Consider the following 70,168-nt stretch of genomic DNA (forward strand, 5'->3'; position numbering starts at 1 on the left):
GAACTCAGTTCTCAGCACTGGAGAGAGAGAGGAATGAACAAGCTGCATACTGTCCAGCCCACGGGGCTCACAGCCTACCTAGGTGGGGAAGATAATCCATGAACATGTAAACAAGCGACCTAATCAGATGACTTCAGGTTGAGAGAAGTGCTTTGCAAAATAATAAAACGGAGTGAGGTAGATGAGGGTGATGGGGTGGGTCAGGAAGCCTCTGAGGAGGGGACAGTTTGAGTTGGATCTAAATGCCAAACATGCAGCCATGGGAAGATCTGGAGGCAAAAAGGAAGTGCAAAGGCCCAGAGGTGAGAACAACCTTGGGGTTTTGAGGAACAGGAAGAAGCTAGTATGAAATGAAGTGTTGAGAGGAGGCCAGAGGGAGGTTGAGACACCCCTCGAGGAGTGGTGATGGTGAGGCTTGGACTTTCATTTCATTTCAGTGTTGCTGGCCAGGGAGCGGCGGCGGGGGGTGGTATGTTGGGCGCGGGGAGAAGGGGGACAAAACCTGCTGGTAATGTTGGAGCTGGGTAATGGGTACATGGAGTCCATTAAATTAGTCTCTTTCAATGTATGTTTGAAAGTTTTCACTAAAAAAAGTTTAAAACATAAAAGATAAAACACTGATTTTTCATATTATGATTATCAACCTCTCTATTTCTGAGAGAGGACTATGCCAGCCAGCAGCAGGGAATCCCGCCAGAGGCAGCAGAAGGCACAATAACGCCAAGGCCTCCCTCCCCCTTTCCTGGCTCACAGGCCCCAGTCCAGCGAGTTCAAAGTCTGCTGCCTGGCGAGAACAGCCAGCGGGCAGAGCGCGGCGTCGGAAAGGGAAACCGGGGGGCTTGAGACGGGGTACCCAACCCAGGGAGAGAGCTACAAACGAGCCCCGCCCAGCCCTGGCTCGCAGCAGGGGCGCACCACAACGCGCTCAAACTCTGGCCGCTCCGCCCGCGCACTTTTCCCGGGAACTTGTGGTTCTGGAGTTGGAGTCCAGGCTCCGCCCCCGCCGCGCGCCAGGGCTCCAATTGGCGGAGCTGCCGCGAGGGGCGTGTCGGGGAGAGTTGGAACGCGTCGGCTTGGGCGGTTGGGGTTATCCCCAGATGGCGAGAGGAGCGGCGCGGCCGAGTGCGGTCTGACACGCAGGCTGCAGGGCGGGGCGCGCGGGGCCCAGGCCGAGGAGGTAAGGATCCCCCGCCGGGCTGCGACGAGCAGAGCAGGCGGGCTTCCGGCCGGCCGGCCGCCTCCAAGCTCCCCGGGCCGCCTCGACTATGGCCCCGGGGCTGGGGCGGGGCGGGCGCACAGCCAGGACCGTCTCGGACTCTGGCCCCGAGCAGAGGCGCGGAGCAGGGCGCTTATTACTGGCTGGTCGGGCTGGAGGCGGGGCGGGGTCTGCAGGGGCTCCAGGGATAGCGGGGTGACAACAGGTAAGGGGTCTCCGGGGTGAAAACAGGTTAGGGGTCTCCGGGGTCGAGGCAGGGCCCCCGGGGTATGCGCGACGTGAGAGCGGAAAAGGTCAGGAGGCGCCCGTGGGCGTTGAGCCCTGGGGCAGAGGGATCTCAGCGCTCCCGCTGTTCGGAGATGGTTCAGGGTTTCCTGACTCACGCCGTCGTCGGTCCCAGTCTGCGGGGTGTGGAGAAGTGGGCTGAGATAGTTGCCCCAGCGAAGGGGGGAAGAGAGGGAGGGTGGAAGCGCCTTCCCCGTGACCTAGGTGCTCGCTGGCCTCTTTCATTTAGGAACCGCCTGGCCCCTGAAGCGTGTGAGTTTGTGACTTTTGGTGGGAGCTGTCAAAGGAAACAGGGCCGGGCTTAATATCCCATTTCACAGAGGAAGTAACTGAGGCAGGCCCAGAGAGAGGTGGCAGTTCCTTCCCAGCCTGCAGTCACCTGGAATCTCCTTCCCTTTCTCTCGCCTGAACACCTGAAGAGCTGTGCAGGGGGAGAGTTGTCATCAGCCCCTTTTGCAGGTGGGAAAAAGGACGCTTTGAGTCACACTGAAACTGTTTTGTTTGTTTTTTATAAATTTTATTTATTTTTGTCTGCATTGGGTCTTCATTGCTGCACGCGGGCTTTCTGTAGTTGTGGCAAGCTGGCTTCTCATTGTGGTGGCTTCTGTTGTTGCAGAGCGCGGGCTCTAGGCGCGCAGGCTTCAGTAGTTGTGGCTCACTGGCTCTAGAGTGCAGGCTTCAGTAGTTGTGGCGCACGGGCTTAGTTGCTCCGCGGCATGTGGACTCTTCCCAGACCAGAGCTCTAACCCGTATCCCTTGCATCGGCAGGCGGATTCTGTTTTTTTGTTGTTGTTGCAGTACGCGGGCTTCGCACTGTTGTGGCCTCTCCCGTTGCGGAGCACAGGCTCCGGACGCGCAGGCTCAGCGGCCATGGCTCACGGGCCCAGCCGCTCCGTGGCATGTGGGATCTTCCCGGATCGGGGCACGAACCCGTGTCCCCTGCATCGGCAGGCAGACTCTCAACCACTGCACCACCAGGGAAGCCAGCAGGCGGATTCTTAAGCATTGCGCCACCAGGGAAGTCCCTGAATTATGCATTTGACAGCATGTGGTGGTATAGATCAGGGGTCTGCAAACTTTTTTTGTGAAGCGCCAAATAGTAAATATTTTAGGCTTTGCAAGCCAGTCCCCATCGCATGCGGCTGTTTTCCAATAAATTGTATTTAGAAAAACTGGCAGTTGTTCAGACTTGATATAGATTTGCCACTCCTGGTGTAGATCATGTGTGACACCTCGACTGTCAAGCACAGAACCCTGGCCACCCAGTGACACTTAGGGCATGGCTCACTCACTGAGAGCACCTTTGGCCCGGCTCAGGTGGTGGGATCACTTGTGTGCAGGAAGGCCAGCCCAGGAGCCTGCCCTCCTTCCAAAACCTGCAAGAAAGAGCAGGTCTGTTTACTTCCCTGTTCCCAGACACTGGCCCTTCGAGAGTGTCCACCTTCTGTCAGCATCTGGGGTACCACATGGGGGTCAGCACAGGCTGTCCTGGGGCAGGCGGCCCCAAAAGGAGTGGGCACAGGCTCAGCTCTCTCCTCCCCTGTTCTAAGGGAGGATGGTTCACTTCCCTAGTGAGAACAATAAGAACAGGATTCCCCATCTGCTGGGAGGGGTGGGGGATGGGGAGGTGGGGATGCTGCCTCATCTACCAAGAAGATCTCCAGGGGACTTCCCTGGCGGTCCAGTGGTTAAAACTGCGTGCTTCCACTGCACGGGGTGCGGGTTCGATCCCTGGTGAGGGAAAGAAGTGAGGGGAGCGGTCAAAAAAAAAGAAAAAGAAAATCTCCAGGCCATGTTATAGCAGGTGTGAAGTTCTGGTCGTGGCAGACCTGGTAGGCAGATGTGGGGGAGCCCCCCAGGAGGATGCTGTCTGCCCGGCCCCTCACCCCAGCTGGTACTCGCTGCAGGCCCACAGAGGAGGGGGCACAAGAGCCTTCCCACTACCCCAGTCAGTGTGTGGAGTCAGCTCGGAGCCCAGACCCCTTTCATTGTCACCAGGTACTCCCCACCCTTCCTGCGCCATGTTTTGCCGCCAGCAGGGCCTGGAGGGGGTCTGTAAACTACTGACTAGGGACAGAGCAGTGTGGGGCATCCTGGGGCCTCCTACAAGGGACGGGGAGACAGCGTTGTAGGCCCTCCCCTGCCCAAAGCTCTCCCCTCCCTGGGTGCTGTTCCTCACTTCCTCCATGGTGCCCACCTGGGTAGCATCTAGTCAGAGGTGGACCTGGGCAAGTCTGCCTCCAGAGCTCACCTACTGTGGGGGGCATCTGCTCTTCTCTCCACATAAAGTCTGTCTGCTCAGTGCTGAATGTGTTAGGCCTCGGCGTGTGGCTGCAAGATTGGGTTTTCACCCAGTTCTGCCAGGTGGCTGCCAGGTGTATTGGAGGGAGCAAGTGGCATTCCGTCCTCAGATGTTCATCCTGGCATGTCCTGCAGCCTGGGCCCTGCTGCTGTGAGGTCAGGGGAGGCCCAGCCTGGTGACCCGCTGTGAGGCCAGTAGAGCCCAGAGCTCTGACCCAGACATTGTACTGTAATTCTTTTCTTTTTGAGGACCTTAAATGTAGAAAGAGAAAGAAAAAGCTCATGTTCCAACTTCGCAGAACTGACTGGTATTGGGATTTTATCACATTTGCTGCTGCCTTCTTTTAAATGAAAGAAATAAAATTTTCTTCTGCTTTTGGTTTGTATCTATCTTTTTTTTTTTAAAACCGTCTTAACTGTTTTTAAGCTTACAGTTCAGTAGTGTTAAGTATATTCCTATTGTTTTGAAATATCTCCAGAATTCTCTTCATCTTACAAAACCAAAACTCTGTACCCATTAAATAACAACTCTCCTCCACCACCACAGCCTCCGCCTGGACCCCGTTCTTCCTCCTCCTCCACCCCCAGCCCTGGTAACCACCTTGCTGCTTTCTGTTTCTATGAATTTGACTACTATAGATACATCATATTAGTGGAATCATGCAGTATTTGTGTTTTTGGGACTTGCTTATTTCAGTTGGCATAATGTCTTCAGTGTCCATCCGTGTTGTAGCAAGTGACAGGATTTCTTTTTAAGGCTGAATAATATTCCATTGTATGTCTATACCACCTTTTGTTTATCCACTCATCCATCCATGGACGCTTGGGATGCTTCCATCTTTTGGCTGTTGTGAATAATGCTGCTATGAACATGGGTGTGCAAATACCACTTGGAGATCCTGCTTTCAATTCTCCTGGGTAAATAAGCAGAAGTGGATCGCTGAATCATATGGCAGTTCTATTTTTAATGTTTAGAGGGACCTCCATACTGTTTTCCATAGTGGCTGCACCAGTTTACATTCCCACTAACAGTGCAGGAGGGTTCCAACTTTTCCATGTCCCTACCAACACTTATTTCCTGTTTTTTTGATAGCAGCTATCCTCATGGGTGCGAGGCTCCATCCTATCCATTTTTATTCGCAGATATAGTTCTTGAACACTTTTTAAATGTTGCGTAATTTCTGCATACATGGTGTCATACAGACCATTCTGCAGGTTGCTTTTTCCACTCAGCATTTGGTGTCTGTTGTCGCTCCATGTTGACCCACGTGAATCGGGTGGAGTCACTGTAAACGCCAACAGTAGCCCATTGTGTGAGTGCACCCAGCTCACCCTTTGTTCTGCCCTTTCCCCTCTGCCAGGCATCTCCATTGTCGCTGCTGTAGGTCCCAAAGTCACTGCTCTTGGTGCCTCTCCCTCCTTTGCTACACTCTGAGCTCCTCCAGTGGAGCCCTCATTCAGCCCATCCCGGGGCCCAGCACCCAGCCCAGGGGTCCTGGGGGTGGCCTCTGGAATGTTACCAGACTGTCCACAGCAGGGATGCAGTGACTGGTCCTAGCAGGATAGCCCAGGGCTGTCACCCATAATCAGCTAGGTTTGCAACATGCAGCCGAGATCAGCAGCCTAAAAATAGTGGTTCTTACATAAGGTGGTGTGGACAGCACTTCTCAGGATGGCTTGTGGTCTGAAAGGGGCAAGGGGTGTGTGAGTCGGGGCTGAGCACCCCTGTTGTGTAACGCATCCAGCCCCTGCGCTGGCCACACTTCAGCTCCCCACAGGTAGCCTGACTTACGGAACTGCAGTGTGGTGACCCAGAAACTCTGCGTGTGTGATCAGTTTGGCCAGGGGTGTGCTGTGTGTGCCTGTACACTTGTGCGCACATGGTGGTGGCGGCAGCAGCGGCTGCGGGGTCAGCTCTCATCTGCTTCCTCTTCAGAGATAGGAGGTGCTGGCTCCTTCCTCCTGTGGGGGCCCCAGGGAGCTTTGGTTCATGCACTGGCCACTCACGAAGCACCTACTATGTGCTTGGAACTGTTCCAGACATTGGGGATACAGCAGTGAACAAGGAAAGGCTCCTGCTGTGATGGAGCTTAGAAGTGGGTGAGGGAAATAGAAAACACGCAAGCAAATGATGGATAGACAAGAAAATATCAGGTCCTGGTAAGTCCTGTGAAGAAAAAGCAAAATAGGGTAACATCCTACAGAAAAGGTTAGCAAACTTTTTCTGCAAAGAGTAAATTTTAGGTTCTGTAACCATGTGGTCTCTGTCACAGCTCTCAGCTCTGTTATTGCAGCAGGAGAGCAGCACAGACAATTGTAAATGAATGATGTGGCTGTGTTCCAATAAAACCTTATACATGAAACCAGATTTGACCCTCAGGCCATGGTTTGCTGACCCTGTCCTGGGTAGGAGGAGAAGCTGCCTGAGCTGGGGTTGTCAGAGAGATGCTTTCTGAAAGGGAGGTAGCCTTGCTGTCAATTCACTGGTGGAGTTGTGTGGTGAGAAGTGAGCAGACTGGGGCCAAGTGTGAGACAGAAAAATGATGGAGCTTGCTCATGGGTTGAATGGGGGTACAGGAAAGAGGAGATTCAAGGCGGAGTCCTAGATTTGAGGCTTCAACAACTAGGTGAATGGTGGTTTGTTTCTGGAAAAGAAGAGGAGCTGGTGGGAGGTCACGGGGGCAGCTCAGGGGAGAGCTGGGACTGCAGGCTTGCCCTGGGGTCGGCGGTGTTTGGGTGTCCTCAAAGCTGTGAGTCTGGTGGGTTAAAGGGAATGGGTGTGGACAGGGCAGAGGGGGCCCAGGTGAGATCTGGGGCTACCACATGGAGCGCTTGGCAGAGGAGGATAGAGGCCTTCTGCCCCATGGGGGAAGGCTCTGAACAGCACCGTCTCCAGGGCTGCAAGCTCCAGGCTGCCTAGTTACTAACAGAGCCTCAGTTTCCTCCTGTCAAGGGGGGACCTACCTGCTACGGTTGGTGTGAGGACTAAATGAGGTAGTCATGCTTGACATGGAAGAAGCACTCAGCAGTGGTACCTGTGATGATGATGGTGGTGACCACTGGGCTCATGGGCTGAGTGAGTGGGTTGCAGGGTCTACGATGCTTTGTCTTGGTAGATGGGGGGTGGGTGGGGGGTGGGGGGGTCACTGACAGGTTGGGGTTGCAAACACCCCATTGCCTGGCATTCCCCATCCTCGTGCATGCACCTGCACCCTTCCACCTGGGGCAGGCCCAAAGTGCCGGGTAGTCAGTGCTCCTGGAAGCCTCTGAAGGGAGTTGGGGCTCAGTATCCTTGCCCCTTGGGTGGATGGTGTTGAGGCCTGTTCTACCCTGTTTTCCAAGGCTCCCCAGGGGCTCGAGCCCCCACTTCTCAGTCACACATCTTTACTGTTGCCTTCCTATCCCGGGCTGGCTTCCACACGCCCCTCACTGGGGTGGGGGGTTCCCCCTTCACCTCCCAGTAACTCCTTGTCTAAGGGTCGTTTTCTGGGGCAGCGAGTTTCCTTGGTTGAGTGGCCATCTGGGCCTGCAGTGGGCTAATTAGTGGGTTGTCTGACGGATGGGTTGGTGAGCTGGGGGTTAGGGGGTGGTCTTGACCACCCCCGCCCCCCCCCATGTCCGAGCAAGCTGACGCCTCCTCTGCTGCTCCTCCCACAGCCGAGTGGCCGAAGATGGTGGACTACCTGGCGAACACGGAGATCAACAGCCAGCGCATCGCGGCTGTTGAGAGCTGCTTCGGGGCATCGGGGCAGCCACTGGCCCTGCCGGGCCGAGTGCTGCTGGGCGAGGGCGTCCTGACCAAGGAGTGCCGCAAGAAGGCCAAACCGCGCATCTTCTTCCTCTTCAACGACATTCTGGTGTACGGCAGCATCGTGCTCAACAAGCGCAAGTACCGCAGCCAGCATATCATTCCGCTGGAGGAGGTGACGCTGGAGCTCCTGCCCGAGACCCTGCAGGCCAAGAACCGCTGGATGATCAAGACGGCCAAGAAGTCCTTCGTGGTGTCAGCCGCCTCCGCCACCGAGCGCCAGGAGTGGATCAGCCATATCGAGGAGTGCGTGCGGCGGCAGCTGCTGGCCACGGGTCTCCAGCCCAGCACGGAGCACGCGGCGCCCTGGATCCCCGACAAAGCCACGGACATCTGCATGCGCTGCACGCAGACGCGCTTCTCGGCGCTCACCCGACGCCACCACTGCCGCAAATGCGGCTTTGTGGTCTGTGCCGAGTGCTCCCGCGAGCGCTTCCTCCTGCCGCGCCTCTCGCCCAAGCCCCTGCGCGTCTGCAGCCTCTGCTTCCGTGAGCTGGCCGCCCAGAAGCAGCAGGAGGAGGTGGAGGAGCTGGGCACCGGGGCCGCCGGGCAGCCGGCCTACCTGGCCGGGGCTGTCTGCGGAGCGTCCAGTGGAGACGACGATGACTCAGATGAGGACAGGGAAGGCAGTGGGGATGGTGACTGGCCCAGCCGCGTGGAGTTCTACGCCTCGGGAGTCACCTGGTCGTCCTTCCACAGCTGACCCCAGGTCTGCAGACATGCGGGAGGGCTTCCCTAGTCACTTCGGCATCCAAGCAGATGCCATTGACTGGGCCCCTGAGAGGGCAGAGTTCCCCAAGCTGCCCGGCACCCTGAAGGGCCCTTCCCCATGGGACCCTACCCCACGGGGTGGTGGGCACAGTGGAAGTGGCTCTTTTTCTCTGAACCCCCAGTGCCTCTTTTTGGATACTGGCATCCTTCTAGTTCCACTTCAGGTAATTACCTTTTCATTTAGCAAACCCAAAATACTTAGGCCTCTTGGGAACAAATGTCGTTTCTCGGCCCTTTGAGCTGTTGATCCAGATGATCCCTTGAATTAGACAAACTCAGGAAGCTTTAGGGGCCAGAGAGAAGGTTGCACTGGAGTGAGGTCCCCTCCTCTCTGAGGCCTTGAATCCCCAGACCCGGCCCCGCCCCCCTGCAGGAAAGACTGTGGGTCCTGAGAGGCCTCCAGGAAACCAGTGCCTGCCCACCTGCCTTGCTGATGCCCACCTGCCTGGCTGGCTGGGCCTTGTCAAGGCAGGCATGTGGGCTCACCCAGAGCCAGGCAAGAGACTGCCATGCTGTGGGTGCCCACCAGGCCCAGGAACTGCAGCCTGAGCTCCCCATGGTCCAGAGTGGCCTGCCAAGCCCTTTGGCCCAGTCTCACCTCCCTCCAGGTGTCTGATGCCTCGCAGTCCTGTCCTCATCCCTCCCTGTGCTGGAGAAAGCAGTGTTTTGTGTTAGGACTCGTAACTGCAAGTGACAGAAACCCTACCCAGACTGACTTAATAATAAAAAGAAAGTTTATTGACTCATGTGTTTGCAAAGTCCAGGAGTGTTCTTGCTTCAGACACACCTCTGTGATTGAGGACTGAAACCATGCTAGGTGGCAAATGTCAACAACTGTCCACCACTCTGGGCATTCCTGAGAATGCTGGCAGTTCCAGTGGGGTCAGATGTTTGCACCACACCGTGGTTGATTCCCAGGGACAGAGCCCCGTCCATCCAGGCGCTGTGACTGTAGCCCAGCACCTGCAGCCCTGTTCACTTGGTGTGAGTTATCTAAACAGCCAGACAGCAAGTAAAGGAAACAAGGAGCCGCTTGTCCAGCTCTCCATGAGCCTTCCAGGTTTAAAGCTCTCCCATGTGGCCTCCTGCTCTGCCCCCCCCCCCCCAGGATGGTGCCATTGAGTGGGGAGGTCCCAAGTGCAGCAACCTGCCATGCTCAGCTAGTGTGCGTTGGGGCTGGAGCTTGAATGGCAGCCACCTGATGCCTGGCCCACACCTGGCCACAGAGTTGTGGTCCTTCAGGACAGTCTCCTGTACCAGTCTTCCCCCCCGTCGCCTGGCTGGCCTTGGCCAGAGCCCACTGGGCAGAGAGGGGATCACCGTCAGAAGTGGTGACTTTGGGGCCAGGAAAGCTGCCCCCAGCCCACACTGTGCAGTGCCTGAAAGCCCACCATCAGCTCCAGTCCCTGGGTGAACAGTTGTCCTCCCGGCCCAGTTCTCAAACGTTCACTTGCAGACAGAACCCTGAGAATCTCCTTTGAATGCTAACTCTGATTCAGCAGGCCAGGTGGGCTCCAAGGGGTGGCAACACTCTAGCCTACTCTTGACAGGAGCCACCCATATGAGGTAGGGTGGGGGGGCAAAGTGTGAGGCACCCAGGGCCTGCCTGTGGCCTAACCCTCAGGGCAGAGGGACTGGGTGGGGAGGGTCAGAGGTGCTTCCAAGAACTCACGAGTCCTTGGCCTCCCTGAACCACACAAACTGGTTCAGGCAGTTCTGCCTGGGCAGAGGGTTCAGGGCAGGCAGGTTACAGGGTGCAGGGCAACTTACTGAGGCCAGATCGGTGTGAAAGCCCGGGCCAGCCAGTCCTATCCCTTCACCCAGGGTTGGTGCCCAGGCAGGGAGTGCCCAGCTCCAGCCACTGGCCTCTTGGTCACTGCCCCACTCCCCTAGAACCTCCCTTGCCTGGTAAACGGGGAGTAGAAGCACCAGGACAGTGTTCCTTTGGACAGAACACAGCATTTCCATACCTGATTCCAGGCACCGGCAGCCTCCATGGCTACCTGCCAAAGGGGCACACGGCACAGAACCCCAGGCAGGTGAGGCCATGCCCTCCACACTCGGGCTGGACAGGTGCCGGCTCGGCCCTCAGCCTTCGACCCTCAGGCCTGCTTCCTTCACAGCCCTAGCCACCAGGGCTGGGACAGGGCGGCAGCTTCCCTGAGCCCTGAGGCGTTAGGGCCTGTAAGGACCCAAGGGCTCAAGTGGCCAACAACCTTTGGAGGGCTTTCATTCACGCAGACTCACTCATGGCTGTGTGCTGCACCATGGACTGGGGACACAGCCTGAGTGAGATGCCCACGTTCTCGGCTCCCAACGAATGAATACACAGCCTAGCACAAGAGGCACAGAAGTGGGTGGCATCGGGCCTGGCGTGGGCTGTGATGGGGGCATGGACTCGGGCATGGCGGGGTGCGGGAGGAGGGCAGCATTCCTTGAATAGTGAGAATGAGTGAGTGAGGCCAGTTGGGGAGATGGCATTCCAGACTCCAGATGGGGGAACAGCAAGTGCAAAGGCCCCAAGGAGGGGAGGATCCCATGTGTTCTGGAGCAGCTTGGCTGGACTGAGGCCAGAGAGGTGGTGGGGGCAGGTGGGATGCACCGGGAGCCACTGGAGCCTTTAGCAGGGCGGCAGGTCTGCTGTTGGCTTTCAGGAGCTTGCCCCGGCGGCTGTGTGCAGCTGGCTGAGGCGGGAGGATGGCCGTGAAGCCTCCTGCTCCCCCTGGGATCCCCAAGGGGTGGCTTAGGCTTTACTAAGGCCACATCTGCCTGCCACGGTAGATGGCAGAAGGCAAGCCTTGGCTGCCCTCAGCTTATCCCAAAGGGCTGGCCCCTACCCTGTTCTGCAAGACGCTCTGATGACAGCAGATGGTGCCCTCAGAAGCGCCCTGGGCGGGATGTTGCCCTGGGCCAGCGTGTGAGGTGGAGCAGTGATCAGGCCCCTGACCGCTGAAGCACAGAGGGGAATGTGTTGGAGGAGTCAGGACCTCCTGAAAGGGAAGATATGGGCCCAGGAAGGGAAGGCGCTGCCTCGGGAGACCCCATCTCTGACTCCTTACGGGTCTGTTTCCCTTCAGAGACAACCTAGTCAGCCTGGCTTGGGTCGAGAGTCAGGCCAGGTCCTGACTCCACCCACCTCACGCACAACCCCCCACCCTACTTGCCCATTCCCCCCACCGGCTGTTCTTAGCAGTAGCCTGCTGCCCAGCCAGGCCACACGGGTCTGCGCTTTCCTCCCCCACCTACCCAGTGGCACATGTTGTCCAAGACTCTGGAGTTGCCCTCAGGGCCACGTGGCTGGCCCTTGCCCTTGGCCACCATGCTGTCCCCACACGTGGAGGAGGTCAGGAGTTCTCAGGCTGAATCAATGCCTGGCTGTTTATGGATGTTCCCTTTCCCCCAGGACGATGCTTAAGGTCTGGCAGAAGGGCTGAGTCTGCTGGACCTGCGTCTACGTCCTCTCAATCCCTCCTGGGGCTTCACTTGCAAGGCCTGGTAAGGGCACGAGAATCAACTGTCCTGCCAGCCAAGTACTCCTGTTCATCACCCAGGAATCTTTCCCCTCAACTGGGCATGGGCTCCGCGTCCCTGCCAGAGGCTAAGCCCGCTAACAGGCTTTGGACGCTGGGAGGGGCCTGCCTTGCCCCTCCTTCTCAGAGCGGCAGATGGACGAGGGTCTGAGGATCAGGCCCAGGTGTTTGAGGGGCACTGTGGAGCCCCTACCACCTTAGCACTGCCTGAGGCACCCTTGCTGGAATCAGCCCAGACGGAAGTCTGAAGTTGCTCCAGGTGGAAAGCCAACTCACAACGGCGACCTCAGGGCATTTGGGGACTGACTGACAGGCAGGCCTCCCTTTAGAGTTTAGCCAACTCCTAGGCAGGGGTGCTATGTTCCTACGGGACTCAGCTATTAGGGAAGGGATTTTTAGATGCTGAGTTTTCTTAAATAGGGCCCACTGCATGTGTGCTGATAACATTTGGGTGCTTTCTGCCACAGGCAGGCAAAGGATTCACAGAACCCAAGGAATCTTATCCCTCCTGGATGATGATGATGGCGGGTAGTGGTGCTGATAGGGTCTGTGGCTGCCACTTACTGAGACCCATCTGTGCACTGGTCCCAGAGAGGCAGACACAGGTCACACAGGCCATCCTAAGGCCCTCAGGACAGCTGTTTGATCAGGGAGGGCTTCCTGGAGGAGGTGGTGTTTGGTTGAGCCTCAGAGGAGGGCAGGACTTTATCATAGAGGGTGGTAGTCTCCATGAGGCCTGGGAGTCTGGGTCTTTTTGTTAACCATCCCCTCCTGTCCCTGGCATTAATTTGTTGACTGAATAAATGAATCAAGTAAGAAATAGGCTGGGGGCACTGGGGCAGAGGGGATGACAAGGAAACGGGAATTGGGCCTCATTCCTGGAGCCCCCAGTCAAGGCACTGGATGAGAACCCTGGCCTCTTTCTGGAGGGTTGGAGACCAGCCCCTCCCCCAAGACACTGATTGTTGCCTTCTCAGGCAGGGCAGGAAGTGCCCATCCACCCCCACCCACCCAGGCAGAGCTTTCTGGAAAGGTGTCATCACACCTGTTTGCAGGGATACAGTGGCTCCCTCGGGGATGGCATCCAGGTTGGCATCAGAGGATTTCTGGTGGCCTGGCCTCTCTCCTGCCCCAGCCTGTTCTCTGGGACACGGCCACAAAGAGGCTGCAGGGCGGGTCAGGGCCACTCTCGGGCTCAGCCACTGGGCAGGGTGGGAGTGGGTGCAAGGCTGACCCAGTTCTCAGCCAGGACCCTGGGTACCTCAGGCCACGCTTGCAAAGCAAAGCAGCCGCTTCCTCTGCCCTGGGCCTGCAGGAAGTGGCCTTCCTGAGGGCTGTGGGCAGGGGAGGGGCCGCCTCTGTGTCTGGGGCTTTTCGCACCTGGCTGGCAGGCTCTGGGCTGCCTGAAGCCTCCCTCCTCAGTGCTCACCGCCTGGCCTTTGCCTCTTTCTGTGCCCAGGCCCGCAACTGTGACAGGGCCGCTGCCCTCCACCTAGGCGCCCTGCTTCAGCCCTGAGCAGACTCAGTGGGACCTGTGCTCAGAGGGCAGAATGTGGGGTGGGGGTCAGAGGTGGGGGAGAGGGGTCTGCCTCACTAAGACCAACTGACCCAGGCTCTGGGCTTCTCTGGGCTACTTGCTATCTCTGTGCCATGAACTTCCACCTCTGCCCATGAACTTAGCCCTCCTGTGAACCCCAGTGCAGCTGCCACCTCCACTCTGCTGCCTTCCTAGGATGCCCCAGGTCAGCATGGCTGTCCCATTTATGCTCCCAGAGCACCTGCAGCCCTGCTCCAGCTTCCCCACCCTCTGTCCTCCCGGAGGTGCCTGAGTGGGCCTCTGCCCATCAAAGCTGGCCCTCAAGTCTGAGCCGCTCGAGGGCAGGGGGCAGCTGAGTCATCATTCATCTGCGGCCCCCACAGCTCCCAGCACAGGCCCAGTGCCCCTGGCCATTCCACAGATGCTTCTCTTCTAGGGGGAGGTAGCCTTGTGACTTGCCCTAGCTCCCGGGGGCCATTGGCAAGATGCTGGGTTCACAAGGACAACCCCTGCGGCCACAACTGCCCCCATCGGCTTGGCCTAACCTGCTTGTCTGGCCTGCATCGGCGCCTGCACTCAGGCCTTCTAGCCAGACACTGGGGTGTCTTCTGGCCCTTCCCTTGCCTGTCCCCCACCCTTTTGCCCTTCCAGGCCACCCAGGTCCGAACTGAGGGAGTCTGTGGTGCACTGAAGCACCGAAGGAGCTTCCTTAGGGCCTTGGAGGGAGCAGTTCACACAAGTCCATGGAGCTGGACGTGGACCAGGCAGGGCGCCCCCGTCCCCAACACAGACACCTCCAGCCCCTCTCGGCCTGCCTCCTCCTTTTCCCCTCCTGGACTCCCCATCTCAAAGCCTCAGACTGGCTTTGGGTGAGTCTAGAAGGGTGGAACAGACAGTGAGGACGCAGGAAGGAGAGGAGAGTGAGGCCCACGGGAGGCTCTTGGGGCTCCTCCCCGCCCCCTTCACAGGCCCCCAGGGCAGGCGTGTCCCCGACACGCGAGTCAGGGTCAGTGCCGCACGAGAAGCGGTGGCCAGATCCCATCTCCTGCTGGCTGCTCTCCACACCACAGAGCCCAGCTCTGACCGGAATGTTCCAACACTAAAGACAGAAAGGCAGGCGCGCAGGCGGGGGTGGGGGGGACAGAGGGAGGGCAGGCTGAGCCAGACGTTTCTGGGCAAAAACAAGAGGAAATTTCAGTCCTTGGAACGTCAGCTTAGGGATCCTGCCAGAAATTCTGACCCCAAAGAACAGGCTTTCCAGAGACCGGTTCCTGCCCACCGTGGCTCCCAAGCAGGGAGGGGTGGGAGTGGGGGCCTGGGGCCAGCCATCCTTGTCACCCATTCTTTCTCAGTACAGAGGGTCCTCTGGCTGCCCACAGCAATGCCCAGGGCTGAGGAAATCAGGGTCCCAGGATTCTGGCGCACACACACACACACACACACACACAAACTTTAAGTAGTTTGTAAATTACCAACATTCTAAAATGCCAAAATGCCTTCCTTTGTATCTCAACCAAGGCTCCTGGGGTCCCCACCCCCCCCTCAGGAAGTGGAAGAACCCGTCAGGCTTGGTCTAAGACCAGCCACTAGCTGACAATTTCTTTCCCCAACACCTGAGCTGGAGTAGAAGTCAGAGTTGAAGCAAAGGCACTCAGTGAGAGGGAGGGGGCCTGGGGGGCCACAGCGGAGGCAGGGCTCACGGGCGCCCAGCACTGAGTGGGGCTGGTGTGCAGATCATCACCCCAGGACAGGGCCAGGATCCCCGTGCTCTTTCTGTTCTGCACTCATGCTGTGTCCTCACCTGGAAACACCAGTTTGCTTACTGCTCCCTACCCCCTGCTGCTGGAGCGAGTTCACGGGGTGGTGGGCACCCGTGGCTCACCTGAGTGCATGTTCCTCCCTCGGGCGGTCACACTCTGGTATTCCCTGGTGTGAAATAATACAAAAAATATATATTCGTCTCTGCCCCCAGTTCCTGGCACAGAGCTCCTAAAACCTTTGTAATTTCCCAAGTGATAAGAGCACAGGAGCATTTCTGACACAGAGCTCCTAAATCCCCTGGAACTTCCTGGGTGACAGCAGTGTCTCTTTTTCTAATGAAGCAACACTTAGTGGGCAGTAGAAAGACTGAGCCACGATTAGAAGCTTGGAACTTGTATTCCCCCCGACCTCCACCATCCACGCAGACGGGGAGAGATTGAGTTAATGATCAATCATGATGAAAGCTCCATAAAAATCCCACAAGCGTAGCGTTGGGAGAGCTTCTAGGCTGCTCAACACGTGGAGGTGCTGGGAGGGTGGTGCACCCGGAGTGGGCACCCAAGCTCCACATCCCTTCCCACTCATCTCTTCATCTGGCTGTTCATCTGTATTCCTTATTATATCCTTTATAACAAACAAGTAAACAAGTATTTCCCTGAGTTCTGTGAGCTGTTCTAGCAAATTATCAAACCCAAGGAGGGGGGTCACAGGAACCCTGATTTAGAGCCAGTTTGTCAGAAGTACAGGTGACAACCTTGGACTTGGGATTGGCATTTGAACTGGGGGCAGTCTTATGGGACTAAGCCCTCAACACCAGTTAGTGCCAGAATGGAATTGAATTATAGGACATCCAGTCGGTGTCACAGAGAATTGCTTGGTGCAGGGAGGGGCGGGTTGGGTGAACCCCCGCACATCTGGTGTCAGAAGTGCTGCGAGTATGGTACTAACATGAGAGAAAATGAGATCACGGAGTGTTTTTCCCACGCCCCTGGGGAAGCCCTCTTCCTTACCTTTAGCCACATGTTTTGCTGCAGCTGACTCACCTACACCCTGGCTCTAGAAATGGGCACAGGACATGAGTCTGGACAACCAGTGCAACCATGGGACTAAGTGAGGAGACCTACTGAGAGCTGCGAGGGTCCTCCACCTGCGCAGAGAGAGGAGTGGTCCTGAGTCACGTGACAGGGGTCTCAGACCAGCTCTCAGGGAAAAGGACCAAGGAGTCTAGGGAAAGGGACCAGGTGAGGGTCTTGGGGCCCAGATTCACACCCAGAAAGAGGCTGTTGCCAAGACACTGTGCAGATTTCAATTCAGTTAGGGAGAAATCCACCCAATGATGAACAGCTCCAAGATATGTAAACAGAACATTCACAGTGATTGTTTCCTTTATTCAAGTCAAAAACAATGCGACATCTCACTCAGGCAGTCTGTCTCACAAGCTGATTATCACATGAGTGGAGGAACAAACATAATTCAGATGAAAATCTGATTGGGGGAAACGAAGCCTGCCCAGCCCTCCTCAAGTTAGGAGAGCAATGATGCGGAGAGACCAAGTTCTTCAAGGATATACTTTGTGAAAGCACCCGTGTCCTCCAGGATTAGGTCCTAGGTAATTCGGCACATCGACCTCCTCTCCAAAGGTCAAGTAGTAAGCAGGTAGGAAAATCAACAGGTCTTCAGAGCATTACAAGGATGAAATTAGCACAGGGTCGGATATAAGACAGAGCAGTCATCTGTCTGGGTTACCACTCTGGGACTTTTGTTTTCTTTCTTCCTTCCTTCCTTCCTTTCTCTTCCTTCCTTCCTTCCTTCCTTTCTCTTCCTTCCTTCCTTCCTTTTTCTTTCTCTTTCTTTCCTTCTTTCTCTCTTTCTTCCTTCCTTCCTCCCTTCCTCGTTCCCTTCCTTCCTCCCTTCCTTCCTCTCTTTCTTTCTTTCCTTCCTTCTTTTTCTTCCTTCCTTCCTTCCTTCCTTTCTTTCTTCCTTCCTTTCTTTCTTTTCCTTTCCTTTCCTTCTCTCCTTCTCTCTTTCTCTATTTCTTTCTTTCTTTTTTTTCCTTCCTTCCTTTCCTTCCTTCTTTCTTCCTTCCTTCCTTCCTTCCCTCCTTCCTTCCTTCCTTTCTTTCTTTCTTACTATCAAGGTCTAACCTTCATTCAGAAAAGTGCACAAACTTCAAGCGTGCAGCTCAGTGAGACTTTGCACACTCTCACACACACCTATAAGCACCACCCAGATCAAGATATAGAGAGCATCTCCAGCACCCAGAAGGCTCCCTCAGTCCCTCCCAAGCAGTACCTGCCTCCAAAGGTAACTGATGTTCTGCTTTCTGTCACCACAGATTTTTTCCTATTTTTTTAAACTTCATATTGATGAAATAAAATTCATACTTTATGGCAAGACAAGAAAAATTTTAACGTAAAATTTTTCTCTGCCCATTTGGGCCTCCTCCCTTTAGTGTGTGCTGTGCATCTGCATTAACCAGACCTCCTTAGGAGACAACATTCCTCCTTAATCTCATCAAGGGTCACAACTCTTTAGGCGATAACCTTCTTTCTTAATCTTGCAAGGGGCCAGGATGACCCATGACCCACTACTCGCTTTGTACTCAGAGATCTGGATTGTGTAAACTGTCAACAATATGTCATTTAATACACAGCCCTTTGTCTCAAAAACTTATGTAACTGTGCTTTGATCTCTAACAAGTGGAACAGTTCTTGGAGCTTTCTGAGAGGCTGTTCCTGGGTTATAGTCCTCAGTCTGGTTCGAATGAAATTTTCTATTTCTTTCTTAGATCGACTGATCAACTTTTCTTCGACAACATGAATAGAATCACACTGTATGTATCTTTTTGTTCGGGTTTCTTTGCTCAACATTGTGTCTGTGAGATTCCTCTCGTCATTGTGGGTGATGTGGTTGTTGTTTTTCATCATAGTAGAGTGTTCTACTCTGAGAACCCTCCACAATTGTTTATTCATTCTGTTGCCAGGCATTTGGGTTGTTTGCAGTTGGGGTTATCAATGAATGAGGGTTCACGACCAATGTTATAGATGTCTGTTGGTGGATGTAAGCCCTCATTTCTCTTAGGCACATAACTAGGAGTGAAGTTGCTGGGCCATAGGCGAGATGTATACATGGCTTTAGCAGATGCTACCCAACAGTTCTCGGCAGGAGGCAAACCAATTGGCACCCCACCGGCAGTAGATGAGGGTTCCAGTCGTTCCACGTTCTCACCAGCAGTTGGTGTTGTCTGTCTTTCCACTGCTGTCATTCTGGAAGGTTACTTGGCATGTAGGCCTCAGACACTGCGCTGACGTTGGAGCCAGCCTCACCAGGCACACGGGAGGCTGCCTTTTCTCTCGCACTTGGGTGGTGTGGATGTGTGAGATGGAGATGGTGTGGGAATTAGGCCTGGCCTGCGAGAAGCAGTCAGCCTGCATATGGGATGCAAAATGAAATGGGAGAAAACCTGCCTGCTAGCTTTTAAGTTTTTGTTTATTCATTCAACAAGTATTGATTGAGTACCTACAAGCACTGGGAATATAGCTGTGACCAAATCAGACAAAAATCCCTCCCCTCCTGGAGATCACACTATAGTGAAGAGAGACAGGCAAATACAGTTTTTCAAGGTATGTTATACTGTATCTCTGGTGTCTTCTCCAGCACTAGGGTGATTTCCAACCAAGAGGGACCACACTATTTGGAAATGCTCACGCCTGTCCCTTGTCAGTTCAGCTCTGCTGATGTGCTTTTTCTTTTGTTTTCTGAAAAGATTATCTCAACACTCTTCTTGATATAGATGGTCTCTATATCATCTGGGGAAAAAAGTCTGTAATGGAGTAAATGTGTAGGCATTGAGTGCTGTAGATGATAGCAACTCAGGGTAGGGGACAGTGAGGGCTGGGCAGCCCCAGTTTCAGATCCAGTGGCCAGGCAGGGCTTCATTGAAAAGGTGGATTTAAGTTAAGACCTGAAGGAAATGAGGCAGATATTCGGGAGAGGGAAGAAACAAGTGCAAGTGCCTTGGGGTGGGAAGGTCGCTGCCCTGGTCCTGGAGCATGGAGGAGGATAGTATGGCTGGGGCAGAGCCAGTGGCCGGAGATAAAGAGATGAAGGAGATGAGGGGTAAGGGGGAGGGAGGTGAAGTAGGGGCCTGGAGGCACTGTAAGGGCTCTGGTTTTTCTCTGGAGTCAGACAATGGGAGTCGTGGGAAGGCTTTCAGCTGAGAGGTGGCACAAGCTGACTCATCTTTTAGCAGGATCACGGGCTGCCATGAGCTTGACTAAGAGGGCCAGGAGGGCAGCTGGGAGATCACCGAGGAGGGAGAGATGATGGTGGCATGGACCAGGGCCCAAGTGGATGTGCTGAGAAGAGATTAAATTACGGATATACTTGAAGGAAGAACCAACAGAATTTGCTAATGGGATGGATATAGAATGTGAGAGAAAGAAAGACGTCAAAGCAACTGGAGGCATAAAGCCCCTTGTTTCTGAGATCCAGAAATCTGAAGGAGGAGCTGCTTTGTTGTTGTTGCTTGTTTGTTGTGGGTTTTTTGAGGACTGGGGAGTATGGTTTCAGGAGCTCAGTTTTGGAATGTAAAGTTGGGAAGATTAAGCGAGCAGTTGTATTTGAGGGACTGGAGTTCAGGAAGAAAGTCTGAGCTGACAAACACACTTGGGAATCTTCAGTGAGTGAGCAGGCTGTGCACAGGATGAGAGCCCCAGGGGGTGCTGCAGATAGAAGAGAGAAGGGGGGCTTCCCTGGTGGCGCAGTGGTTGAGAGTCCGCCTGCCGACACAGGGGACACGGGTTCGTGCCCCGGTCCGGGAAGATCCCACATGCCGCGGAGCGGCTGGGCCCGTGAGCCATGGCCGCTGAGCCTGCGCGTCCGGAGCCTGTGCTCCACAACGGGAAAGGCCATGACAGTGAGAAGCTCGCGTACCGCAAAAAAAAAAGAGAAGGGGTGAGCCCAGACGTGGCAGCAATGTAAGTGTCCATCAGTGGATGAATGGATAAAGCTGTGGTGTACATATACAATGAAATACTACTCAGCCACGAGAAACAGTGAAATCTTGCCATTTGCAACAACATAGATGGACCATGAGGATAATATAAGTGAAAAAAGTTGGAAGGTGAAAGAAAAAAAATCATATGGTATGATCTCACTCGTATATGGAATCTAAAAACTAAAACCAAAAAACCCCACAAGACCCCCAAAACAAATGAACAAACAAAAAAAACAAAACAAACTCAGAGACACAGAGAACAGACTGGTGATTACCAGAGGGGAAGGGAGTTGGGAGGATGGGCAAAATGGGTGAAGGGGGTCAAATGTAAGGTGATGGATGGTAACTAGACTTTGTAATGAACACAGATGTTGAATTATAATGTTGTATACCCGAAACTTATATAATGTTATGTACCAATTTTACCTCAATAAAAAGAGAGAGGGAGGGAGAGAGAGAGGAGGGGTCAAGCAACAAACCTTGGACATTTCAGTGTTTACAAGTCAGGACTGGAGGTGGAAGCAGCAAAGATCAAGAAAGAGCAGCCGGGGAGGCCGGAGGAAACCAGGAGAGCACAGGGTTGGGGAGGCCAAGTGGAGAGGCGTGGTCAACTGGGCCAAATGCTGCCCACGGGTCGGGTAACATGAGGACTGAGAATGACCACTGGGTTTAGTAACGTGGAGGACAGTGACCTTGACAGGAGATCATTTAGTGGGGTAGTAGGAGCAGATGCCTGCCAGAAGGGGAAGAGACAAACTGGTGACAGTGAGTGTGGAAAACTCCTGTGAGGAATTCCACTGCAAAGAGAAAGAGAGGAATGGGGTGGTGGCTAGAGGGGGCAGCAGTGCCAAAGAGAGTTTTTTTAAACAGCTTTATTGAGATATAATTCACATTGCATAAAATCCACCCTCCCTCTTTAAAGTATACAGTGCAGTAGTTCTTAGTATATTCACCAGCTTGTGCAACCGTCTCCATTATCTAGTGTCAGAACATTTTTGTCACCCCGAAGAGAAACCCCATGTCCATGAGCAGCCATTCCTCCTCTCCCCAAGCCCCTGGCACTCACTGATCTACTTTCTGTCTCTATGGATTTGCCTATTCTGGACATTTCATATAAATGGAATCATAGAATATGTGGTATTTTGTGACTGGCTCTTTCACTTAGCATATTTTCAAAGTTCATCCATGTTGTAGCATATATCAGTATACACATAATATAATTCTTCTTTATTCCCGAATAATATTCCATTGTATGTTATATACAATGTATATGCCACGTTTTGTTCATCCATTCACCAAGTGATGAACATTTGGGTTGTTAACACTTTATGGCTATTGTAAAAAATGCTGCTAATAAACATTCGTATACAAGTTTTTGTGTGGCCATATGTTTTCAATTCTCTTGGGTATATACATAGGAGTGGAATTGCTGGATCATATGATAATTCTGTTTAATATTTTGAGGAACTGTCGAACTGTTTTCCAAAGTGACTGCACCATTTCACATTCCCAACAGCAACATATAAATGTTCCAATTTCTTCCCATTCTCGTCAACATTTGTTACTGTCTTTTTTATTTTTGCCATCTGAATAGGGGAGAAGTGGTATCTCATTGGGGTTTTGATGACTAATGATGTTGAGCATCTTCTCACGTGCTTATTGGCCATGAATATATTCTTCGGAGAAATATCTGTTCAAATCCTTTACCATTTTTAAATTGGGTTATTTGCCTTTTTATTGTTGAGTTGTGAGAGTTCTTTATATATTCTAGATAGTAGTCCCTTATCAGATACATGATTTGCAATTATTTTCTCCCATTCTGTGGCTTGTTTTTTCACTTTCTTGATGGTGTCCTTTGAAGCACGAAAGTTTTTAATCTTAATGAAGTCCTATTTATCTATTTTTTCTTTTGTCACTTATGATTTTGTGTCTTATCTAAGAACCCATTGCCTAATCCAGGGTCATAAAGAGTTATTCCTATGCTTTCATCTTAGAGTTTCATAGTTTTAGCTCCTACATTTAGGTGTATGATCCATTTTGAGTTAAAACGTTTTATATGTTATAAGGTAGGGGGTCATCCAACTTCATTTTTTTACGTGTTGTTCCAGAACCATTTGTTGAAAGGACAATTCTTCCCCACTGAATTTTCCTGGTACCCTTGCTGAAATTTTTGTTTTTTTAATATGGGAGAAATGCACATGTGCATGCTGATGGGACAGGTCTGTGCAGCGGGGGACGTGGCGATGAGGGGGAAGGAGGAAAATGACTGGAGCAGTGTCCTCAGGAGGGAGGGGGTGGGATCTGGTGTCCAGTGGAGGGGCTGGCCTGAGTCAAGAGCAAGGGCGGTTCATAATACCAGGAGGAAAGATGGGCACAGATATAGGGAGTGAACATTCTCTTCCGGTTAATTCCTTTTCTCAGGGAACGAAGGTCATGACCTGAGGGAAGACAGAGGAGGAAGGGTTGGGAGCTGAGGAGAGGAGAGGCAGTGGGAGAGGAAGTGAACTAGGAAAACACAGCGGTGCTGAGTGAGACCAGTCATTGTGGGTAGGTGTTTTCTTTAGCCACATTCAGCTTGGCAGGTGCAGGCAGAAAGGGGGTAGAGATTAAGGGGTGCCATCCTCCAAGGCCTCTGAGGGCCACCTGTGCCTGGGACAGAAGGACAAGGCTGGTTCTTAGTGGCTGAGGATGTTCATCCAGGAGGGTCTTCACCCACGCACCAGGTCAACTTGTCATCTTAAGGCAGGGAGAAAATGCTGTTGCCCCTAAATCAGGTTAGAGAACAGGGATCTGGGAGGTCCCCAGTAAGCCTCCCCCTCCCAGCTTCCCACCTGCTGCAGTCTGCTCAGGCTGCCATAACAAAGCGCTGCAGACTGGCAGCCTAACCATGGACATGTATCGCTCGCAGTTGTGGAGGCTGGAAGTCCAAGAACAGGGTGCTGGCATGGCTGGGTTCTGGTGAGGGCTCTTGGCTTGCAAACGGCCCTCTCCTCCCTGTCTTCACATGGCAGAGAAAGAGAGAGAGAGAGAAAGAGGGAGCTCTCTGGTGTTTCTTCTCGCAAGGGCACTAATCCCATTGTGGGGATGGGGGTCCCCACACCATGGCCTCACCTAACTCTAATTACCTTCCAAAGGCTCCATCTCCAAATGCTGTCACACTGGGGGTTAGGGCTTCTGCATATGAATTTGGGGGAGAAACAATTCAGTCCACAGCACCATCCAACCTGATCTTGACCTCTAACAAGGACCACAAACAAGCCCAGATGCTGAACTTCAGAACAGAGAAGTGACAGAAAGAGGTTCTTGGTCCTTAGAGGGATATGTCTATATCACTGGCAACCTAAGGGGAAAAGAAAAATCTTTCATCTTTATGTTTTCTGTTATGTATCTTACAGAGTGGTGATGCCTGACGTGGTAGCCACTGGCCACACGTGGCTTAACACGTGGCTAGTCAGATTTGAGATGTGCTGTAATTGTGACATATACACTGAGTTTCGAAGAGATAATATAAAAATTTGGAAAATATCTCAATACTCTTTTCTATTGATTACGTGTTGAAATGATAATATATGTTGGCTATATTGTGTTAAAGTATGCTATTAACTTTATTTTTTACTTTTAAAAAGTGAGGTTACTAGAAAATCTAAAATTGTGTTTGTGGCTTGTATTATATTTCTATTGGACAGACCTTAGAGAGAAGACCCTGTATCCAAACAGCTCCCAGCATGGCTGGCCCTCCTGCCTTGGTCAGGCGACACACGTAACACCCCTAAGAGTTGTGCTCTGGAACCCCGCGCTGCAGTGGGACCTCGCCTCTGTAGGGGCAGGCTTGTGAGGACGCTGCTCGTGACGTGGCCTTGAACAGTTCCTGGGAGGAGCAGCCCCAGGGAGCTGGGGACCAGGCTGGTTCTTGCCTGGTTTGCGGATAGGTAAGTAACTCACATTTAAAAACACTAGAATCCCCTCAGGCACAAGATGCCCACACTCTGAGATTCTCATCCACCTGTGCCGCTTCCCCTGAGCCACACCCTTGGGGCACTGGAAGCCCTTGGGGTCACCAGCACTAGTTACAGCTTGTCTTTTTCTTTATTCCCCCCAAGCACATAAGTATGAAGTTGCTGTAAGGCAAATCATGTGCATGGAGCAATTCCACTGACTTTCATACACCCACCCCCATTTACTACTTATTAAAATTGGCTGTTAGTATTCCATTACATTGCCCACATACACAGTTTAACTATTTCCCTGTTGTTCAACATCAGAATTGTTTCCCTTTTTTACCTGCCATCATAAACAGCAGTGCTATGAATATCTTTATCTTTTTTCTGTTTGAATTATTTTATTGTAATATTTTCCCTGAAGTGAAATTGGTTGGCTGGAAAGTATATACAATTTTATGGTTCCTGTGTCTTTTTTCCTTTAAATCACTCTCCCAAAAGACTGTATCACTATGTATTTTCTCCAGTGGAGTGTCTGTATGTGTATACATTGGTTTCCCACAGCCCTGCCAGCTTTGCGTTTGATCATGTGTACTCATTAATACTAATTAATTGGTGTATAACAGATAACTCCTAGATATTATCCTTTCATTTGTTCAACTGCAAATGAGAACGAGTAAAGTCCTCCCCTTAAAACCCACAAAAATTAAATAGCCTCCAGCTCAATAATTTAGAAAAACATTTTTTAACTTCCTCCATTTGCCAGCATTTGGGGTACCTTAGCAGCCCCGAGGCTGCGATGCAGCCGGCCAGGCCCAAACTTTGCCTCCTGACCCGCTGTCATCATAATGGTCCAAGATGCCACCTCCAGCGAATAAAGCCATTTATCTCCTCCCAACAAACTGAAAATATATCAGACAGTCCTTCTTCCCTGTGTGGTTTAGATGAATCCTGGCATTGCTTAACTGCCATATGTTGATTGTTCAGGACTGAGAGACATTCTGGTTTATATACAAAAAGGTTGCAGCAGACATGGCTGATGTTCTGTTCATAGCTTATTAAAACCTCAGGAAAGGGCTTCCCTGGTGGCGCAGTGGTTGGGAGTCCGCCTGCCAATGCAGGGGACATGGGTTCATGCCCCGGTCCGGGAAGATCCCACGTGCCGCAGAGCGGCTGGGCCCGTGAGCCATGGCCGCTGAGCCTGTGCGTCCAGAGCCTGTGCTCCGCGACAGGAGAGGCCACAACAGTGAGAGGCCCGCGTACTGCAAAAAAAAAAAAAAAAAAAAAAAATCTCAGGAAGGCCCCAGCCCCCTCCCAAGGGGAACTCATAAAACATCATCCTTGTGGAGCCACATCCTGGCCTGGCTGGAGACTCGACAGACCCGGCTCAGAGGGAAGAAGAGAAAGGATGCACCCGCTTCCCCACTAGATGGCACCTCTCAATAAGTAACGGGGAGAGGACCCTTCCTCCACACCCTAAGCCCCAGTCCTCCCGCATTGCAACACACCCCGGTGTCTGCTTCCAAAAACCAGAAAAATAGAAAAGTTCATTCTAGCTAAAAATACACCATCTGCCTGGAAAAATCTCACTCGGCACTGTCGCGTCAACACCGAAGCAGGTTAATAACCGGCCCAGAGCAGAAGGTTTCTTTGTATAATTACTGGGTCCCCCACCAAGGCTTCCTCCTCAGCTGCCTCCTTAGGCTCCCGCTGCTGGCACTCTCCTGCTGCTTCCTGGCCACAAGCCGCCACCGCCCCGCCAGCCCTCTGCTCAGGCCAGGGCCCCCTCACTCTCTGCCAAGCCTGGGCCATGGGGCCCAGGGGCTCTCAGCACCGCCTGGGTAGGTGGCCGCCAGGTGGTCACCCTGGCCTTGTCAACCCCACTCATAATCCAAAGATAAATGACTCGAACCAAGATGTCAGTAATCACCCATTAAATTAATAGAGCTTTAAGACACTCTCATTCTACTTCTTGGTGAGGATGTGATGAGATGTGCACCCCCAAAACCTGTTGCTGGGAGAGCAAATGATTGATACTGCCCCTCTGGAAAGAATTTTGACCGAATAGAACGACAGCCTTAAAAAATATTACATACTTTTTAATCCAGCAATTGAGGAATCTATCTTACAGACTATCTATGATAATCGAAAATATGAACATATTCTGTGTGCATAACATATGCACACAAAAATGTTCACAAAAATGCAGCACTATAATAGTGAAAACCTAGAAAGGACACTACAGCAGGTATGTATATATGGTTTAGTGCAGTGGAATATTATAAAGCCATTACACATGTTTACAAGAGATTTCAAAATACATCACAAATGTTATTTAATGTTAATTGGTAAGAGTGTTCAAAAAGGTCTAAACAGTAAAGATGCAAATATGTTAGAAATACACATACATAGCATTAAAAGGTTTGCACAAAATATGCCAAATTTGTGAACAGTGGCTTTCTAGGTGGTGACACTTTTTTTTTTTTTTTTTTTGGCTGTGCTGGGTCTTAGTTGTGCCACACGGGATCTTTCGTTGCAGTGCGTGGGCTCTTCGTTGTGGCAGGCGGGCTTCTCTCTAGTTGTGGCGTGTGGGTTTTCTCTCTTTCCAGTTGTGGCGTGCAGACTCCAGGGCGCGTGGGCTCTCTAGTTGAGATGCGCGGGCTCAGTAGTTGTGGCACAAGGGTTCAGTTGCCTGGAGGCATGTGGGATCTTAGTTCCCCGACCAGGGATCAAACCCTCATCTCCTGCATTGGAAGGCGGATTCTTTACCACTGGACCACCAGGGAAGTCCCATGGGTGGTGATACTTTTAATGGTTCTTATTTCATTATACTTTTCTGGATTTTTCTGTTTTCAGCAATGAACACTGACAAATAAAAGAATACTATTCATTCAATGACTATCTAAAAACAGAGTTAAAGGAATGTACAAGAAATTGGTATAGTGGCTGTATCTAGAAAGGGGGCTGGAGCAGGGGTCAGTATAGGAGGATGCCTTCCTTTTCCATTTGTATCTTCTGATGTCTTCTAAGTTTTGTACCAGGCTTGTATTACCTATTCAAAAATAAATAAATGAAAAAATTTCAAAGAAGATGCAGAAATACTAAAGCCACAGTTGCTGGGAGTAGAGTGTGAGAGGAAAGCAAGGAAAGTGCTTTCAGCTCCTGAGGGAGATGAGACTCAAGGCCTGGACTCCTCTTGGGCCCAAAGTCTACCGCAAGTCACCCAGGACCTGGCTAGGCCAGTGACTTTATTCTGTAAGGCCTGCTTCATCTGACCCCAAATTGGTCAGGAGTCAGGCCATCTCCTCCCGAGAGTGGTTTTCCCAAGGGTAAAGGTAGGCAGGCCAGGGAAGGGACTCCAGGGGACACTGGTGCAGGACCTCCGAGCTGGGACCACCTGTGTCCCCTGGGCCTGGCAGAGTAGGACCCAACACACGAGTTGAATTGGTGGGGCCCCCCATAACTACCCAGTCACCTTCTGAGTCAGGATAATCATCTAAAAGGACCCCACCCTGCCCCCCATCAACCCAAACAGTGCAAATGTCCAAAGTGGCTTCATCAACCCCAGGAGTGTGGCCTGTAAAGGGCACCTGATGTGTGCTAGATAAGGCCAGATAAAGAGCAGCTTTTCTGGGCTTCCCTGGTGGCCCAGTGGTTAAGAAGCCACCTACCAGTGAAGAGGACATGGGTTTGATCCCTGGTCCGGGAAGATCCCACATGCCGTGCAGCAGCTAAGCCCGTGCACCACAGCTACCGAGCCTGCGCTCTAGAGCCCGCGAGCCACAACTACTGAAGCCAGCGAGCCACAACTACTGAAGCCCGCGTGCTTAGAGCCTGTGCTCCGCAATAAGAGAAGCCACCACAGTGAGAAGCCCGCGCGCAGCAACGAAGACCCAACACAGCCAAAAATAAATAAATAAATTTATTTTTAAAAAAAAGAGGAACTTTTCTGAGATAAAAGCTCGATCCTTCCTTAATCACCCTGGGTTCTAATTTGCCCTGAAGTTTTCTTTACACACACAGAGGTGCGGGATACTGACTCTGCTCAGCAGGGAGGACAGTGCAGCTTCCTGCCAGGCCCCTGGGACCCAAGGGACATCCTGTGGCTGCCAGGGAGGCTCGGGGCAGTGTGTGCTCACAGGCAGCACAGGGCACCACAGCAGCCTGGAAAGTCAGGTCGCAGGCCCTGGAATCCGGAGCTTTCATTCCTTCTTTAAAGTCACAAGTCTGACACCTTCCCTTCCCTTGTGCTCCATGTGCACAACTTCAAATGTCAGAGACACTTTACACAAATAGGTGGAGAAAAGGACTGTTCAGAAAACGTTTATTGTAGTTTGATGACACCTGTCAAACTGTGGTTCTGAAAGCAAAGCAAAAACAATATTAGGGGAAACTTAGGGTGGACTCATTTCTTAGAGAAAGTTTATGATTCTACCGCTTCAGAAAGAGCAATAATTTACTGAAAATAGTTAATTTAAAAAACAGAACTCAGGAACTACTATGACTTTTCAGATGGGGAAAGCAAGCCCCTGGGAGGGTGAGAGCCCAGCCGGGCAGCTACTGGGGGAGGGGCTGGGTGCCACTGACGTTTGTGGCTTCACTCAGCAGGCCGACTGCCCCCTCCCTGAGACCACTCACAAGTCACTGGGTGGGGAAGGGGCATTCAAGAGGTAAACATGATTCCAGCAGGGGACAGCTCCAAGGTCCCAAGGGAGGGCTGGTCCTGCAACGGCTGCCTGGACAGGCGTCATCTTCACACGATGAGATGAGAAGGCTGAACGTGAAGACCTTCTTCCAGCTCCTGTGTGAGTGAGAGTAGATTCAGAAAACTGCCGCTACGCGGCAGCAGTCACGGCTTTACTGTTCACCAGCTTCCCAGCTGAAGGGTTGTCAGGGCACACAGGTGCACACAGCCACAAAACACGGCATCTTCTCAAATAATTCCAGAACATGATATGGCACAGCCCCAGCCTCTCCAGCAGGAGATTTCGCTACAGGTTAGGGTAATATTCTGATGATGTGGGGCTTCCTGCAGCTCCCCAGTCACCTTCCATGAGTCGGGGGGAATCATCTAAATGGACCCCGCGTCCCGGAGCAGAGGCCTAGTCGTCGTACTGCACTTCCGCCCGGAGCTCCTTGGTGACGTAGTTGGCCAGCATCGCCAGAAGCTGCTGCTGCAGGGCCTCACTGCCCATGACCAGCATGGTCAGCTGCACGGCGTCCGTCCACTGCAGGTGCCTGACGATGGCAGTGGCTTCGTTAAAGAGCTTCTGCTGCTCGGCAGGTGGCAGCTCCATTATGATCTGAGGAACTGGCTTAAACTGTCCACTTGTCATCCATGCGCCTAACAAACCCCCGACGGCCCCCCCCTAGAAAACAGGAAGGACTCAATTAGTTGGTCATTTATATTCATAAACGATAGTCACAGGTTCTCGCTGAGTTCACATCTACCGTTGTGACGAGTGGGCACATTCATGAGCGGGTCAGAATGGGCTTGGCTTCATGCCTGCTCCGCCAGGAGGGCAGAGGGCAAAGGTTGACGTGGCCTTTGGTCGATTTGGCTCAGATAATTGACACCCAAACATGCCCTCCCCTAAGCTCTGCGCTCACAGTGCAACACAAAGCATCTCCCCTCCTGAGAGCTGTGCTAACTAAAATCCTCTTCGTGGGCGGAAGGTTTCCATGCTTCTCATAAAAATCTCTCTCATCTCAAAGAACAGGGCTGAGAAGCAAATGCATTTTCAGGGAGAACCATCTCAGTGGTGAGGCTGAGTTTCCTCCACTGGATGGCTAATATGAGTCTCAGCCCTGAACTTTGAAATTTCCAGTGGAACCACGTGGTTATAAAGGACCCTGCAGACAGATGAGGAGGTATTTTCTCTTGAAACAATGTTTTTCATACAACCCCTCCAAAGTTGTATGATGATAAATAACAAATTTAGTGTATTCAACTACTTCTCTTTCTGCTACCCCAAAAGGGCACAAACATTATTTTTAAATGTCAATTTATTATTATCAAAGTTAGAGCACACTATTTTGGAATTTGAAGACCTTGTATCAATGGAAAGTTCTATTTAACCAGGTCAGGTGCAGTCTGCTACAGGAAGATGTCCTAGAGCAGGGGTCTCAAACTCAAGTGCCTACAGGGGTCAGGCAGGTAGCTGAAAGGACTGAAGCGAGCTGAGTGGGACTGTGGTGACCTGGAGAGACAGGTCGCTGTCTAAAGGAGACACGGCTACCCTACGCCAGCCACTTGCTGCCACATGGAATACCAAGTATGTATCTTTCAAAAGTCTTATGAGTTTTATTTATTTATTTTTTTTTGTGGTACGTGGGCCTCTCACTGCTGTGGCCTCTCCCGTTGCAGAGCACAGGCTCCAGATGCACAGGCTCAGCGGCCATGGCTCACGGGCCCAGCCGCTCCGCGGCATGTGGGGTCTTCCTGGACCGGGGCACGAACCCGTGTCCCCTGCATCGGCAGGCGGACTCTCAACCACTGCGCCACCAGGGAAGCCCTGATTTTTAAATATCGGCAATCAGATATTGAAAAGACGCAGCCCAGCTGGACTTGGTGACTTTCTTTAAAAGAGTAGAGTATGGAAAGGGGAAACAGTAACTTTGCAGTGGAGAAACCTGGCAGACACGACCTTAGCCAGGTGATCAAGGTGAGCATCACAAGGGAGGTCCTGTGGGTGTCATATGTCCCTGAAATGTGTAACAAGAAGGGCACTGCACCTCCACGGTATTCTTTCCAAAGATCCATAACCACAGTCTACTCGTGAGAAAGACATCAGGCAAACCCAAATTGAGAGGAGCTCTTCAAAATACCTGACCAGTACTCCTCAAAAGTATCAAAGTGGTGAAAAACAAGACCAGAGAAACCCTCAGAATGAGAGAAAATATTTGCAAATGAAGCAACCGACATGGGATTAATCTCCAAAATATACAAACCGCTCATGCAGCTGAACATCAAAAAAAGAAACAACCCAATTCAAAAATGGGTGGAAGATCTAAATAGACATTTCTCCAAAGAAGATATACAGATGGCTAAAAAGCACATTAAAAGATGCTCAACATCACTAATCATTAGAGAAATGCAAATCAAAACTACAGTGAGGTACCACCTCACACCAGTCAGAATGGCCATCATCAAGAAATCTACAAACAATAATAGCTGGACAGGGTGTAGAGAAAAGGGAACCCTCATGCACTGTCGGTGGGAACGTAAACTGGTACAGCCACTATGGAGAAGAGTATGGAGGTTCCTTAAAAAACTAAAAACAGAGCTACCATATGATCCAGCAATCCCACTCCTGGGCATATATCCGGAGAAAACCATAATTCAAAGAGATACATGTACCCCAATGTTCACTGCAGTACTATTTACAATAGCCAGGACATGGAAGCAACCTAAATGTCCATCGACGGAGGAATGGATACAGAAGATGTGGTACATATATACAATGGAATATTACTCAGCCATAAAAAAGAATGAAATAATGCCATTTGCAGCAACATGGATGGACCTAGAGATTGTCATACTGAGTAAAGTAAGTCAAACAAAGACAAATATCATATGATATCACTTATATGTGGAATCTAAAAAAAGGTACAAATGAACTTATCTATGAAACAGAAAGAGTTACAGATGTAGAAAACAAACTTATGGTTACCAGGGGGTAAGGGGGAGGGATAAACTGGAAGACTTGGATTGACATATACACACTACTATATGTAAAACAGAAAACTAATAAGGACCTACTGTATAGCACAGGGAACTCTACTCAATACTCTGTAATGGACTATATGGGAAAAGAATCAAAAAAAGTGGGGTAAAAAAAACAAGACTGGGGAGACTGAAGAGACATGACAATTAAGTGCAATGTACTGTCTTGTGCTGGGTCTGGGACAGAAAAAGATCATGGATGCAGAAACTGATAAAATCCAAATATAGTCTGAAGAATAGTTAATAGTAATGTTAGTGTTGGTTTCTTAGTTTTGACAAGTGTGCCTTGGTAATATAGGAACTGAAACTGGGTGAGAGATATATGGGAATTCTCGGCATTATCTTTGCAACTTCTCTGTAAATCTAATATTATTCCAAAATAAAAAGTTTATCTAAAAGAATGCAGCCCAGGCCACAGAGAACCCATTTGCAAGCTGGACTCAGCCAACAGTAAGTAAATCTTGCACCATCTCAGGAAACCAAGTATGGAGGCACCTGGTAGCACACACCTTCTCTGGGGACCAGCCAGCCTCATGTCCTAGAGGCTGAACACTGCCCTTAGACAGCTTCCCCCCAGTCTGAAAATAGGGAGCATTCTAGGGAGGGAGGGCCAGTCATTTACAAGTTTTACTGAACTTTTCCCCATGACACCAGTGAAACACTTAAGAGCTGATAAGAGTTGCACTCATGTGCACTAAACCTTGGTGAGAACATCAATATTTGATTTAGAGCAGCACTTAATGCAAAAAGTCGCCAGGAAATATCGACCAGAAAATTACCAAGTCTTTGGAGAAGAGAAAATTCCTTTGTTTTCTGGGTAAAATGATGCTCCTGCCCATGACCAGGGGCTGCAAGTAGGGAATCCCTGGGGTTCTCTTTGCAGACATCCTGTTCTCTACCAGCTTTTACTCAATCTGAATAAAATATGTCCTCCCAAAATGGCATTTGGGCACAGCTATGTGATAAATGATCCCAGCTAGCCTTCCCTGAGCACATTAGATGGGGTGGGACAAAGATACAGGATGTCACTGAGGAAGAAGGCAATGGCCTTGTCTCCTCCCTCACGGGCTACTTCCTGGATGGCAAGAAGCTGAAGTCAAGACTCACTAATTCACAGAGTCTGGAAATGGAAATGCATAGATGGAAGGTCTGGGGCCACCCACAGGCTGATTTTTCTCCCCGGTGTGGGCTCAGCTTAATACAGTGTCCTTGAATGTCAATCCTGCTACCAGAGGGAAGAACAGAGCAGGAAGCCTTACTGGTGAGCTGGGACACAGAAACCAACCTCAGCAGAAAAGCGGTCACCTCTCCAGCCTGTATTCATGTGAAGACTGCAAGCCATACAGAAAGGACTTCCACCAGACTGTGAGCTTTCCCAGGCCCTGTATCCCACCACAGGCTGCCTGGCACAGAGGAGGCATTCAGTAAATATTTACTGAGCCCAATGCAGCAGACCATGCCTTGAGCCGATGCCCCTGTGTTGCAGGGTCCACCTGAGGCACCTCGAGGGAGGCCTTATCTGGCCCCTCCTCAAGTCAGACCTGGACAGCAGCCAGCTCTCTGACACCACCCCTAGCCCATGGTTTGGGCCACAGAGGAATTCTTCCGGTTCCTAATCCAAAGGAAGCAACTTCATTCTAGCAACAATGAATGATGGGAAAATCAGCCAAAGTTTCATTTATTGCCAGAAACGGGTTCCCAAACAGAAGCAGGTGGTAAAAGAAGGGGACAGGGGTGATCACTCCACGAGTTAGCTTATTGCTTTTCCTGCGTTGGACTGCTTGCTTTCAGAATGGGGAAGCGCTCTGGGAACGAGCTTATGTAAAGTGGCTCTACAGCATCAGCCCCCAGTAGGTGCCTGGCAAATCTCAGCTTCCTCTCTGGATGTGTAATGGTGATGGGGGGAGGGAGACTGTCCAAGGGACCCAGGATACCCTGAAATCTTCAGACTCTAGGACACATCCCTGGGGGGAAAGGTGTCCTCCAGGGCTGCATGACAGATGCCATTTGAGAGAGCCCTGCACTTCTGAGACATTCACACAGAAGCTTGTGTTTTTAACAGGATGACTTATGTACCCAAAGATCATTTCACAGAAGCAACCTCAACTCAACAAACTTCTCACACAGGGCAGAGGCTTTTATGAGGTCTCTGAGGTTTCAAAGGTCTTTTTTTCCCCAACAACTGCACTGTCCCTGTGAGGCACTTGCACTTACCAACGGCTAGTCCTGGTGGGCCGCCCACCAAACCACCAACGAAGGCCACGGCCCCTGTGACCAGGGCGCCCCTCCCGGAGTGCCTGACGGCCGCCCTCATTTTCCTCTCCTCAGAGACAGAGCACAGCAGCCTCATGATGTCCTCCACCGCGACGGGCATCGCAGCAGACCTTGAAGGAAGCATTCCAAAGGAGAGTTTTAATGAGTGAAGCATATTTCTACCCAAATGTTACTCTTCCTAAAGTTTTAAGGAAGGTTCCCCATTTTTGGTACAGAACAGTACCTCTGCTGTATGCACGATGACAGCACTCCCCAGTCATGTGCCAAGTCCTTTGCCAAAGAGAAAGCAGGGCAGCTTTCAGTTAATAAGCAGACTGAATCAGCAGGGTGGATGAAAGGTCTTCTCTGCCCTCTGATTAACTTCTGATTTACAACAGGTTAAGGAGCAACGCTGGCCACATGTTCCACCAGTTCATCACGAGTGAGGCAAGTCTGAGCTCTCTTGCATCAGGGCCTTTCAGCTGGCTCAGGCAATCCCCGAGCGCAAACCTTGGCCGACTGCACAAAGTCCCAGCCCCTGGTCGTCTCCTGTGTGACAGGGCATCTATGCCCACGCCAAGCCAGAGAAGGGGAAAGCACAGGACTCTGCAACCACACAGCCTTCACCCACTGGATGACCCTGAGCAGAATGGCAGATTCTTCACCTGTAAGATGGAGATAAACCACCTATAGGCTGGATTCTTGCAAAGTGTAAGTAGAATGGAAGCAAAGTGCCTGGAGCGAGTCTGGAACACTGCAGACTCTCAGACATGATGGCTCTAAATGAACGTTTGCTTCCTAACATACACCACTGGCTTCTATAAGCAACCACTCATAGAGTCAATCCAGTTCTACTCATGAGACATCAAAGGCAAGGACAGGATGATGTAGTAAGATGAAACAACCAGAGAATAAAAGAAATCAAAGAGTTCCAGGGGTTTGCATATGGATGGACAGATGACAGATGGATGGGTGTACTTTGGAACAATGACCTTTAGAAAAATTCTCTGGGGTCAGGAAACTGTTTGCCACACTAGCAGGAAAAGGACAGGCAGGGGCAAGGGTGAGGGCAGGGCAGGCTCTGCCCCAAGGTTGGTGGGAATGGAGAGCTTTGGCACTGATGGGCCACCTGGCAGGATAGGAAGTAAAATCAAAGCAGCAATGAGCAGGTGATTCTCCTTCCAGCTTCGGCTAGACCCAAGGCTTGATGGGCACTTTCCTTTCTCACCAACACTCCCCTTTTCATTTAAGGCTGAGACATGCAAACATTCACTAAAGGAACTCGACTGTGGAAGTTTGGAGCAGACTCTATTACTCAATATCTTTTGGATATATGAGGTTTTTTTTTTTTTAAACCCAAGAATAATCCAGAATTAGTCTCTAATGTAAAATTATCCTCCCAATCCCAAGAGAGAATTCTCAGCCCTTAGAACAAATCTGTGGATCTCCTGTATCACCAGTCAGAACGTCTTTGTAGTCCCAGGAGAGGTAAGAGGGATCCTGTGCTCCAGCCCCTGTAAATTTCCCCTCTTTTCCTTTTATATTCTTGACATCAGTGATTCTCCACCAGTGCACAGGAGTCACTGAAGATCTTGTTAAACACGGCCCCTATGGGCAGGGTGAGATTCTGTATTTACAAGCACCCTCAGGTGATCTTCTGCCCTCACTTTGGACAGCAAGAGTCTATGAGAGCATGACTCAAGATGTCTGACGTCTGTTACTCAGTCCTTGAGTTCAGAAATGCAAAGAGGCATCCCCCAGATGTGTCTGTTCACCAGGGGTGTGAGAGGCAGTGGAGGGGCAGTCCTGCAGGGTTGCCCAATGGACTAGAGGAGAATTCAAGTGTGTTTGTCCTTGCTCTGTCTCCCAAGTGTCCTGGATCTGCTAAAATGCCTGCTAGCTTCCAGGCCCCTCTGCTCACCAGCGGTGACCACGTGTAGACAGAGCACATGCCCCCTCCTCCTCCCTGCAAGAGAGCCCCCTTCCACCCTTCCAGAGGTCAAGAATTTTCCAGGCACAACTGTCAAGATAACATTATAGCATTAATAACAGCGAAGGAACTGCACTCAGAAGTGGGGGGAGAGAGAGTAACCTGATTTACCCAAAAGCCATGGTCCTGTAAAGCTATGCAAACAAAATGTTTAATTTCAAGTACATATTAAGATAACCAAAGGAATTAATTTCATGGTAAAACCTTTCAAAAAGCTAAAAATCCTCCTGTAAAATATCTAGTCACCTTCTAGCTTAGCTCTGGTTTATATCCAGCTTTTTATCTGTCACTTATGCTGAAAAAAGGGAGATGAAGCACAGGTCCCTCGAAGGCCCCTCTGGAGGCTGCAATGAGCCTCCCATTCCCAGAGGCATGAAGACCTTGAGCCTTGCCATGCTTGATCTGCAAGTCTGGCTTCTAGGCCAGTGTACTCTGCCCAGATGCCACTCCTAAAACAGGTTTTCTGCAGAATTATGGATCTGTACTCTTGAAAGAGTTTCTGCACAGCAAGAAAAGGTATGTAAAAGAGGAAGGAAATAGATATATACCCGTTTCACCCTCTACTGTCTATTAAAAAAAACCCACAAAACAAAAACCAAAAAAACAGTTTCCAACCTGCTCTGAATGACTTTAGGTCGAAACCCACAGGGGCTAATGAGACATCACTGTGCAAACGCCACTTCCAACCTCCACTTAGCCCAGTTGGGCCAGCACAAGGCACAAGCCCAGAGCTCTGTAGGACTGGAGAGCTAGCAGGTGTCATGGTGTGTGGGAGGGGAGGCAAGGAAGTGGCCTGATTCCAGCTGGGTTCAATGGTTCCACACCATGGGTAGAGAGGTGGCATTGTGGCTGCCTCCATCCAAGGGAATGCTGGTTTAATTTCCTTGTAAGAATCATTTAGAAGTTAGAGCATCAATAGACTCTTGTTGGGGAAGAAAGGTTTGCAGCCCTATCTCCTGAGCCCTTGCTAAAAAGCTCAGCCTCCCAACTTCTCCAGGGCTGCCAGATTGAGAAAGGAAGCCGGTCCTGCTTCTCCTTCTCCCACTCCAGCTGCCTTTGTCTGTAAGCAGTAGAGAAGTGGGTGAGGAGGGAGGAGACAGGAGCACTCTGATGGGGACAGACCTCAATGGGGCGGGAGTGTGCCTCCCCCCATATCACACCTATTTCAGAATCAGATTTGTCCACGAAACAGGCTCCGGTCACAGGAAGCCCATCTGCCAGCCACAGGGAAGGCAAATGCCAACGTGAAGCCCTGGTTTCGTGTAAGCACCCAGGCTGGTCTGCCGATTACAGCAGGGATCTGGGGGAGAGGGAGATGAGCCCGTCCCTGAGACTATAGCCTGGCTTTCTGAGGTGGACCAGATTGTGAGAGATGAGGAGAGGAAGGCTGCAGAGCTAACACAGACCTCCATGCACACAGCTCTTTTTAAAAATTAGAAAAGCAGGGCCACTTAAGAATCAGAGTGATGTTGCCCACCTGCAATCCTCAGTACTTTCTACTTTGCTGGTGAAATTTACAAAGCTCCAGTGTGCCCACTGGCTCCTATAAACCGTGTCTTTCCACCTCTCTATGCCCCAGGGCAAAGATTGGATCCCATCAGCAAACATTGTCAGATTAGCCCACAGACTTTTTAAAAACGAATTAGTTGCCAGAATTTTAAAATCAAGAGATTTCACATACACCTCAGACTTGTGATTTCTCCTGAAAAATCAAAAGCACAAGCCACATTGGGGCCGCCATCTGCAGCAACGCAGGCCAGAGCCGAGCAGGACCCTAGCAGAGCACACGTTACCTACCTACCTGGCCCATGAGCAGGTCTCTTCACACCCTCTCAAAATATTCCTATTTCTTTTGTTTGTTTGTTTTAAAGGCTAAAGAAGCTACCAGTCCCCACAAAGTTAATCTCCCCCAGCCCCTAAATCAATAACATCCCTTCCTGATCACCTCTAAACTAGCGTCCAGATTCTCTTCCCAGAGGGCAAGGCCAAGGGTGCTCCGCCCTGCGGATATAACACCAGCCACACGCACCGCGGTTCCTGCGGGAAGTCACACGCGCGGGCACACGCACACACAGGAGTTCCTGCAGGAGGTGACACGCACACACAGCCCTCCGTGTACCCCGATTCTCCATATGGAAAATGAATGCACGAAGAGCGTGCGCCCGGCACGGGAGAGCCAGGCCCGTGGCCAGCTGGCACGCCAGCCCCTCCGGGCGCCCCTCCCCCTCCCTGCTCCAGCAGCTCGGAGACCTTTACCTGCGGAGGCGGCGCCGCGAGGTCACAGGCCGCCAGGCGCAGGGACACCAGGCCGCCCCTCCCGGCGCGCAGGCCCCACCCTCCCACCTTCCGGCTCTTCAGCGCTGGGCCTTCCGGGGCGCCACCCACCTGGTCGCGCAGCAGCAGCCGCAGCCGCAGCTGCCGCCGCCGCCGCTGCCGCCGCCGCGATCTCGGCCCAGGCCCGGCTCCGGGAGCGGCCCTCCCGGATGCGGCACCTGGAGTGGGGTCGCTGGGGCCCCGAGGCCGCGCGCACCCCTGCCCTCCACACCGCCCACATCCGTTTTAGGTCCGGGTTCCCTTGGACCTTGCTCAAGCCCGGGGCCTTCCTGGGAGACCCTTTCTCTCTTTGGCCCTTCGCTCAGGACCTAAGGACCCCTCCCTTCCCCCCATTTCCGGCGCGGGAGAGAGCACGGCAGCCTTGACAAGTAAAGGCGCTGAATTAATATTCGGTGAATAGTCGGGGCAGAGTCAAACACCAGCTGGCCTCAGTGCGGGTACCGGCGGCATCTGGGTCTGGGGCTTTGCAAAGGCCTAGCGCCACCTTTGCTCCTGGGGTTCCAAGGGAAGAGGAGGTGCAGCTTCGGGGCAAAGCTGAGGTTGGGGAGGCTCTTGGGAGGGTGCAAAGGCTGAGGGTGGTGGGTAACAGAAGGGCCAGGGACTACTTTAGGGGGCATATGGAGAAGGCTTCCCCCCATCTCCTCCGAGCCCCCCAGACAAGATCTGGCCTGGAACCATCTCAAATCTGAAAAAGACTTCTGGGGGCTTACCCTGCACTGTCTCACTCAATCCTGACAGCAATCCTGCAACATAGGCATGGTTGCCACTGCCATATTACAGACAGGAGAAGGGAGGCAGCAAGGCGCAGAGAGATTGATCTACCCAAGGCCACCAAGATAGTGAGTATCAAGGTCCAGACTCCATATTGGGTCCACCTGCCTCAAAGCCCCTGCTTGTAACCAGCACTCTGCCTTGCTTTCCTGGGTGCTGTGGGCATCCAGAGGGTGAGCCTCTTTCACACTACCAGAACAATTTTGTTACTTTTCTTTTTTTTTTAATGGGTAAGTACTTTGGGTATGTTTGTTTGTGAACTATAGATATATAGATACATATCTCACTTTACTGAGGTATGACTGACATACAAAAAGCTATACGTATTCAATGTATACAAAACCTGATGAATTTAGGGATGAGTTTATACCCATGAAACCATCACCACCATCAAGGCCATAAATACAGACATCGCCTCTGGACGTTTCGTCCAGCCCCCTTTATTATTATGATGATTTGTGTTTGGGGATGTGGTAAGAATACTTAACATAAGATCTACCCTCTTAGCAAACTTTAGTGTACAGTATGGTATTGTTAGCTATAGATACTATTCTGTATAGTAGATCTCTAGAACTTAATTATCTTAGTTAACTGAAACTTTGTATTCTTTATCATCATTTTGTCACTTCTGTTTCCCCTCTGTCCCCATTGTGAGAAAGGGCCTAAAGCATTAACCAGAGTTCCCCTGGCCACAGTGAAATAACCCCATCCCGAATAGGAGCTTTTGTATGAGTTTGGGTAACTTTCAAGAGCGAAAATTAACCAAAGTTAAGAATAGCCCAACTCCCTGGGGTGTCTCCAGGCATGGGCCTGGGTGAGATTCTCCTGTTCCTCTGCAGGCAGCTCGCTCTGGCGGCACATTAAGGAACTGGGCCTGCTCACTTCCCCAGAGATGGGGAGGAGAGGACAGTGGGGAAGGAAAGATGCTGGAAGGGAAAGAAACTTCAAGTTGGGGACCCTCTAGAGAAGGTTAACTATAAGAAGTCATGCAAACGTACAACCCATCAGCAACTTGGGAACTTCATTCTGATATGAATAAAGTCATAAAATGCACACACCAAAGCCCATAAATATAACACATGGTACCACATTCTCATAATGGCAGCTGGACCTCCTGCGAAGTGGAGGAGGTCCCATGAATGAGGTGCACAGTGGGGTCTCCATCCTGGTGTGGTGACTGTGTACTGACCCAGCATCCAGCTAGTGCCTTCATAATGCTTATAGTCTTAAGGTCTGGCTGGATGACCTTGGGAAACTTCTCTGTGCCTCAGTTTCCTCATTTGGGAAATGACAGTAATAATAGTACCTGTCTCATAGGATTGTTCTGAAGATTAAAGGAGGTAATGTGTAGGAATCTAGATCATTCTTGTTTACATCATAGGTTATGAAAATGAACCTCCAAATTCCCAAATGTGAGCCTCATACGCCCAGAGTGGCAGGAAATTCAATTCCACCCCAGCCTTCATAATGCACCCTCTTCCTGGTAGACCCAACAATCTCCCAGGGTGCTAGGTTTTGTTCAGAGAGCCAGATGGAGCCAGAACTCAGGTGGGGTCCCCTGAGGCCAGCGCCCTCATTCTCCCCTTTTCCAGAGGATGAGTGAGGCAGCTCCCAACTTACACAGCTCTTTCAGGATAACCCTGCCCAGACCCAGGGCTGGATGATCCAAGCACAGGACACACACATAAACCCCTGCAATCTCTTAATAAGAGCATACGAGTAAACCAGATGTCATTTTCAAAACTAAAATGTGTTCTTTTTATTTGAAATGACCTCTAAGGAAGCACCATAGTCTGTCTGGTGCTTAAGGATTCCTGGGGATCTTGATCTAGCCTCGCAGACAGTCATTTGTCCCAAGGCACTCACAGAGCCAAGGTTTTGGGTCAGGAGAGGTTTCAGCCCCACATGCTGGGTCCAGGACATGTGGGGCTGAAAGGACTTCTGAGTCCTTAGCCCTGGAGGCAAAGGAGGTCTCCTCACCTCCCAGTCCTTCCCCCAGGATGCATTCCATTCCTTTCATCTGTGAAGTGTTCAACACACTTTTTGGCACATACCAGGTGTATTAGTTTCCTGGGGCCCCATAACAAAGTACCCCAAACTGGGTGGCTCAAAAGGGAAACTTATTGTCTAACAATAATATACATCTTTGTTTACTAAATAATTAGCTCTGTTACTTAAACCATAAAAATCACGATTCTCAGATCATTATATCAGAGGAACAAGAATGTTTCTGAATTCTTATAATCTGAATTTTGATTGAGGATCATTGAAGATCCACAATTAATCCATTGTTAATTAATAAAAGTGAATGGTTTTTAATGTGTTAAAAAAATAAAAAAGAAGTCCAAGGAGTTGGCAGGGCATGCTCCCTCCGAAACATGTAGGGGAGGATCCTTCCTTGACTGTTCTAGCCTCTGGTTGTGGCCACCAATCCTTGGTGTTCCATGGCTTGCAGCTGCGTCTCTGCCTTTTCTGTCACATGATGTTCTCCCTGTGTGTCTGTGTGAGTGTCCAAATTTCCCTCTTATTATATGACAGCAGTCATAGTGGAGTAAGGGCCCACCCTACTGACCTCATCTTAACTTGACTATATCTGCAAAGACCCTATTTCCAGATAAGGGCGTATTCATAAGTACCAGGGGTTAGGACTTGAACATATGTTTGGGGGTGACACAATTCAATCCATAACACCAGTTATTCAGCAAATGCCAGCTATGATGATTATTATCCAAGCATGCACAGCATGCACATGGTACCTGCAAGCATGCTAAAAATACCACTCTCAGCCGTGCCTTGTGTCGAGCCTGTTGTATACAGGGGACCATCCAGCCACCTGCCTTTAGTCTTGGGAGAGCTTAATTCCGAAAGGGTTGTTGAGGGACAAGGTGGCTTTGGGACTGGTAATGAGCTCCTCCTGGGCTTCATCATTGTTCTTCTAAATAAGTAATTCATCTTCTTCCTTGCTGTTTACATCCTTCACATATTTGTAGATGGTTATCCTGTCCCTTTAGTCATTACTTAGCACCACTCGACATATTTGCCATGGTGTTGAGTGTGTGCTCTCCTCATTGTCATGATTAGTATTATTATTTCCTCCTGGCCCACTCCCTGGGTCCCTCAGCCACCATCACCACTGTGTGAATCTCCTTCAGGTCCCCAGACTTTCAAGTAACAAGTTCCTTGGCATGGAACATTAGAAGTCAGTAGTGGTGACAAGGGATGCTTGCAGGCCCTCTGGCCCCCTACTCCTCTGTCATTTTTGTCAGTTTCCCCAAAGCCATATCAAATAAATAGACAAGCTAAGTAAAAACAATGTGCTTACAGTGCAAATACTGTTTCCAGACAAATCTCCCTGTCCCTGCTTTCATCCGGATAATCTCAATTTCTTCAACTCTAAAATAAGGATAAGAATTCCCGCTCTCAGCAACCTGGGATTACTGTGAGGTCTACATGAGTAAGAGAGTGGAAAAGTGCTTTGTAAACCACAAAGCAGGGGGAGTGGCAGTACCAGCAATGCCTTCAACATACGATTAGATTTCTGCAGAAAGTTCCAGGGGTCAGCTGTTCTAAAAAGCTAGAAATTCTAAGTTAGAATTTACAAAATGAACTTGATAGAACTGAGATTCACCCTAAAATCTGTTTGTTGAAAGAATATAGAGAAGCCCTACTTCAAAATCTACTATTAGATTTTAGTATTCCAAAAAAAGTGTGGAACTCAGAGCTGGATGGGCCCTTGGAGACATGTTACAGATGGCCCTGAGGAGGCTTTGGAAGGTTATGCTGCTATAAAAGATTTTTTTTTTTTTTAATCCACCTTGTCTTCCATTTCAGATCTCACTGAAGAGTTCTTCTGTACCCAGAAGACTTATTTTCAGTCTGAGAAGAATGATTTTCAGTGGTTCTGTTGAACATGCAATTCTCATGCAAGTATTTCTATAATTACCCTGTTTCAGTTATAATACAGTTTCTGGAACAATAGGACTTTTATTGTATTGCCATATCTGTTATAATAGATGTTTTATTACAGAAAATTATGGTAGAGTCACTATTATGATTCTGAAGTTTTTATTTCAAATTGTTCATAGGATGGAAATTCTTTCTCCCAAGTAGTTTTTACTTTAATGGTGCTTTGAGTTTTTTGGGTTTTTTAAACTATTTTTGGGATTTTGTTCAATGGCAGAAAGTGTTCTTTTGCTCCAGTACATACTGTGGATGAAAAGTTACCCCTGGTGTTTGTTTGTTTGTTCTTAGCGTGTGGTGCACAGAAATTTTTTTTTAAAATGCCATCTAGATTGTTCTATATATAACTGCATACATTAGCCTGCTCAGGCTGCCGTAGCAAATACCACAGACTGAGTGGCTCAAACAACAGAAATTTATTTCTCACAGTCTGGAGGCTAGAAGTCCAAGAGCAAGGTTCTGGCAAAGATAGGTTTCATTCTGAGGCCTCTTTTCTTGGCTTGCAGGCAGCTGCCATCTTGCTGTGTGCTCATATGACCTCTTCTATGTACATGCAGGGAGAGAGAACAAGCTCTCTACTATCTCCTCTTATGAGGACACTAATCCTATCAGATCAGGGCCCCACCCTTATGACCTCATTTAACCTTAATTACCTCCTTACGGGCCCCATCTCCAAACACAGTCACATTGGAGGTTAGGACTTCAACACATGAATCTGGGGACACCCAGTTCAGTCCACAGCACTGCATAACTTTTATTATTATTGCAGAAGAAATTCCCAGAGCCCTTGTATTAAATAAAGTTAATAAACTATATTTGAGAATGAATAAATAATATTAGAATGACAACAGAGAAGTTGAGACTTCAAGCACAGAGTTGGTAATAGCCTATTTCAGGTGATGGCCCCATTGGGGGAGAAGAATGGGGGCTGGAGTTTTTCTTGATAAATTTAGTGGCCTCAGACCCCCAGCTGGGGTCTGGAAGCATGTTTGTTGGCTCCAACGTGATGGTTTTGGCCCATAGGAAGATCCCACCTCAGGGGAAAAGGTGATTCTGAAATCTCAGACGTCAGGTCAAGCTCTAGACCCAGTGGACCTGTCCACGTTGTAGGATTTAAGAACTATGAAAAGTCCCAAAATATCTGTGCACAGGTCCAGCACCATCAGGACCTGCCTCTGAGTTTAGCCATCATTTCCACGTGCCCCTGGTAGAGCACACTCCCCGGCTTAGAGTCCAGAACTATTGATGGAGGGACAAGTCCTGGGCCCTGGGGAAAACAGAGGATCTCCAGTCATGGCCTTTAACTAGAAAGACCTTAATTCATCCATGCTCCTGGGTTTCTAGATGATTCTTTAGGCTCCCCAAGAAAGAGAGAGGAAGGGATTTCCCATGGTTATGGCATTAGTAACAGAATCATAACAAAGGTCCAAACCTCTTGGTTTCCCAGCCTCTGTTCTTCCCACAGCACACGCTCCAACAGGGAAGGGAGGAGACCCTGGAGGGTACTGGGGGTGGGGGTGCTGAGCATTGGGTGCTGAATGCCTTTGAAGCCTGGGGGGTGGGTAAACACACACACACACACACACACACACACAGAGTAAACGTGGAGAAAATCAGAGAGGAGACTTAGGGAATCTTCCAACGTAGAAAACAATCAGGTAGTTTGGAGCTCCCAGAAGAGAGGGACTTTGGAATTCAAAGCATTCTTTTGAGGCTCAGAGGCACTGGGAGATGGGGTCTCTGGGGTCTTACCTCCTCTCCTCCCCCCACTCCCATCCCACAGTGTGGCTGTTCACTGCAAAATGTCAACTGCCTTGTGGGAATAAAACCCTGACTTCAGGATGGAAACCGGTGAGGAAAGGGAACTGCTTTGCACACATTTGGCCCCTTTGCTGGGCCACATTTCTGTTAAGCAAGCAGAGACTTGTCCTGTGTTCCCATCAATGCTTATGCGCTTGTGGACCTCAGGTAAATGAAGCTTCATTCACCTCAGTGTTCAGGCCCTGATAAGGCAGACTTTGGGGCGATGGTTTGGGGAGATAAACATATATTATCTCTGGCAGTTTCTGTAAGTTAGGATTTCAAGCATGCGGAGAGGGCACCCAGTAGTCGTTTCTACCAGGGATCCCCTCCCCTGCCCGAGGCTCAGGCAGGTGCCAGGTCCTAGGCCCTCGCCTCTCCTTGGTCGAAATCCCCGCCGTAGGATTGCCTTCCTCAGTTGCCATCACGCTTTGCTGTCACGGCCCAAGGCGGGAGACAGCCACGTTGGCTGGGATCACAGGCCCACGCCTTGGTGAAGGCCCTGCCGGTGCCAGCAGCTAGTGGAGAGTGATCGGAGCGAGACAAGAGATTCCACCCAAGTAAGCTCCTCAAAGTATCTCCTGAACCCTCAGAGATTACACCGCCCACACAATGCGAGCAAAGCGGCTTCCGATAATGCGGCAGACAGCGGGGCGCGGGGCCGCGGCAGGGATGCTCAGCGCGCGGGGATGATCGGCGCCCGCACTCGCGCGGGCCCAGGTCGGCGGCACGCCCTCTCACCCAGTGCCTTGCTCCTCCCCGAAAACAAAGGCCCGGGGCCAGTCTTTGCGGGGCAGCGGGGGGAAGGGCCGTGCTGGCTCCGCTTGAGCGACAAACAGAGCAAGCAGACAAAGGGCATGGCCCGCGGGTGTGCGCGGTGGGGAAGCAGTGCAGCTCGGTTGGAATATCGTGTGTGGATTTGAGACCAATGGGAAGCGCTCCCAACAATGCCCGTTGTTTTCACCGGGCTGATTTTTGCTCAGTTTCATCAAGTAATTTGCATTCCATTTTAAATAAAACAAATGAATTATGGCCGAGTTTTTGTTTTATTTATATTAAATAATGGCTTCCTTTCCTTTATTATTGAGATAGTTCTTCCTGAGCCGGGTGCACAGTGGGCAAAGGGAAGCTCTCCCGCTGGCCAGATCCCAGCTTCCTGTCTGCTGGGCCGGATAGTCAACTCCCAGGACGCCCTTCGTTTGTTCTGGCTGTCCCGCGTAGCAGTGGGAATAAACTAGAACATCAGCCCTCTCCTTTCTTAAGCCTCCCTTTCTTGCGGTGGAAGCTCCAGAATCTCCATGTAGGAGGGGCTCAGAGGCAATGTAGTCAGAAAGAGCTGGATGGTTAAAGGGCTTCTCTTAAAGTGGTATTTGCAAACTAAGCACACTGTTTACTAGGGTTTATGTTGCAACTTTTAAAAAAGAGAATATTTTCTAAAATTCCTTTTCTAAAATTTTCATAAGACTGAGGAAGTGTCAATAGTTGGATTAAGGAACAGCATAACATCACTGTATTTGTTATTATTGCTGCATAACAAATTGCTTCAAAACTTAGTGGCTTAAGGCAACAATAAACATCTAATATCTCTCACAAAATTCTGGAGTGCTTTATCTGGGCAGTTCTAGCTTGCGGTCTCTCATGAGGGTGCAGTCATTTGAAGGCTTGATTGGGGCAGGAGGGTCCATTTCCAAGGCCTCAGTTCCTTGACACCTGGGCCTATCCACAGGGCAGCTTGAGCATTCTCATAACTAAGCAGTGGGCTTCCTTCAGAGCCAATGATCCAAGAAACAAAGCAGAAGCCACAATATCTTTAGGATCTAGCTTTGAAAGTTACACACCATCACTTTCTCAACATCCTATTGGTTAAGCAGTCCAGCATTTGTCAGTATGGGAAGGGATTACACAAAGGTACAAATACAAGCACTGGAGGATCATTGAGGGCCATCTTAGAGACTGGTTACCACAAGTGATTATCACTGATATTGTTCGGCAGGGGTTTTTTGAGGGTCTGGAGGAGAACACTATGTGCCTAAAGCCAACATTTCTTATTTGTCTTTCTTGTCAATGCAAACTTAAATGGTCCATCACCATAAACAGCCCAGCCAGTTTATTGTGTTTATTGCACAGCCGGTTTATCTGTGCAATAAACATGGACTCAGGGTCCTCTCAGTGCTGGCCTCACCTCCAGATTGGGGAATAGAGCAGTAGTCAAGGGAGACAAGATCCCCCTCTTGGCTCCCTGACATTCTGGAGAGAGGAGACATAAGGAGACAAACACATGGCAATTAGGGCTATAATGCTATAGGCAGTGCTGTCACCTGGGGGATTCAGGAAAGACACTAAGCCCTGAATGCCATGGTTGGCGGTCTGTATACCTTGGTCCTCCCCAAATTGGAAATCTCCAATGACGCAGGCATTGCATTAAGGTGGCTGCAAGCCAAACCTTTAGTAGAATAACAGCCTAGATAAAATGGACTTTTGATATCATCACAGCCCTCATGGACCACCCCTCATGTAAACAACACTCTCCCTTCCAGAATGTGAGATCCACAGGAGAGGAACTATATTTTATTTACTCCTGGGTCTTTAGTGCCTAAAGAATGACTAGTATGTGATTGGTATTCACTGATGACTACTGTTAGTAATAATTATTTAATAGTTATCAGCCTGTTGGTTCCCCAAGTCTTTCAGTCTTAGTGGAAGTCACCCATTAATAAATAAAAGTGACTCAAGCTCTCAATCCACGGACAGTAGAACAGCAGCACTGAATCCTAGAGACTGCTGATAGGTGTGGTGAAAACAAACTCCATTTCTCCTGAGCAGAAGTCCCTGGAGCCTGGCTCTTCCTGGCCCCTCTCCTAGCCTCCCTCCCCAGCTCCTGCATCAGCAGCCCTCTTCCTGCCTAGCTTCCCTGGACTGAATGAACAGGGAATTCCAGAGCTTCCCACCAACCTCCCGAAAGCATCTCTAATGCAAGGCGCTCTGTGCTGCCGACTTTGACTAAGGGCTTGCAGCCTCCAGAGGGAGTTACATGAAACAGCATGGTCCATCAAGTGGCCTGAGAGGGAATACTGAGTCATCCGGATTCTTTAAAGTTACTGGGGCCCAGCCAGGCTCTCCTCAGCTTATTGGGTCTCTTACTACTCTCTTCCCAATGGACCAGCCTCAACGCATTTCCACACTCTTCCTGGACTCCCGTTCCCATAGCCAATGTCAGTAACATGCTCATCCAGGCCTCAGTAGTTAGGGGTCCAAAGCTCTGAACTAAGGCCTTACCTTTAGCATCGTCAAAACTTTAGGCTTCATACCCAGCATTCTTGTAGATGGAGGGAAGCCACGGGTATAAAGGTTTACTCTGTTCCCGTAATGAATTACACTCCCCCTTCTCTTTAGAAGGCACAAAATTTCTGTTTTTTTTAATAGCAATTTTTCATTCTGGTTATACTTAGATATACATACGTACCCACAAGACTGCTGATAACATTTTTTCGAGGTCTTCTGGTGTACTGTCACTTTGCAAAACAATTTGTTGTCCATGCAGTGACTTTAGGGGCTTTCTAAGATTGTCTGTTCTCAAAGACTGTTTATCAGAGAGGTGGCACAACTGAGTGAATCCCAGCCATTCTGTAGACAGGAGGACTGAGGAAGAAGTTCAGAGGGCATTCTGGAGTGATTTACAACTCCTCAAACAGAAATATAACATCTTCTTTCATCCTCTGCAGAGTCTGGAGTGAAATTCACACCTTTTTTTTTTCTTCCCATCACTTAAAATCAAATTCTCGCCCTTAATACTTCCTTTCAGAACTGCACCCAAAATGATGATGTCTTCTCATGCATATGAATTACCCGAAGTGTATGAGAATCAACCCCACTGGAGTGTGCTAAAGCCTTAACTCAACTGCCTTGAAAGCTGCTAAGCCCTGATTAAGGCAAAGGTGTCTTTTTATTTTATAAGACATTTAGGATAGTTCACATCACCGTGTACAGATGCACTGAAATCGATTGTGGGGGGAACTATAAAGAGAGCATATGCTCCCTGTATCTGTTCCTGAGCCAGGTAGGATGCTGAATTCTGATGAGGGATTAAGGCAGACAGCGGCATCTGTCTCCTTGCAAACACCTGTTTGGACACTGGTCTGACACCCTTCCTCATGTTCATCCTGGGAAGGTGTTGCATTTTCAGTTGAAACCTCATGATCTGGCATGGTGTCTTCTACAGACCACACGGACACTCAACAGTTAATTGCCGGAGAAACAAAGCATAATACATGACTTTTTTTCTTTTTTGGCTGCGTTGGGTCTTCGTTGCGGTGCGGGGGCTTTCTCTAGTTGCGGTGAGCGGGGGCTACTCTTCGTTGCGGTGCGCGGGCTTCTCATTGCGGTGGCTTCTCTTGTTGCAGAGCACAGGCTCTAGGCACACGGGCTTCAGCAGTTGTGGCTCGCGGGCTCTAGAGCGCAGGCTCAGTCGTTTTGGCGCCCGGGCTTAGTTGCTCCGCGGCACGTGGGATCTTCCCGGGCCAGGGATCAAACCCGTGTCTGCTGCATTGGCAGGAGGATTCTTAACCACTGTGCCACCAGGGAAGCCTGAAATTTTATTTTAAACAAAGAGGTGGAACACATTTATCCTCCAAAGATTCAAACACCTGATGATCTCTCCTTAGAGAAAAAGCAATGAAAAGTAGCCGCTCCTATAACAAATTTCCACTAACAGCTTTTGCCGAAGTCAAACTTCGGTGCTGAGCTCAGGACATGAATTGAAGATACCACTAGGGGGTGCTAGAGATCAGGCAATCCAGGAACCATTGGCACTTGGGAGAGCTCAAACACAGCCGCTTTTAATCTAACAAACTAAGCATTTCACTTAGTGAGAACTGTACATTGAAAATGACCTATGTCTTCACTATTTATGCTATGATGAAATTTTTCTATATGTTCTCAATTTGATAAATTTGTGTACCCTGTGATCACATGGAATTTCAAGACTGGCTGAAAGTTACAGAACCCTGGTCTCTATGATAAACACCAAGTATTTTAAGTACTTTATGTTTTTATCCTTTTAAGCCTGACACAGACAGAAATCCCACTCATGGACTTCAGTTATTTTCCAGGGGAAGTCAGATTTGGAGACACTGTCTTTACCTGGGTCCTTCCCAAAAGCAGAACCTGAAAAAAAAAAGACTTGGAGGAAGGTAGCTTATTTGAGAGGGGATCCCAGGAACAGGGATGAGGAACCAGAGGAAATGACAGGGAAGGGGGAGATGCATTATTAAGGCTAGTTGGTCACTGCTGTCGGCAACCAGGACTGGATCCTGTGGGGACATATAAAAGACCTCTCAGAAATCTCTGCCTGACCCACATTGGTTGACAACTCTCAGGGAATGTTAATTTCCTGTACTTCCAGGCTGCACATGTGGGGTGCAGGCTGAATGGGGTCTTTCCGCCATCGCATGCCACAGCATCAAGGAAACCCCGGGGCCAAAAGCAAAAACACAACTGGGGCAAGGTGCAGTCAGGACCAGGTAAGCTGAAGCTTGCCCAAGACCATCCACCACAGCCGTAGCTGGAGCAGAGTGGAAGCCATGAGGATGTGGAGCAGAGCACAAGATATGTCTAATACAGTCCATCCCTTGTACCAGTCAGATCCATTCATGCCCTGCATTAAATCCAATCTGTCACCAAGTCTTCAAGGCGAGGGCCAACCAAAATCTCTACTGTAAATGGATGGCCCCAGAGCTGTTACCGATAGTCATTATCTCCTTTCCACAGCAGACATCCTAGACTTCCCTCCCTCTTGGCCAGCCTTCAGCTTGTCTAAACTGTGTGCCTGGTGAGGTGACCACACCTCCACCGCTGAGAGTTCTAAGTCCTCAGCTGATCTGTCTTGGGGCCCATGGCTGCTGTGATTGCCCATTTACCTTTATTGCAGGACACAGACTCACCGAGACGCCCAGTGGATCCCCTGAGACCAGATGTACCCGGTCTTCGCTCCCTGTAGAGCAACAACTCTATCTCTTTATGATAAGCAGGATCACACTGTAATCACAGCCTTTATTTTTATTGTGGTAAAATATACACCACAAAAAAATTTGCCATATTTAAGTGTACAATTCAGGGGCATTAATTACATTTACAATGTTGTGCAATCATCACTATTTCTAAAAGATTTTAATCACCCCAAACAGAAACTGTGTACCCATTAAGCAACAATTCCCCATTCCCCCTTCCCCACAATCCCTGGTAACTGCTAACCTACGTTCTGTCTCTATGAATTTGCCTATTCTAGATATTTCATATAAATAGAATCAGACAATATATGTCCTCTTGTGACTGGCTTGTTTTACTCAGCATAATGTTTGCGAGGTTCATCCATATTGCAGTGTGTATTAGAACTTCATTCCTTTTATGGCTGAATATTCCACTGTGTGTCTATACTACATTTTGTTTATCCATTCGTCTGTTGATGGATACTGGGTTTTTCCCACCTTTTGGCTATTGTGAATAATTCTGCAAAGAACATTGGCATACGAGTATCTGTTTGAGTCCCTGCTTTCAATCCTTTGGGGTATATACCTGGAAATGGAACTGCTGGATTGTACAGTAATTCTATTTTTAACTTTCTGAGGAGCCACCGTACTTCGTTTCCAATAGTTCCACAGTTGTGCATCACCACCAACAGTGCACAAGGGTTCCAGTGTCTCCACATCCTTGCCAACACTTGTTCTTTTTTTTTTTTTTTTTAATGGTAGCCATTCTAACAAGTGAGAAGTGGTATCTCATTATGGTTTGATTTGCATTTCCCTCGTGATTAGTGATGTTGAGCATCTTTTCATGTGCTTTGGACATTTGTTTATCTTATTCGAAGACATGTCCGTTCAAGTCCTTTGCCTATTTTTCAGTTGAATTGTTTGTCTTTGTTGTTGATTTGTAAGAGTTCTTATATATTCTGGATATTAAACTCTTATTAACTGTATGATTTGTAAATTTTTTCTCCCTTCCATAGGTTATATTTTTAAGTTCTTGATAATGTCCTTTAATGCTCAAATTTTAAATTTTTGATGAAGTCCAGTTTATCTTTTCCTTTGTTGCTCATGCTTTTGGCATTATATCTAAGAATTCATTGCCAAATCCAAGGTCATAAAGATTTACCCTTATGTTTTCTTCTAAGAGTTTTATGGTTTTAACCCTTATGTTCAAGCCATTGATCCATTTTGAGTCAAATTTTGTATATTGTGCGAGGTACAGGATCTGTCCTCACTCTTTTGCATGTGGAAATCCAGTTGTCTGAATCACTCCTATTTTTCCCCCGCTCTGACTCACTTACATGAGAAACTCAAGGTGACCAGGCAGTAGTTATGTCTGTAAGTTCAGTGGAATTTGCGATGTCCCCTAGTGGAAGAGTCCACCTTCCTTCCACTCCTCCACTCCCATCGCGAACCAAGACTGCTCATTTGCCAGGGCCCAAACCAGGGTGGGGACATGAAGTGCACATTTCTCCAGTGGGTCACTGAGAGCGATGGGGAGGGGAACCAATCTAACTCCCATCCCTTGGTTTCCAGACCCATATGTTTCAGCTGTTGGAAACATAGGACCAATGTGTGGTAGAGCATACATGCTACAGTCTAGAGGATAGCACCCCAACTATACAGGGTACTGTCCTAAGCTTTCACCTTCACACAGCCCTGAAATAGGTCATTCTGATGTTCTATTAGGCCAGCTGCTTCTGGATGAAACTTGTCATGAACCCATTGTCTACTTCCTTTGCTGTGAAACAAAACAGATCCCTTGGCTTGAGGCAATGTTGCTTGAATCCCATGCCAATAAACTAGGCGTGTGTAAGTCCTTGGGTGGTTATGCTGGAGGATGCACTATGGTAGGGAAGGAAATCCTTATCTAGAGTAGGTGGTGAGAGCTAATCACTGTCTCCTCTATGGTAGAGGGATCTGATGTTATTAACTTCTCACCAGTGGCTGCCTGGTCTCCTTAAGAAATGGTGTCATATTGAGGACTCAGTATTGGTCTATGTCGATGGCAGGTAAGGCATTCAGCAGTGGCAGTAGCCAGATCATCCTTAATAAGAGAGAATTCATGACGTTAGGCCCACGCGTAGCCCGATCTTTGCCACCATGGCCACACCATTCATGGAACTATTTATTGCCCAAGCATGAGGTTGCTGATGCCGAATCCATAGGACCAATTGTCTCGTCTACCTAGTTGCTGAATGCCTCCTCTGCAGAAGATACTTTCTAGGGGGCCTTTGCATAAGTCCAAAGACTGGTGCACTCGTGCCCATTTCCACAGATCAGTATCACTGATTTTCCTTCTGCCTCAGGCTCCAGTGTGGCTCAGCAGAGCACTGTTACTGATCCTGTCTTTACTTAAAACTTTGATATTTTGCTCATCATGGATTTTTTTGCATTATTTTTGACTTTTTAAATATTATATTAACATACTATTTATCTTGACTACTGATGAATTTTTCACCCAAGATGAGTGCCACCCTTGTTCCAGCCCTGAGGGCAGAAGTTACTCTTAGTTCCGCTGGGCATGGGGACACCTCTCCCCCTCCCCTGTCATATGCCCTTAAGGCCATATTTTAGTCCTTTCAGGCTGCTGAACTGAACTGGGTGGCTTATAAACAACAAGCATTTATTTCTCATGGTTCTGGAGGTTGGGGAGTCCAGGATCATGACACCAGTGGATTCAGTGTCTGGTGACAGCCCCCTTCAGGGTTGCAGACTGCCAACTTCTCCCTGTGTTGTCACATGGTGGAAAGGGCTGGGAGGGGTGTCTCTTTTATAAAAAGAGCACTAATCCCGTGGTAGAGGGCTCCACCCTCATGATTTAATCACCTGCCTAAGGCCCCACCTGCAAATTACCATCACCTTTAGGGGGTAGGATTTCAATATATGAATTTGGGGCTAACACAAACATTCAGATCATAGCAGGCCACAGCGTGAGCTGAGGGGGAAGTGTCACTGCATCAGAGATAAATGATTACGGGGGGTCTAGGCCCCCTATTCACGTAACTTGTATGCATGTTCCCCTTGGACTTCCTTGGGCCTGATCCCAAATGCATCATCTTGCATGATGGATTGCAGTTGTGCCTTCTCGGTCTGTGACTCGATGGGCCTGACAACGCCCAGCTCACTATGGTCAGTTCCAACATCAGTCACTACTCTCCTAGGGGTAGGCACTAAGTCTCTACCAGGCCAGTCGCACGCACACCACAAGCTGGTTTTCAAGCTGTGAGCAGTTCTCTGCAGTAGAAGGAATGGCCTTACTCCAGAATGCTAAAGGTCTACACCGTGACTCTCCTCATGGGGCCTGCCAGAGCCGCGATGAGGCATCCTTATCCATCGTAGTGGGTACGGAGTCTGTCGCCATCAGTTCTGCCAGATCGTAAACCTGAGTGGAAAAGCAGGTTGTTATTGAGCCTTCTCTGGCTCTGGGCTCCCTCAGAACTCTGGTAAGTGAGTTGGAGAAATATTACCAAGTGTGCAGCTCCTAAAGTCCCAGGAGGTGGGTGCACCTAGCACCGTGTTTCTTTCTTGGTAGTAGATGACACGACATTTCTGCTACGTGTGCTTTACCTTAGAAGGTATGTCTGGCCCGTCCCAGACCAGTGGGACCTCTGAAAACCTTGCCAATGTGGCAGCGCCCTGAATACTTCTAAGTTTACCTCCTACCATTGGCATGTAAGTGACTTCTCACTAGGACATCAGTGTTTGCTGCTCCGCTTGCCGGGGCCTCTTGGCAGAATGTCATAATGGGGTACCCCTGTGCTGTTCAGGCTACATTGTGATGGAGAACCCTGAGGTATTATTTTACTCAAGATATTTTGATTCTTAGTTTAAAAAGTCGTTTTAAGGACAGTGTCTATGTAGGAATCCTTTCTGGCCACCCCCCCCCCCCCCACCGACACACACACATACACAGAGTCCCTGGCACATGGCACGGGGTCAGTAAATGCGGGTTGGATGGATAGATGAATATAGGAATGGATTTTTTTCCATCTCCTTGGAACTTCTCCCAAAACACCAGTCAAGTTGCCCATGTAAAGTAGGTTCCCACAGGGTAAATACAGCGACTTATGGTGAAATTTGAATAAGATCCATAGATTGGATTACAGTACCAAATCAGTGGTTATTTCCTGATTTTGATAATTGAACTGTGGTTGTATAAAATAATGTCCTTGTTTTTAGGAAATACACACAGAAATTTTTAAGAAGAAAGGGAATTATATCTGCAACTTATTCTCAAGTGTTTCAGGAAGGAAATTATCTATCAAGAGAGAATGATAAAACAAATGCGGTAGTATGAAAACATTTGGAGAATCTGAGTGAAGGATATATAGGAATTCTTTGTTTTGTTTTTTCAACTTTTGTGTAAGTTTGAGATAATTTCAAAATAAAAGTTAGAAATGAATGCATTAATAATTTTAATTAGCAAATCATTTATAAATTAGTTTCATTATAGTAAAAAGCAAAAAACAAACAACATATCCTTGAGAAGAATATGTTCTCTCTTGGATATAGATATCTCTTGTATATCCATATCCATAACTTGGATATGGATATCTCTTGGATATCCATATCCAAGAGATGTTCCATATAGTGGATATGGAACATCTTTGTTCGCTGGGAACTAGAAGTGGACAAAAAGCCCAAAAAGAATCCACTTAAAATAAATACAAAACATGACTTGGTTATTATCTTCAAAATTGAACCTATCAACTATTGAAAATAAGTTTATTTTCAATATTTTACTTAAACTAAGATCTAGATTATACCTCCACTATGCTCTCTAAATTTTAGGGCAAAGAATGAATCAACTATTTTTATTTCTTATTTATAACTTTTATATTTTATCTTATTATATATTTATTTTATTACATTTTATTTACAACTTTTATATTTATAACTGTTTTACTTTTAGGGGTAGAATGCTTTTCTGGCAAAAGTATATGATGACATGATATCGCATCCTTTACTTTTGACTTCCACAGGACAATCACAAAAAGATCATTTTTCTAAAAATACGTGAGGCTTCGACTATTTGACATTCAAATAATCCTCTTTTGAATTCCTATCACATCAACATCCTTGTCGATTTTCTTTCTTTTGGTACTTATCTGGTCTAACTTAGTCACATGCTCAAAGGCTTTCGTATGATTCCAGAAACTCTCCACCATCATTTTCATCAACTTCATGAAATCCTTCATCATTGTCAAGATTTTCAACCTTCCCTCATAAATTATTTGCATCCCATGTTCATTTTATTGGTGTACATTTAGACCAAGATGCTGGCATGTGGCAGGGAGAGGCTCTGGTGTTAAGAAAAAAAAGAAGTTTGAGTGGTGTGTGTGTGTGTGTGTGTGTGTGTGTGTGTGTGTGTGTGTGTGCTGTTCCCTTGTGTATCTGCAGACCTCTCTGGTCAGGAGAGCTCCTCTCTCTAAGCAGATTGAGCCTCAGGGATGTGGAACAGTGGAGGAGACTTTTCTCCTGAGGAGTTGGTAGGAAGTTTAGCATTCACCCCGTTTCCTTGTAATTCTAACTGGAATCAGGGACCCTTAGGTCTGATGGCCTCTGTTTTCTGCTGGAGCGTGATAGGGGAGAGAAGCGGAGACTTTCATAAAAGGCAAGTGGCTTCTCTCATCTAACGGTTCAAATTATGTAGTCAAAATCCTCCTACTTGGTTCCTGGGAGTTCCTCAATTCTTAACACTCAAAACAAGGAGTGTTAAATGAAGGTTGGGGCTTTTTAAAAAGTGGTTTTTAAAAGGGGGGCAGGGGAGGGATGAATAGGCAGAGCACAGAGGATTTTGAGGACAGTGAAAATACTCTGTATGATACTCTAATGGTAGATACATGTCACTATACATTTATCAAAACCCATAGAATGTACAACAGCAAGAGTGAACCATAACGTAGACTATGGACTTCGGGTGATAAGGATGTCAGCGTAGGCTCGTCAGTTGTAACGAACGGGCCACGCTGGGCGTAGCGCTGATGAGGACGAGGCTCTGCACATGCAGGGGCAGCGGGTAAAGGAGACATCTCCACCTTCAATCAATTTTGTTGTGAGCCTAAAACTGCTCTAAAAGAACTGTCTTTAAAAATGGAAGAATTTTTTAAAAGTTATGTCAGTACTTGAAATTGGAGATGATCATGAGAGCCACCACTTACAGTGTGTTGCCAGCTCTGGGCTGTCAGCTTTGTGTCTGTGATTACTTCTCTATGGCATCTCATCTCATGAATGTACAGAGTAAAATTACTTTATTTTACCAAGTACTGCCTTCAGTCATTTGATGTTGAGTTTCTCCTTTCAATCCCTTGGGGCATCTCTATAGTGGACAATGTATCAACATCACCTTGGCCCCTTCTATACCTAAAGCTTCCCTCTGAGGGGCAATCTGGGATCCCTTCTGCCCCACAGTGGCTGTCTTCTACCTACGCATGCATTGCACGCCCCCCTGGCCCTCCTCATCCTCCATGTCCCTTTCCCTGGTGCCTGAGGACCTGCTGAGATCCCCATTCTCAGAGGGCTTCAGGGAACTAGGGTGGGCGTGTGCCCCCATCTTTCTTCGCAGACTTGCTCCACTTCTCAGGACACTCCAGCATCTTCCACCTTTAGACAAAGATTGTACTCCATCTCTGGGTCCACAGAAGCTCCTGGCTCCCAGGAACACATCTTCAGCTCACTTCCTCTGCTGGGCCTGCAGGTCCTGAATTCAGCAAACACCTCGGTGGGAATGAGGTGCCGGCCCCCTTTTCCTGCCAGCACCCTGATTTCCCCTTCCTTCCTTCCTTCCTTCCTTCCTTCCTTCCTTCCTTCCTCCCTCCCTCCCTCCCTCCCTTTCTTTCTTTCGTTCTTTCTTTCTTTCTTTCTTTCTTTGCCATGTGAAGACACAGCAAGTCGGTGACATCTGCAAGTCAGGAAGAGAGTCCTCACCAGAATCCTGGTGAGGCACGCTGGTGAATCATGATGGCACCCTGATCTCAGACTTCCAGCCTCCAGAAACTGTGAGAAATACACTTCTATTGTTTAAGCTGCCTGGCCTGTGGTATGTTGTTGTGGTAGCCTGAGCTGACAGAGACAGGAGACTGGCTAGGGGTCTGGTTGAGTGAGAGATGAGGGAGGCTTAGGGCACAGTGGCAGCAGGGTGGGGAGGAGAGCCGACAGGGCACAAGACACATGCTGTAGGGCGCACCCACCTGGTGATGGTTTGGACGAGGTGCTGGGAGGAAAGGGGCATCAGGAGTGACTCCTGGGTCTGGGCTGGAGCCATAGGGGAGGTGGACATGCCGTGTTCTGGGGAGGACAGCAGGGGCTGTGGAATCTGTCGTGTACGGTTTGGCTCTAGAGCAAGGAGGGGCCTGAGAGGCAGGGAGCCGTTGGGAGGGTGGGGAGTCACTGAGGCTGGCACGCAGAGGATCTCCAGGAGAAGGCAGCAATCACCATGGTAAGGCCTTACCTCTCAGCCTATTTGTTCAGTGCATTCACGCCACCTACCTTCCCCCCGACCCACGTTGCTGCTCAAGCAGCCTATACTCTGGGCCAAGGGACCCTCTTGGCTGTCTGCATCTGTGAGGAGGGTCCCTCAGTTTCGAACTAGCACTCCCGACTCCACAGATCCATGCTGCCTCCTTGAGGCTTTCCTCAGTGTCCCCAGTTCTTTACTCTGCACTCCCCAGCCCCTCCGTGCCCCTCTTCTGTCTGGCACAAGAGCTGAGCGTGTTCTTGTCTGTGTCCCCAGGCCATGAGCTTCTCGCAAACAAGGGTCCATGCTCTGAACAGAGGGTTTTGCTTCTGAGCAAAGGGTCAGGCACCTGGTACACGAGTGAGGAAAGTTTGCTGAATGGCTATGTGAATGCATGCCATCAGCACACGAGATTGGCAGACTGGGCTAAGTCACCCGAAACATCACTTGCCAGTCAGAACAGCCCCACGGTGCAATGCTTTCTGCCCTTCTGTAGTGAGCAGCCCATCCCTGGAGGTGTCCAAGCAGAGGATGCATGGACACTGTCCAGGGCTGGGAAATGAGTGAGGAGATTCCTGCAATGGGGGGAGGTCAGACTGCACAGGGCTTCCCGCTCTGGGGACCTCCCGGCATAAGAACAAAGCAAGAATAATGATCATGGAAAGCTGAAGGATTCACTGACATCGTTCCAGAGTTTGGCACTTAGCTTAATCTGAAAATATTTGCCAACTATTATGAATAACAATATTTGCAGCTTGAAAAGCTTAACCTCCACACTCCAGAGTGTGAAGATGAGCCTCTACCCAGACAAAGATGTGCGCGCTGCCATCAGCGCAGATTGATATGGGGAACCTGCGGGCCTGATTGGTGGTGTCTCAGTCACACTGCCTCCCCAGGGGCCACGTTGATAACCTGGCTGACAAAGACAGTAGGATGCAGGTAGGGGAAGGTTCATAGGCCTGAGGGCTTGGTGGGCCTGGGTGTGGGGTGATTTCTAGCCCCCCAACTCCTCCTCATGCCCACACACATCCTTTTCACTGTCCCGAGGTCTCTGGACTGTTTTCCCTTGGGCACCTATAGGGTTCAGGACATCCTCACAGCCATGTCCAGGGTCTGGCAAGGCTCTGTGGGTGTGAGATCATGGCTGCTGCCTAAAATGGGTGGCCGAGGTCACCGAAGTTCTTGGGTACAATCACTCCGCACATCTGTGGAGGTGGGGGGCGGTCTCTCCCCTCTGGGGAATGGCTAAAGGACCACGGAGCTCTGTGTCTACAGGACACGTCTGCACAGGGCATGGGACAAGGGGAGGTACATGTCCACCTGGGGCTTTTGGCAGCACGTGGCAGAACGTGCAACTCGAGCCGGCTCGAGCGTGGAAGGAAGCTCGTTGCCCGTCGCAGCTGAAGCCCAAGGCTGGGCCACCTGAGGGCCTCGTGCCCTCTGCTGGACACCCTCCTCCCTGTGCCACAGCCCCACTCTGCCGCCAACACCCAGGACGGCCAAGGCCAGAGCCCCTTCCTGTGGCTCCAGCTCAAATCCTGGGGTCCTCCCTCTCATTGGCCCAGTTTGTGGCACCTCAAAACCTTCACTGTGGCCTGGGAGGGGGTGTGGAATATGACAACTGATCCCCAGGGCATGGTTTGGGAATGGAAAGAGGGCTTCCTTCCCCAGGAAAGCTGGGGAGCTCTCACCAGAAAGAGAGGAACAGAGGCTGGGCAGGAATTGTGTTCAGTTAGGGGAGGAGAAGAAAGAGAAGGAAGAGAAGCCTGGCTGCTTTGGCCGGTTCAACCAGCTGGGAGACCAGGGCTGGCCGACCTGTCAAAGGACGGGTGCAGGCGGCCACGTGGAGAGAGACATGGAGCAAGAGGGACCTGAGCGCTCAGAGACCAGAGGACTAGAGAAGTAAGGCAACCACGATGAAAACAAGTCTTAAAAACTACCCTCCACTCAAACCTTATCCTTCAGTTAACTAGATTTTTTTCAGGGAGGAATTATCAGCGTAATTTGGAAAAGCATCTCTTGGGGGGAGGACCAGGGGAGGGAAGTCATCTGTGTAGCTGTCCAGGTCCCACGGCCTGGAGCCCCGGTTTCCTGGCTCAGCTGTGGGCTCAGCATGGCTGGCCTCTGGAGCGAGTGTTTCCTTTATCCTGCTCATTCCACAGACGGCTACCAGGTTCCTGCTGGGGGTGCTGGGCCCCGTGCTCACCAATGTTCTGAGCAGAAACGACAGGGAAACGTCCCTGCTGTCACAGAGCCCAGGTTCTGCTCAAGAGAGGAGGTGGTGGGAATAGAGAAGAATAATTCAGATGATGGTACAGGCAGGGAAGAAAAGAAAATAAGGTGAAAGAGCAAGGCACTTTGGGGCAGGATGTCCAGGAGGGCCTCCCTGAGGAGGTGATACCTGTACTAAGCACCAAATGACAGCAAGGAGCCGTGCAAGGATCTGGATAGAGCGTCCAGGCAGAGGGAGCAGTCAGAGCGATGGTACTGAGGACAGAGGCACTGGGCTGGAAGGTGTGGCCTTCTGGGGAGGCCCCTGCTGGGTCTCTCTTGAGGGGTTCTCTGGCCCTCGGCTGACCGTCCCTGACAGTGGCTCCCTGAGCACACGGTGGCACCTGGACCCACACGCGGGGAGCCAGAGCCAGAGGCTAGGCCGGCTCCCCCAGTACTGTCCTGAGAACACACAATCCCTTCTGTTGTTGCTCCTCAAACAAGAAAGTAGACATGTAAGGCAGACAGACAGTAAACCACCGCAGAGCTGTCAAGTTGGCACAGCTCGTCATTTCTTACCCAGAACATCCCCTTTAAATCCTCAGCAGGACAGGGCAGGACCCTGGGGGTCTTTTCAATTCTCTGACTTTAGGAAAGAATCTGACCAGCCGAGGCTCGCTAACAGGCTTGAAAGTGGCCTCTGGTCAGGCCAAGGGTCAGGTGGGGGCGCGAGTGGGACCATAACAATGTCTCCTTTTTGTTGGTGGTGGCTGGAACCCGCCTGGTGTTCTGATGCCCACACTTAGAGCAAAGCTGCTCAACAGAACAACCGTGATTCCTGAGAGAGAGGAATACTGGAGGATGAGAGAGGAAGGGAGAGAGAGAGAGATTAGAAGCTGTCTTCTGAAAACGACCAGGCCTCCACCAGGTGGTACCATGGTGGTATAGGCTGGAGGGTGGATTTTAAAACATGCGCAGGCAGACAGGGAAGGGCCTGGGGGTCACAGAGCCTTGTCCAGGCTACCGACAGAAACCTCCAGGCCTCTGCTCACCGTCTTAACACTGAAGGTCATGCCCACTGACAAGCCTGACTCCTACTGCAGTGAAGGCTTGGGCTGTGTTCTCAGGGCCCTCCCAGCGTGCTCGCCTGCTCAGGAAGCCAGCTGTTCTGTTGCCCTAAGGAGTCATCAGGCACAGGACCCCAAGGCTCTGGAACATCGGCCGAGATGGCGGCAATAAATGTAGAAGATGTACAGGGACGCAGCAGGCTGCCGAGCCTTGTCCCAGGCCACCTGGAAGAGATGTGGAGGCTGGCCCCAAGCAGCAGCATCTGTGGCCCTCAGCGCAGGGCTGGGCAGCTGGGCCAGGGCCGCTTTGCAGGTGGTCCTGCACAGCTCTTAGCATGCCCTTGCTTGCACATCTGTGAAGCGGGCATGCCACTCTGCGCCCTGCCTGCCTCACTGGGTCTGTCCATCACTCAACATTCAACAAAGAACACCTACCACATGACCAGCCTCTAGGTCATGGGAGAAATGGGTGGATGAATGCTTCAAAGAGGTTGATAGCGGCTGGCTTATGACACAATGTTCCCACCTTGTCACTGTTGGTCTGTTCATCTCCCCCAGGACATGGACCCCACTTTAGGGGCAGGGACTGAGCACAGGTTGAAAAAGGTGTGTCACCTCTAAGCCAGCACAGGGCCTATCACATGCTTAAATATTTCTTTCTTTTATAAAGGATGTGTCAGTGTTTCTGGAATGTGACTGAGTCAGGAGCAGGCGCAGGGCCTGCGTTCCTAGGGGAGACTCGGGTTCAGGAAGAAACTGAGGCTCTGATGTGCCACTCAGTTCTTCATAAACAGATGGGCTGGGTCAAAATGTGGGCCCAGCAAATAGGTCATCTCTGATCACCAGCCTCAGGGCCTCTGCTGAGCAGGGCCTCGGGAGAATAGGACCTCAGGACCTCACAGGTCTTTCTGGAGTCCAAAGATACTCCAAGACTCACCTGCCCTTTCCTATCTAGAAAGGCTCATTCTGGATGGTGACGGCCCAGCCTTGCCCACTCCCTCCCAGGTAAGCTCCAGGCCACAGTCATCCACGTAGCTCTCAGCCCCGTTCCCATGGACAGAGTTCCCATTTCCTAGAAGGTCAATGATCTCCGGCCTCTAGTCCCAGCTCACTGCCCCTCAAGCAAGGACAGAGAAAGAGCAGTGAAGGCAGTGAGCCTGTGACTGGGGTGTGTCTGCCCCTGTGGCCTCCTCCTGGGGGGTTTGGGCAGCCTGGGTCAGGGAGGGGCAGTGAGCTCCTCTGGCCTGTGTGGGCAGAGGGGCCTGCCTTGCACACTTTGGTCGGGGACCCTCTGATTTCTGTTCTGTATTTTTACATCCTGATTATTTCATGTACAGCCTTCTGATGGACTCATTTACTGGGAAGCTAAAGATACTCTTAAATGCCTAAAAATAACCTGAACTACTAAAAATTCAGCATTTCTCTCCCTCGCCTCCACCAGCTGGGCCTGTCTGCTTTCACTCCAACACCATCAGGAGCTACAAACAAGATTTACAAAAGTGAACAAGTTTACATGGGCCTGATTAGCAGATTCTATTTTATCTTCAATTTGCCAAAACATTTTGGGGATCTTATTACTGAGACATACTCACTCTTTCTTTTTCTCTTTCTCTTCCTTCCTTTCTTCCTTCCTTCCTTCCTTCCTTCCTTCCTTCCTTCCTTCCTTCCTTCCTTCCTTCCTCCGTCCCTCCCTCCCTCCCTCCCTTCCTTCCTTTCTCTCTTCCTTCCTTCCTTTTTTTCCTTAATCACTTCAGTTTTGTGACTTGTGCTCTTTTTATTTTAGTATTTAGGAAAAGTGTTTTCTAAATGCAGGCTTCCAAAATTCTCCCCATCTGGTCAGCTGCACTTCCTTTACTTACTTCAATTATTTTAAGAGACTCTTGGCTTCTGTGAATACCATGCCAATTGCCTGAAGGCCAGTTAAGAATAAACCTGCTAAACCAATAAATTACACTCACCCTTGTTTCCAGAGGAACCTTTTACATAAATATCTACCGTAGAAATAAATCAGATAAATTAATACGAACTCCCTCCTCGCCCCAAACCAAGCAGTGAGCAGTCATGGTTATCAGACCAGTTAAAAGAATAAACCTATTAAATAAATAAATTTGCTCTACACCAATTTATGTCACCAATGTACTTAAGGGGAAACCTTTTAAAGGAGTAGATTTACAGTGCACACACACAGATCTCCACTGGCTATGTGTAATTACGCATAAGAAAGGCATTACTTTTAAAGTGGATGAATGGGCCATACTTTTTTGATTTACTGTTAGAAACAGAAAAATGGTAATGGCATGAAATAAGCGTTTGCAAACCCATTTCGGAAGACAGGAAATGCTTGATTTACCTAGGGCACCCATCATGTTCTGTATTTCAGATCGAAGTAGATAAATGGCAAGGCAAATGGATATTTGGGGGGAGATCTATAGCCTTTCTGTCAACTCAGCAAGTTAAATGTTTAGAATACAAATGCAGAGAGTGTCTATGTGTGAGGAAGAAGTCATGATTTATCAGCAATCTGGCAGATGGAAAGCAGGCAGTGCTTACCTGGAAAGGTGAGGATTTCACACACGGGAGGGGGCCCAGGCCCTTTCCCCCATCCCCGATGTCTTTAGCTATGAAAGCTGGTATCCAACTTATCCTGCTTTCCTTCCAGGCCACCGAAATGGTGCCCCCAGTGCTCTTTTTGTTCTGATCTCTTTCTTGCACTTAAAAACCCTGCCTGCACCTCCACCCCATCAAAAGAAGAGATGGATGCCCTGTGACGTGGTTGGGCATTGTTTTCTGGGAGGCCACATGGAGCTATGGGCCTTAGTGTCACTCACTGATCAGTACTACGTACAAGCCTTTATTGAATGCCAACTGTGTGCATGCACCTGTGTCAGTGGTTGCTTACAGATGCCTATATGATTTCTGCATTTCATACAACTCAGTATTTCCCAAGGCAGAAATCAATATCTAGAAATTGGCCCAGTATCTCAGGAGCCATGTCTACACTCAAATAGAGGGCTGAAACTACAGTCCAAACCCTAAATATTTCCTAAACAGCAGCCCTCCCTTCCTGAATTACCCAAGTCATTTCAGGAACTATTTCCTCTGTTTGTTTTACCCTTTTGCACACAGCCACAGAGGAAGACCTTCAAGCTGGGCAGGATGGAGCCCCACATTTCAATCCCAGCTTGGCTAGTCACTAGCTGGTCACAGTCTCTCTGAGCCTCAGTTTCCGCATCTCCAAAATGAGTATAACCCTCCCATAACCTCTGATCATTAAATGGAATCAGGATTAAATGAACTTACCATGTTGGGCAGGCAGTAAATAGTGACAATACCTGTTTGTTGGTAATTGTCTGTTGGTTTTCGTCATCGGAGAGACAAACAAAAAGTATGACCAGGTGACAGGCTGCATGCCCAGCTCTGTCTTAGGTGCTCTGAGGGCCGAGAGATCTAAACCCCAGGCCCTGCCGCAAGGAGGTTACGCTGGTTCTCGTGCATGGAAAGCAGGAGGAAATATTCAGTGGTATCGTTAGTGCTCGGGCAGCTCAGAGAGAAGGGAGTGAACACAGGCAGAGAGAGAGGAGGGCATTCTGGTCAAGGGGCACAGCCAGGCAAAGGCAGTGTCTGGGGGATGGAAGGAGGATGTCTGGAGGTGAAGCACATGGCTGTCGGGGAGCCACAGGGCTGCTGCTCAGGAGGTACTCTGGTAAGAGTCAACGTGAGCCCTCTCTCAGCCACAGGGGGAAGGCTGGCTTCTTCCACGCGGGTCCATCAAGCAGTTGGATCCAGCTGGCCTGTCCCCTGCTCTCCCAGCCCCGGAGACCCCTCCGTGTGGAGGTTTTCCCTGACTGGGCCAGAGCCTGCCCTGGTTCTGCCTGCAGGACTCAGCCACCAGGCAGGTGGCCCATTCCTGCTGAGGGTGGGGTGTCCTGCCTGCCCGTGCGCATATGGGAGGACACGCCGAGAGCACGAGGGGGCTCCGGAGCTGGCGGATTTACACAGTCAGACGTGCTAAGAACTTTTGACCGGCTTAAGAATAAATATGGCCCAACAAATTGTCGTTTTTATGGATATTTACAACCAAGGCACTTTGTAAACCTAAGAACTAATATTTCCCAGAGGAAATCTGGCTCTCAATTCTTGATAAATTACTGGAAATTCAAACAAGCCCCAGCCCAGGGGTTTCTCTCTCTATTTTTTTTGGCTCCAGAGGTGAGGCCTAAGACCAACTTAGGCTTGTCTGGGGCTGAATGAACCACAGGAGGGCATGAGCAGCCTGGAGGCACCTAAATGGTAACACCAGTGATAATATAATCACAGCAATCACAGATAATTTCCTGTAGCAATTACTATGCCCCAAGGCATTCTTCTAAGTCCTTCTAAGTATTAACTCATTTAATTGTCCCAACAAACTACTTACGTTGTAGGCGCTGCTATCAACCCCCTTTCACAGATGAGGAAACTGAGACAGGTTACAGTAAGATTCAGGCAGAGCATAGGAATCCAATCCAGTGTATTGGTGAGCATATTTTCTGTTGCAAGTTAGAAAACTCAAATAAAACTGACATTTAAGCAAATTTTTTAAAAAAAGAAAAGAAAGAAAGAAACATATTAGCTCTTGTAACTAACTTCTGGGGAGGTTCTGGCTTCAGGCAGTTTTGGGCAGAAACTCCACCAATGTCATCAAGTTTCCTAATACCTCCTGGCTTCCCTCTGCTTGCCTGGCCATTCTCACACAGGCTGCCTGTCTTGCTGCAGGGGCCCCAGACTTTAAAATCCCCTCCCATTCAAATGGAGAATGAAGAGAAAGTGAGGCCCTTGTGTGAGGGTGGCATGGACCCTGGGGCTGCCCACACCAGCAGATGTCCACTTGCCGGGGACAAAGGGCCCAGAGTGGAGTCACCATCCCAGGAGGCCTGCCATCGTCCCAGCAGTGCAGTCACCTCCAGCATAGGGGCAGGGCTTGGGTGCTGTGACCCTGCATGTCTGCCCCCTTCCCCAGTTCGGGGGTCAGCAGTCTTCCCAGTCTTAGCTCTCCCGCCTTCGAACAGCAGCGGGGGGCCAGGCCAGCCTCCCCGTTTACTTCCTGGGCTCCTGGGGAGGGCAAGGCAGGCACTCCTGAGCCCAAGACGCCACAGCGGCCAGCGTGCCCCACAGCCATGTGCGGAAGGAGTTTGTGGGGCTGCTGGGACAGGCAGGAAGCAGTGTATCCTCTCAGCTCTGCGGCCACCTGGCTGTGGGGCCTTGAGCAAAGAGATTATTATCACATTTCTCTGGTTTTAAACTCCTTCCCACCCCCTTAAATGCTGATATCAGAGTGTATCTTAGGATCGATGTGTGCCTGGTTCTCCCAAGTCTGGTGTTGTCAGTGGTGTGTTTTACCCCTGATGACACAAAGTGTCACTTTAAGCCCAGGTGCCACACGGAGTAGGGAGATGGATGCAAGTGGAGCCAGAAAGAGAGCAGTGATGAGGTGATGCCCACACAGTGGGTCTTTGCCTGCAGGAGGCCGGGGTCACTCTGAGGCCGAGCGCTGCGGGCTCTGCTCGGGCCTGCGCGTCACACCCTGTCACCAGGCCCAGGTTGGGGGCCACGCACGGACACCCGGTCCCTCAAGCCCGGTGGCTGTGCTCCAGCAGCACAGCCAAGGCAGCCAACCCTGGCAGCGCCGGCCACCCCGCGGCTCACTGCCCGCCATCCCAGCTGTGCAGGGCAGGCACTTCCTCCCTTCAGTGTTGCTCCAGAGAACAACAATGCAAAACAAACCTCCAAACTCAGCAAACATACTTTTTTGACAGCTTGAACATTAAAAAGAAAAAAAAGCCAACAAACGTTTCATCAAAGCAAAGCCCTCTCCCCACGGCGCTCAAGGTGCGGACGCCGTCCGTCGCTGGCGGGGGCCATGGGAGCCTCAGTCCTTTGAGGCCCTGCCTGAGCAGTGGCGCCCCAGCAGGCCTGGCTTCTGGGGGGTCTGACACCTGGGCCCCGCACACCCCAGGTGGGCCTGTGTCTGTGGCCCTGACAAGAGGGCCTGGAAGAGTCATCCTTGCTCGGGTTCTGGCGGGCAGAGGAGGAGATAGGCAGGGAAGCGAGGCCATGGCACCTTGACTGGGATGGCGACACCTGCCAGGTGAGCCACAGTCCCGCAGTGCCTGGAGGACCAGAGTTGGGGCTGCCCAATGCCGGACCTCTTCCTACTGCAACTGAGAGGCAGCAAGGGCTGGACTGGGGGCCAGGGCTTGCTGGGGTCCTGGGACTGGTCCTGACGTGACCCAGAAGGCAACGTGCACAGACGTGGGGACCGACTGGAGGAGAGGAACAGCGTGGAGAAGAGGATGCTGCCCGGGGCTCTGGGCACAGAACACGACAGGAGCAAATTCCCAGACCCAGTCCTGCCTGGTGACGAGGACGTATTGGAGGACCAGCCTCACATTCAGGGTAACGTGGTTGGGGGTGGGCTGTGGCTGTACAAGAACGTGGGCTGGGCCGTGCCCAGCGGTGGGTCTCCCTCTCTGAAACAAGGTGAGTTTCTCCACACAGGTCTGTCCCTGGGCTGGCTTAGGGCTGAATTGCGTCCCCTCCAAAATCCTTATGTCGAAGTCTTCACCCCCAGTACCTCAGAATGTGACTGTATTTAGAGATAGAGTTGCTTTCAAGAGGTAATTAAGTTAAAATGAGGTCATTAGGGGACAAGAACCCAGGATGACTGGTGTCTTCATAAGAAGAGGATGTTCGGACACTGACACACAGAGGGGGACAACCATATGAAGACTCAGGCCATCTCCATGCCAAGGTGAGAGGCTTCAGGAGAAACCAACACTGTTGACTCCTTGATCTTGGACTTCCAGCCTCCAGAATTGGAAGAAAATAAATTGCTGTTGTTTGAGCCACCCAGCCTGTGGCACTTTGTTATGGCAGCCCCAGCAAACAAATTCAGAGGCTCCACCAAGGGGGCCTGGAGGCATGTACTCCCTCCACACACCCCCTTCCTTCCTCTCACCACCCCCTCGCCTGGTAGCAAGGCCAGAGCTCTGTGAAGACCCTGGGTTGTCTCAGCTAACACCAAAGGAGCTCCTCATTTCCCATTCTCTCTGCTCCCCTTTGTGCAAGGGGTAGGGCAGGGGGCAAGCAGGCTTCCAGCATTCCTCAGTCCTTGTCCATAATGTCAACACCATCAGGACCTGAATACCTTTTGTGCCAGAACTTCAGCCATGCTTTGAGGAACCCAGCAGGGAGAAAGCTTTCGTCTCCCTTGTCTCAGACACTGTGCTTCTTTTAATGCAACCAAATTGAGCACTGGCTCTCTTGTCAGTCCTTGTTCTGTAGCCCCACATTGGCTGCTGTGGCTGAACACCCTGCACTCCACTTTACACATGACTGTGTGTCGAAGCATGTCCTCCACTCTGTGTCACACACTTGGGTTTGGGGCCCAGGTGTTGGTCTTTACATTTTGTCTTTTTTAAGTTTGTTCGTGTGACCTTACATCCAAGGATGTGAAGCTCATCTTTACAGCTGTGAGCTTCAGCATGGGGGGAGGGGAGGGCAGGCACTAGAAGGCCCTTGCGCACATGTCTCCTGCAAAGCTGCATCTGCAGGGTCACTCAGTGTCTTGTACAACCTCAGCGGCCCCCACTGGGGCTGGCCCCTCAGTGTGTCTTCATCAGTAGGAGGGACTGGGCTTCTTGAGCTTATTTGCTTTGTGAAACTGAATTTGCTCCTGTTATGTCAAAAATTACTTGGTTCTCCTGAGGTCCAGTTTGGAGAGGAAAGGTAGAATAATGCTGCATCCATTCACTTTGCCAGTTTTCAAAATAATGATTTAGTTAGCCTGCAGCCAGCAAAGGCAGGGATGACCATATAATTTATCCCGACTTTATTGTGCAAACTAGGATATCAAGTAAAAGGGCAATGGGTGTAAATCAGCACACTCAGGGCAAACAATGCACGTTCAACCTATCCAACGGCGACCGTGAGGCTTCGTTTTGTTTTAAGTGTCATTATAAAGTCACAGATTTAATAATAGTTCATTGGTTTCAATTCACTGCAGCCATTATTCTTACTGATACTCACATTGCACCATCTTTGGCCAGTAGGAAATCAACACTTCTAAACTCCCTCCTCTCCCTAGGATACAAGTGAAACCATAGGCCTGAAGTGCTATAATTTTTTTCGAAGTACATATGCAAACACTTGGAACTATCAGAATAAGCCTTGTTCCCCCTGCACTGCCAAAACTTAGCTACTCGTCACCCTGGGGGATCACCGGAGGAATCAGGGACCTTTGTGAAGTCAGGAGCTGACTTGAGGGGTGACCTGGGGGCTGCACAGCCTTAAAGACCCCACAGGCAGTCAGGGAGGAGGGAGTCACTTATTCTCTAGGACCCGGGCAGGCTGCTGGGCGGTGGGGGCCAGCCCCTACCCACAGGGCGAGGAT

At 50.0% G+C, this 70,168-nt stretch overlaps 2 protein-coding genes and 1 long non-coding RNA gene across 9 annotated transcripts; 2 read left to right on the forward strand and 1 right to left on the reverse strand.

Annotated features, from left to right (window-relative positions):
- Positions 1 to 1,073: 1,073 nt before the first annotated feature.
- Positions 1,074 to 24,127, forward strand: PLEKHF1 (pleckstrin homology and FYVE domain containing 1). 4 transcript variants are annotated; one of them, XM_029212994.1, is made up of 4 exons: positions 1,074 to 1,177; positions 1,731 to 1,960; positions 7,460 to 8,319; positions 23,895 to 24,127. In XM_029212994.1, exon 3 carries the CDS (start codon positions 7,474 to 7,476, stop codon positions 8,311 to 8,313), a length of 840 nt encoding a protein of 279 aa, XP_029068827.1. In that variant the 5' UTR covers positions 1,074 to 1,177; positions 1,731 to 1,960; positions 7,460 to 7,473; the 3' UTR covers positions 8,314 to 8,319; positions 23,895 to 24,127. The 4 variants fall into 4 exon arrangements, with proteins under 4 accessions (XP_029068827.1, XP_029068811.1, XP_029068820.1 ...); XM_029212978.1 differs by lacking the exon at positions 23,895 to 24,127 and having other exon boundaries at positions 7,460 to 9,127; XM_029212987.1 differs by lacking the exons at positions 1,731 to 1,960; positions 23,895 to 24,127 and having other exon boundaries at positions 7,460 to 9,127.
- Positions 24,128 to 28,454: 4,327 nt separating this feature from the next.
- CUNH19orf12 (chromosome unknown C19orf12 homolog) lies at positions 28,455 to 38,437 on the reverse strand. Of its 4 annotated transcripts, XR_003792066.1 has the most exons (4): positions 38,372 to 38,437; positions 34,087 to 34,256; positions 29,194 to 29,514; positions 28,455 to 28,947 (listed from the first exon to the last, which is right to left on the reverse strand). XR_003792066.1 is itself a non-coding variant. In XM_029213016.1 (3 exons), exons 2-3 carry the CDS (start codon positions 34,244 to 34,246, stop codon positions 29,249 to 29,251), a joined length of 426 nt encoding a protein of 141 aa, XP_029068849.1. In that variant the 5' UTR covers positions 34,247 to 34,256; positions 38,372 to 38,437; the 3' UTR covers positions 28,455 to 29,248. The 4 variants fall into 4 exon arrangements, 3 of the variants coding, with proteins under 3 accessions (XP_029068849.1, XP_029068864.1, XP_029068858.1); XM_029213016.1 differs by having other exon boundaries at positions 28,455 to 29,514; XM_029213031.1 differs by lacking the exon at positions 38,372 to 38,437 and adding an exon at positions 38,145 to 38,278 and having other exon boundaries at positions 28,455 to 29,514.
- A 130-nt stretch (positions 38,438 to 38,567) lies between these two features.
- LOC114889709 lies at positions 38,568 to 43,252 on the forward strand. Its single transcript, XR_003792083.1, has 3 exons — positions 38,568 to 38,841; positions 39,188 to 39,288; positions 43,052 to 43,252. It is a non-coding gene; the product is annotated as an uncharacterized LOC114889709 (long non-coding RNA).
- The last annotated feature ends 26,916 nt before the right edge of the window (positions 43,253 to 70,168 follow it).

Source organism: Monodon monoceros, unplaced genomic scaffold (genome assembly GCF_005190385.1).
Source record: "Monodon monoceros isolate NGI ecotype Baffin Bay Population unplaced genomic scaffold, NGI_Narwhal_1 Super_Scaffold_10, whole genome shotgun sequence".
Classification (NCBI taxonomy): Eukaryota; Metazoa; Chordata; class Mammalia; order Artiodactyla; family Monodontidae; genus Monodon; species Monodon monoceros.

Bases quoted from the DNA above. Each gene is read 5' to 3' on its own strand.
- PLEKHF1 (XM_029212994.1), top strand. From the start codon at position 7,474: ATGGTGGACTACCTGGCGAACACGGAGATCAACAGCCAGCGCATCGCG.
- CUNH19orf12 (XM_029213016.1), bottom strand. From the start codon at position 34,246: ATGCCCGTCGCGGTGGAGGACATCATGAGGCTGCTGTGCTCTGTCTCT. The intron at 29,515-34,086 runs GTAAGTGCAAGT...CTGTTTTCTAGG, and splicing joins CCCACCAGGACTAGCCGTTG to GGGGGGCCGTCGGGGGTTTG.